This window comes from Aegilops tauschii, chromosome 2, assembly GCF_002575655.3.
Source record: "Aegilops tauschii subsp. strangulata cultivar AL8/78 chromosome 2, Aet v6.0, whole genome shotgun sequence".
In the NCBI taxonomy this organism is placed as follows: domain Eukaryota; kingdom Viridiplantae; phylum Streptophyta; class Magnoliopsida; order Poales; family Poaceae; genus Aegilops; species Aegilops tauschii.
The window spans coordinates 62,931,724-63,003,812 of record NC_053036.3 but is presented as its reverse complement, the minus strand read 5'-3'; the positions used below and the strand labels follow the sequence as shown (position 1 = coordinate 63,003,812).

At 50.1% G+C, this 72,089-nt stretch overlaps 1 protein-coding gene, 1 non-coding gene and 1 pseudogene across 2 annotated transcripts; 1 reads left to right on the top strand and 2 right to left on the bottom strand.

Annotated features, from left to right (window-relative positions):
* The first annotated feature begins 37,557 nt into the window (after positions 1-37,557).
* Positions 37,558-39,176, top strand: LOC141040737 (putative F-box/LRR-repeat protein At3g44090). Its single transcript, XM_073506854.1, has 2 exons — positions 37,558-38,061; positions 38,154-39,176. Exons 1-2 carry the CDS (start codon positions 37,558-37,560, stop codon positions 39,174-39,176), a joined length of 1,527 nt encoding a protein of 508 aa, XP_073362955.1.
* Positions 39,177-42,880: 3,704 nt separating this feature from the next.
* On the bottom strand, positions 42,881-43,040 carry LOC120975188 (U1 spliceosomal RNA). Its single transcript, XR_005771015.2, has one exon. It is a non-coding gene; the product is annotated as a U1 spliceosomal RNA (small nuclear RNA).
* A 3,779-nt stretch (positions 43,041-46,819) lies between these two features.
* Positions 46,820-46,968, bottom strand: LOC120975192 (U1 spliceosomal RNA; annotated as a pseudogene).
* Positions 46,969-72,089: the final 25,121 nt, after the last annotated feature.

Genomic DNA, 72,089 nt, shown 5'->3' with positions numbered 1-72,089 from the left:
GAGACACCTGTAGAGCATCTTTATAATCACCTAGTTACATTGTGACGTTTGATAGCACACTAAGTGTTCCTCCGGTATTCGGGAGTTGCATAATCTCATAGTCATAGGAACATGTATAAGTCATGAAGAAAGCAATAGCAATAAACTAAACGATCATAGTGCTAAGCTAACGGATGGGTCTTGTCCATCACATCATTCTTTAATTATGTGATCCCGTTCATTAAATGACAACACATGTCTATGGCTAGGAAACTTAACCATCTTTGATTAACGAGCTACTGAAGTAGAGGCATACTAGGGACACTTTGTTTTGTCTATGTATTCACACATGTATCAAGTTTCCGGTTAATACAATTCTAGCATGAATAATAAACATTTATCATGATATAAGGAAATAAAATAATAATTTATTTTTGCATCTAGGGCATATTTCCTTCAGTCTCCCACCTGCACTAGAGTCGATAATCTAGTTCACATCGCCATGTGATTTAACACCAATAGTTCACATCACCATGTTATTAACACTCATAGATCACATCGCCATGTGACCAGCACTCAAAGGTTTTACTAGAGTCAATAATCTAGTTCACATCCCTATGTGATTAACACCCAAGAGCACTAAGGTATGATCATGTTTTGCTTGTGAGATAAATTTTAGTTTACGGGTCTGCAACATTCAGATCCGTATGTATTTTGCAAATTTCTATGTCTACAATGCTCTGCATAGAGGTACTCTAGCTAATTGCTCCCACTTTCAATATGTATCCAAACTGAGACTTAGTGTCATCTGGATTAGTGTCAAAGCTTGCATCGATGTAACTCTTTACGATGAACTCTTTATCACCTCCATAACCGAGAAATATTTCCTTAGTCCTCTAAGGATAATTTTGACCAATGTCCAGTGATCTACTCCTAGATCACTATTGTACTCCCTTGCCAAAATCAGGGCAGGGTATACAATAGGTCTGGTACATAGCTTGGCATACTTTATAGAACCTATGGCTGAGGCATAGAGAATGACTTTCATTCTCTCTCTATCTTCTACCGTGGTCGGGCTTTGAGTCTTACTCAACTTCACACCTAGCAACATAGGCAAAAACTCCTTCTTTGACTGTTCCATTTTGAACTACTTCAAAATCTTGTCAAGGTATGTACTCATTGAAAAAACTTATCAAGCGTCTTGATCTATCTCTATAGATCTTGATGCTCAATATGTAAGCAGCTTCACCGAGGTCTTTCTTTGAAAAACTCCTTTCAAATACTCCTTTATGCTTTCCAGAAAATTCTACATTATTTCCGATCAACAATATGTCATCCACATATACTTATCAGAAAGGCTGTAGTGCTCCCACTCACCTTTTATAAATGCAGGCTTCACCGCAAGTCTGTATAAAACTATATGCTTTGATCAACTCATCAAAGCGTATATTCCAACTCTGTGATGCTTGCACCAGTCCATAGATGGATCGATGTAGCTTTGCACACTTTGTTAGCACCTTTAGGATCGACAAAACCTTCTGGTTGCGTCATATACAACTCTTCTTTAAGAAATCCATTAAGGAATGCAGGTTTGACATCCATTTGCCAAATTTCATAAAATGCGGCAATTGCTAACATGATTCGGACAGACTTTTAAGCACCGATACAAGTGAGAAAATCTCATTGTAGTCAACACCTTGAACATGTCGAAAGCCTTTTTGCGACAATTCGAGCTTTGTAGATAGTAACACTACTATCAGCGTCCGTCTTCCTCATGAATATCCATTTAATCTCAATGGCTCGCCGATCATCAGGCAAAGTCAATCAAATTTCATACTTTGTTCTCATACATGGATCCCATCTCAGATTTCATGGCCTCAAGCCATTTCGCGGAATCTGGGCTCATCATTGCTTCCTCATAGTTCATAGGTTCGTCATGGTCAAGTAACATGACCTCCAGAATAGGATTACCGTACCACTCTGGTGCGGAACGTACTCTGGTTGACCTACGAGGTTCGGTAGTAACTTGATCCGAAGTTTCATGATCATTATCATTAGCTTCCTCACTTAGTTGGTGTAGGCATCACGGGAACTGATTTCTGTGATGAACTACTTTCCAATTCAGGAGAAGGAACAATTACCTTATCAAGTTATACTTTCCTCCCACTCACTTCAAGAGAAACTCCTTCTCTAGAAAGGATCCATTCTTAGCAACAAATATCTTGCCTTTGGATCTGTGATAGAAGGTGTACCCAATAGTCTCCTTTGGGTATCCTATGAAGATGCATTTCTCCGATTTGGGTTCGATCTTATCATGTGAAACTTTTTCACATGAGCATCGCAGCCCCAAACTTTAAGAAACGACAGCTTAGGTTTCTTGCCAACCCACAGTTCATACGGTGTCATCTCAACGGATTTAGATGGTGCCCTATTTAACGTGAATGCAGCTGTCTCTAATGCATAACCCCAAAACGATAGTGGTAAATTGGTAAGAGACATCATAGATCTCACCATATCTAATAAAGTACGGTTACGACATTCGGACACACCATTACGCTGTGGTGTTCCAGGTGGCGTGAGTTGCGAAACTATTCCACATTGTTTTAATTGAAGACCAAACTCGTAACTCAAATATTCGCCTCTGCGATCAGATCGTGGAAACTTTTATTTTCTTGTTAGGATGATTTTCTACTTCACTCTGAATTTCTTTGAACTTTTCAAATGTTTCAGACTTATGTTTCATCAAGTAGATATACCCATATCTGCTCAAATCATCTGTGAAGGTCAGAAAATAATGACACCCGCCATGAGCCTCAACACTCATCGGACCGCATATATCAGTATGTATTATTTCCAATAATTCAGTTGCTCGCTCCATTGTTCGAGAGAACGGAGTCTTAGTCATCTTGCCCATGAAGCATGGTTCACAAGCATCAAGTGATTCATAATCAAGTTATTCCAAAAGTCCATCAGCACGGAGTTTCTTCATGCGCTTTACACCAATATGACCTAAACGGCAGTGCCACAAATAAGTTGCACTATCATTATTAACTTTGCATCTTTTGGCTTCAATATGTGTATCACTACGATCGAGATTCAATAAACCATTTATATTGAGTGTATGACCATAGAAGGTTTTATTCATGTAAATAGAACAACAATTATTCTTTGACTTAAATGAATAACTGTATTACAATAAACATGATCCAATCATATTCATGCTCAACGCAAACACCAAATAACATTTATTTTAGGTTCAACACTAATCCAGAAGGTAAAGGGAGTGTGCGATGGTGATCTTATTAACCTTGGAATCACTTCCAACACACATCATCACCTCGCCCTTAACTTGTCTCTGTTTATTTTGCAACTCCTGTTTCGAGTTACTACTCTTAGCAACTGAACTAGTATCAAATACTGAGGGGTTGCTATAAACACTAGTAAAGTACACATCAATAACATGTATATCAAATATACCTTTGTTCACTTTGCCATCCTTATCCGCCAAATACTTGGGGCAGTTCCGCTTCCAGTGACCATTCCCTTTGCAGTAGAAGCACTTAGTCTCAGGCTTAGGTCTAGCTTTGGGCTTCTTCCTGGGAGTGACAACTTGCTTGCCATTCTTCTTGAAGTTCCCTTTCTTTTCCTTTGCCCTTTTTCTTGAAACTAGTGGTCTTGTTAACCATCAACAATTGATGCTCTTTCTTGATTTCTACCTTCGCCGATTTCAGTATCGTGAAGAGCTCGGGAATCATTTTCAGTATCCCTTGCATATTATAGTTCTTCACGAAGTTCTAGTAACTTGGCGATCGTGACTAGAGAACTCTGTCAATCACTATCTTATCTGGAAGATTAACTCACACTTTATTCAAGCGATTGTAGTACTCAGACATTCTAAGCACATGCTCACTGGTTGAGCTATTCTCCTCCATCTTGTAGGCAAAGTACTTGTCAGAGGTCTCATACCTCCCGACACGGGCATGAGTCTGAAATACCAATTTCATCTCTTAGAACATCTCGTATGATCCGTGGCGTTCAAAACATTTTTGAAGTCCCGGTTCTAAGCCGTAAAGCATGGTGCACTAAACTATCAAGTAGTCATCATACCGAGCTTTGCCAAAACGTTCATAACGTCTGCATCTGCTCCTGCAATAGGTCTGTCACCTAGCGGTGCATCAAGGACATAATACTTCTGTGCAGCAATGAGGATAATCCTCAGATCACGGACCTAGTCCGCATCATTGCTACTATCATTTTTCAACTTATTTTTCTCTAGGAACATAATAAAACAGGGGAGCTATACGCGAGCTATTGATCTACAACATAGATATGCAAATACTATCAGGACTAAGTTCATGATAAATTAAAGTTCAATTAATCATATTACTTAAGAACTCCCACTTAGATAGACATCCCTCTAATCATCTAAGTGATCACGTGATCCATATCAACTAAACCATGTTCGATCATCACGTGAGATGGAGTAGTTTTCAATGGTGAACATCACTATGTTGATCATATCTACTATATGATTCACGCTCGACCTTTCGGTACCAGTGTTCCGAGGCCATATCTGCATATGCTAGGCTCGTCAAGTTTAACCCGAGTATTCTGCGTGTGCAAAACTGGCTTGCACCCGTTGTATGTGAACGTAGAGCTTGTCACACCTGATCATCACGTGGTGCCTCGGCACGACGAACTGTAGCAACGGTGCATACTCAGGGAGAACACTTATACCTTGAAATTTAGTAAGGGATCATCTTATAATGCTACCGCCATACTAAGCAAAAGAAGATGCATAAAAGATAAACATCACATGCAATCAATATAAGTGATATGATATGGCCATCATCATCTTGTGCCTTTGATCTCCATCTCCAAAGCACCGTCATGATCACCATCGTCACCGGCTTGACACCTTGATCTCCATCGAAGCATCGTTGTCGTCTCGCCAACTATTGCTACTACAACTATCGCTACCGCTTAGTGATAAAGTAAAGCAATTACGTGGCGATTGCATTTCATACAATAAAGCGACAACCATATGGCTCTTGCCAGTTGCCGATAACTGTTACAAAACATGATCATCTCATACAACAATTTATATATAATCACGTCTTGACCATATCACATCACAATATGCCCTGCAAAAACAAGTTAGACGTCCTCTACTTTGTTGTTGCAAGTTTTACGTGGCGGCTACGGGCTTAGCAAGAACCGTTCTTACCTACGCATCAAAACCACAATGATTTTTTGTCAAGTGTGCTGTTTTAACCTTCAACAAGGACCGGGCGTAGCCACACTCGATTCAACTAAAGCTGGAGAAACAAACACCCACTAGCCACCTATGTGCGAAGCACGTCGGTAGAACCAGTCTCATGAACGCGGTCATGTAATGTCAGTCTGGGCCGCTTCATCCAACAATACCGCCGAATCAAAGTATGACATGCTGGTAAGCAGTATGACTATTATCGCCCACAACTCTTTGTGTTCTACTCGTGCATATAACATCTACGCATAGACCTGGCTCGGATGCCACTGTTGGGTAACGCAGTATTTCAAAAAAATTCCTACGATCACACAAGATCTATCTAGGAGATGCATAGCAATGAGCGGGGAGAGTGTGTCCACATACCCTCGTAGACCGAAAGCGGAAGCGTTAAGTAACGCGGTTGATGTAGTCGAACGTCTTCGCGATCCAACTGATCAAGTATCGAACGCACGGCACCTCCACGATCTGCACCCGTTCAGCTCGGTGACGTCCCTCGAACTCTAGATCCAGCTGAGGCCGGGGGAGATTTCCGTCAGCACGACGGCGTGGTGACGGTGATGATGAAGTTACCGGCGCAGGGCTTCGCCTAAGCACTACGATGATATGACCGAGGTGGAAATCTGTGGAAGGGGGCACCGCACACGGCTAAAATCAACTTGTGTGTCTATGGGGTGCCCCCCTCCCCCGTATATAAAGGAGTGGAGGAGGGGCCCGGCCGGCCTCATGGGGTGCGCCCCAAGGGGGGAACCTAGGAGTAGGATTCCCCCCTTTCCTAGTCCAACTAGGAGGGGGGAGGAAGGGGAAGAGGGAGAGAAGGAAAGGGGGGTCGGCCCCCCTCTCCAATTCGGATTGGGCTTGGGGGGCGCGCCCCTCCACTTGGCCGCCTCCTCCTCTCTTCCACTATGTCCCATGAAGGCCCATTAACCGCTGTCCGGTAACCCCCCGGTACTCCGGAAAATGCCCGAACCTATCTGAAACCTTTCCGGTGTCCAAACATAACCTTCCAATATATCAATCTTCTTGTCTCAACCATTTCGAGACTCCTCGTCATGTCCGTGATCACATCCGGGACTCCGAACTACCTTCGGTACATCAAAACACATAAACTCATTATACCGATCGTCATCGAACGTTAAGCGTGCGGACCCTACGGGTTCGAGAACTATGTAGACGTGACAGAGACTCATCTCCAGTCAATAACCAATAGCGGAACCTGGATGCTCATATTGGTTCCTACATATTCTACGAAGATCTTTATCGGTCAAACCGCATAACAACATACGTTGTTCCCTTTGTGATCGGTATGTTACTTGCCCGAGATTCGATCGTCGGTATCACCATACCAAGTTCAATCTCGTTACCGGCAAGTCTCTTTACTCGTTCCGTAGTGCATCATCCCGTGACTAACTCATTAGTCACATTGCTTGCAAGGTTTATAGTGATGTGCATTACCGAGAGGGCCCAGAGATACCTCTCTGAAACACGGAGTGACAAATCCTAATCTTGATCTATGCCAACCCAACAAACACCATCGGAGACACCTGTAGAGCATCTTTATAATCACCCAGTTACGTTGTGACGTTTGATAGCACACTAAGTGTTCCTCCGGTATTCGGGAGTTGCATAATCTCATAGTCATAGGAACATGTATAAGTCATGAAGAAAGCAATAGCAATAAACTAAACGATCATAGTGCTAAGCTAACGGATGGGTCTTGTCCATCACATCATTCTCTAATGATGTGATCCCATTCATCAAATGACAACACATGTATATGGCTAGGGAACTTAACCATCTTTGATTAACGAGCTAGTCAAGTAGAGGCATACTAGAGACACTTTGTTTTGTCTATGTATTCACACATGTATCAAGTTTCCGGTTAATACAATTCTAGCATGAGTAATAAACATTTATCATGATATAAGGAAATAAAATAATAATTTATTATTGCCTCTAGGGCATATTTCCTTCACACATCAGGAGCGTCTGCGTCCATGGCCGCTCATCCGTTTGCCCTGGACGAGCTTCCCCTCAGCAGCTTACGGATGTTCCCGCCCTTCTGGTCGCACGAGGCCACCTCCTCGTGCTACTTCATCGCAGCTTTGCTCTTTTCCTCACCCTGGTTTGCCATGGGTTCTGGTGGAACTGGGTTATTGCGTAGACTGATTTGTTAATGAAACCTAGGACTCCCCGTCCCTTTTATCTTAGCCAAGAAGCCCTCACCTCTCGTGGAGCTGATCTGATTCTTTTCCTCAGATTGATTCTCTTCCTCTTCTGTGTGAATTCCTATAATTTCCTTCGCATCCCCTTGTTTTCCTCGATCAGGTGGATCTCCATTTTCCTGACGCAGGGCTACTTCACTATCCCCAGCCCAATCACATACCTTTGCTATCTTATGTAGACCTTCCCGCATCTCACACAATCTGATCTCAATCTACTCGAGACTTGATTTTCTCTATAAACCTTGATCTTCCCCTGATCTCCTTTCCTCCTTGCCTTTCCTCGATTTTTTCTCCACCAAGCTGCATATAGCTTTCCTAGTTCGGAGCCACGAATCTCTAATTACCAGTGGGTCATGGCGGCATATCGCCTCTGTATCCCTCGCGGGATCCCTTTCCTCTCCTGTTGATCTCTCAATCTCGATTTTCTGAACATAGTCGCCGTCTCTCGAGGATGGTCGCCATGGAATCGCCCCTGTCGCAGGAGCGTCAATCACGGGATTCATTGTGGGAAATGACATGTATGAATCCCATTTGCGACAATAATTCTGGCACCATCCTCCAGCGGCTCAGGCCTTTTGGTCGTCAATGGCGAGGGTGTTAGATCTCGTATGTGCAAACCTGTGTAGCTATAGATCAGGGTCCTGGTAGTTTAGGTTTTGGACCGTTCGATGTCTTGGCTTCGGTGATGGCGATAATGGCACTGAATAACGAAAATCCAAATCCGACGCCGTGAGGGAGGCTTCCTCGATGCCCGAGTTGGATATTTCTCTATGTCACGTCTTGATCGGGCTTCTGACTGAGGCCAACCAGGATCACATTCTCAATATGGTTTCAGAGCCGGTGGGCACGATGGTGGTTTTTGATGTGGGATCATAGAGAGCGAGGGCCCGGCCCGCATCCGGATTCTCTGCCCGGGCCCTGTGTCGATCGATGGCCTTATCCTGCCCTTCTACTTCGACTCTACTAGGGTGAGGTCGTGCCTGAGGGGTCCCCCACGACCCTCCCCACCTGCTGAAAGTGCAATTGTCACTCAATTATGATTTTGGTGTTGATCACAGTATGATTTGCGAGAACTAATGTTGGTTGTGAAGTTTATCTCGAGACATTGGCTTCTCTGTTGTGTCTTCGGTAGCCCCACTGATACAAAAAGGAAAAAAGACAGTGTTCTTCGGCGTCTCGATTTTTTTTGTTTCTTTTTTAGTCCTAGCAGGAACATCTGTATTATTAAGAGGGGTTGTTGTGATTCCAGAGTTGGGAAAATCAAAACTATTCCATACACTTTCCATCCAATCCGTGTTAGGTTTCGTCAGAAGAAGAAGACACCGAGAAAATACCCTAGCTGGAGGTCCGGTCGCCCGTGGCCCCCACTGTCCATGTGTTGGTGTCCTAGACTAGGTGGTACTTGATACCTCTTGAGCATGCGTTGGTTTTCCCTTGAAGAGGAAAGGGTGATGCAGCAAAGTAGCGTAAGTATTTCCCTTAGTTTTTGAGAACCAAGGTATCAATCTAGTAGGAGACAATGCTCAAGTCACCTAGTACCTGCACAAACAATCAAGAACCTTGCAACCAACGTGATAAAGGGATTGTCAATCCCTTCACGGTCACTCACAAAAGTGAGATCTGATAGAGATAGTAAAGTAAATATTTTTGGTATTTTTGTTGTATAGATTGGAAAGTAAAGATTGCAAAATATGAAACGAGATGCGATGTAAGTAAAAGTAATTCAAGATAATAAGAAAGAGATCCGGGGGCCATTGGTTTCACTAGTGGCTTCTCTCGAGATAGCATGTATTACGGTGGGTGACCAAATTATTGCCGAGCAATTGATAGAAAAGCGCATAGTTATGAAGCTATCTAAGGCAATGATCATGAATATAGGCATCACGTCCGTGTCAAGTAGACCGAAACGATTCTGCATCTACTACTATTACTCCACACATCGACCGCTATCCAGCATGCATCTAGAGTATTAAGTTCATAAGAACGGAGTAACGCATTAAGCAAGATGACATGATGTCGAGGGATAAACTCAAGCAATATTATATAAACCCCATCTTTTTATCCTCGATGGCAACAATACAATACGTGCCTTGCTGCCCCTACTGTCACTGGGAAAGGATACCGCAAGATTGAACCCAAAGCCAAGCACTTCTCTCATTGCAAGAAAGATCAATCTAGTAGGCCAAACTAAACCGATAATTCGAAGAGACTTGCAAAGATATCAAATCATGCATATAAGAATTCAGAGAAGAACCAAATCATATTCATAGATCATAAACCCACAATTCATCGGATCTCGACAAACACACTGCAAAAGAGTATTACATCGAATAGATCTCCAAGAACATCGAGGAGAACTTTGTATTGAGAATCACAGAGAGAGAAGAAGTCATCTAGCTAATAACTATGGACCCGAAGGTCTGTGGTAAACTACTCACGCTTCATCAGAGAGGCAATGGTGTTGATGTAGAAGCCCTCCGTGATCGATTCCCCCTCTGGCAGATCGCCGGAAAAGGCCCCAAGATGGGATCTCACCGGTACAGAAGGTTGCGGCGGTGGAAAAGTGGTTTCCTGGATGCCCCTGATGTTTCTAGGGTATAAGAGTATATATAGCCGAAAGAAGTATGTCGGTGGAGCTACGAGGGGCCCACGAGGGTGGGGCGCGCCTACCCCCCCTAGGCGCGCCCTCCTACCTCGTGGCTTCCTCGTGGCATTCCAGACTTCAACTCCAAGTCTCCTAGTTTCCTTTCGGTCCAAGAAATATCCTCGCGAAGGTTTCGTTTCGTTTGGACTCCGTTTGGTATTCCTTTTCTGTAAAACTCTAAAATAGGCAAAAAAACAGAAACTGGCACTGGGCCTCCGGTTAATAGGTTAGTCCCAAAAATAATATAAAAGAGCATATTAAAGCCCATTAAACATCCAAAACAGATAATATAATAGCATGAAACAATCAAAAATTATAGATACGTTGGAGACGTATCAAGCATCCCCAAGCTTAATTCCTGCTCCTCCTCGAGTAGGTAAATGATAAAAACAGAATTTTTGATGTGGAATGCTACCTAACATAATTATCAATGTAACTTTCTTTATTGTGGTATGAATGTTCAGATCAGAAAGATTCAAGACAAAAGTTTAATATTGGCATAAAAATAATAATACTTCAAGCACACTAACAAAATAATCATGTCTTCTCAAAATAACATGGCCAAAGAAAGTTCATCCCTACAAAATCATATAGTTTGGCTATGCTTCCATCTTCTTCACACAACATATTCAAATCATGCACAACCCCGATTTCAGCCAAGCAATTGTTTCATACTTTAGTATTCTCATACTTTTTCAACTTTCACGCAATACATGAGCGTGAGCCATGGACATAGCACTATAGGTGGAATAGAATGGTGGTTGTGGAGAAGACAAAAAAGAGGAAGATGGTCTCACATCAACTAGGCATATTAATGGGCTATGGAGATGCCCATCAATAGATATCAATGTGAGTGAGTAGGGATTGCCATGCAACGGATGCACTAGAGCTATAAATGTATGAAAGCTCAGCAAAAGAAACTAAGTGGGTGTGCGTCCAACTTGCTTGCTCACGAAGACCTAGGGCATTTTGAGGAAGTCCATCGTTGGAATATACAAGACAAGTTCTATAATGAAAATTCCCACTAGTTTATGAAAGTGACAAAATAAGAGACTCTCTATCATGAAGATCATGGTGATACTTTGAAGCACAAGTGTGGAAAAAGGATAGTAGCATTGTCCCTTCTCTCTTTTTCTCTCTTTTTTTTGGGCCTTCTTTTTCATTGGTCTTTCTCTCTTTTTTTCCTCACATGGGACAATGCTCTAATAATGACGATCATCACACTTCTATTTATTTACAACTCAAGGATTACAACTCGATACTTAGAAGAAAATATGACTCTATATGAATTCCTCCAGTGGTGTACCAGGATATGCAATGAACCATGAGTGACATGTAAGAAAGAATTATGAACGGTGGCTTTGCCACAAATGCGATGTCAACTACATGATCATGCAATGCAATATGACAATGATGATGCGTGTCATAATAAACAGAAACGGTGGAAAGTTGCATGACAATATATCTCGGAGTGGCTATGGAAATGCCATAATAGGTAGCTATGGTGGCTGTTTTGAGGAAGGTATATGGTGGGTGTATGGTATCGGTGAAAGTTGCGCGGCACAAGAGAGGCTAGCAATGATGGAAGGGTGAGAGTGCGTAAAATCCATGGACTCAACATTAGTCATAAAGAACTCACATACTTATTGCAAAAATCTACAAGTCATCAAAACGAAGTACTACACGCATGCTCCTAGGGGAAGGGTTGGTAGGAGTTAACCATCGCGCGATCCTGACCTCCACACAAAGGATGACAATCAAAGAAATACCTCATGCTTCAAATTTTTTACACAACAGTTACCATACATGCATGCTACGGGACTTGCAAACCTCAACACAAGTATTTCTCAAATTCACAATTACCCTACTAGCATGACTCTAATATCACCATCCTCATATCTCAAAACAATCATCAAGCATCAAACTTCTCATAGTATTCAACACACTTTATATGAAAGTTTTTACTATACCCATCTTGGATGCCCATCATATTAGGACTAGTTTTATAACCAAAGCAAATTACCATGCTGTTCTAAAAGACTCAAAATAATATAAGTGAAGCATGAGAGATCAATAATTTCTATAAAATAGAACCACTGCCGTGCTCTAAAAAGACATAAGTAAAGCACTAAAGCAAAATTATCTAGCTCAAAAGATATAAGTGAAGCACATAGAGTATTCTAATAAATTCTGATTCATGCGTGTCTCTCGCAAAAGGTGTGTACAGCAAGGATGATTGTGGTAAAATAAAAATCAAAGACTCAAATCATACAAGACGCTCCAAGCAAAACACATATCATGTGGTGAATAAAAATATAGCCTCAAGTAAAGTTACCGATAGATGAAGACGAAAGAGGGGATGCCTTCCGGGGCATCCCCAAGCTTAGGATTTTGGTTGTCCTTGAATTTTACCTTGGGGTGCCTTGGGCATCCCCAAGCTTAGGCTCTTGCCACTCCTTATTCCAAAATCCATCAATTCTTTACCCAAAAACATGAAAACTTCACAACACAAAACTTCAACAGAAAATCTCATGAGCTCCGTTAGTATAAGAAAATAAACCACCACTTTAAGGTACTTTAATGAACTCATTCTTTATTTATATTGGTGTTAAACCTACTTTATTCTAACTTCTCTATGGTTCATACGCCCCGATACTACTCGTAGATTCATCAAAATAAGCAAACAACACACGAAAAACAGAATCTGTCAAAAACAGAACAGTCTATAGAAATCTGTAGCTTTCGAATACTTCTGTAACTCCAAAAATCCAGAGAAATTTGGAAGTCCTAATAAATGTTTTTATTAATCTTCGGCAAAAAGAATCAACTGAAAATCACGTTCCTGTGATTTATGAAAATTATTTTCATGCGCGCAAAAGTTTCTGTTTTTTAGCAAGATCAAATTAATTATCATCGTAGGCTATCCTAAAGGTATTACTTGGCACAAACACTAATTAAAACACAAAACCACATCTAACCAGAGGCTAGATGAATTATTTATTACTAAACAGGAACAAAAAGCAAAAAAAAATTGGGTTGCCTCCCAACAAGCGCTATCGTTTAACGCCCCTAGCTAGGCATTGATAATTTCGATGATGCTCACATGAAAGACAAGCATTGAAGCACAAAGAGAGCATCATATAGCATGTGAAAAACATATCCAAGTCTAACATACTTCCTATGCATAGGCATCTTATAGGCAAACAAATTATCATAGCAAGCAAAAAATAGCATATGCAAGGAAGAAGAAAGAGACGATAGCAGTCTCAACATGACGAGAGATAATTTAGTAAGATAAAAATTTCTACAACCATATTTTCCTCTCTCATAATAATTACATGTAGGATCATAAGCAAATTAAACAATATAGCTATCACATAATATATTCTCAACACGATCCACATGCATGTGAAGTTGACACTCTTCCAAAATAGTGGGATTAACATTAACTAAAGTCATGACCTCTCCAAACCCACTTTTATCAAAAAATTCATAAGATTGAACATTCTCCGAATATGCGGGATATAAATTTGACACTCTTCCAAACCCACTTTCAATATTATTGCAAACAATATTATCAATCTCATATTCATCATGGGGCTTAAATAAATTTTCACGATCATAAGAAGAATCACCCCAATCATGATCATTGCAACAAGTAGTAGACATAGCAAAACTAGCATCCCCAAGCTTAGGGTTTTGCATATTATTAGCAAAATTGACATTAAGAGAATTTATAGTAAAATCATTGCAATCATGCTTTTTATTCAAGGAGCTATCGTGAATCTCTTCATAAATTTCTTCATCACGATTTTCAGATTCACGAATTTCAAGCAAAACCTCATAGAGATAATCTTGTGCACTCAAATCACTAGAAATTGGTTCATCATAATTGGATATCTTAAAAAGATTAGCAAGGGGATGAGGATCCATAAAATTTTAGCAAGTGAAGATGCGAGCAAAAAGAAGGCACATGGTAACACAAGATCGAACGGAAGGAGGGCAAAGAAAAGGCAAAGCTTTTCGAAAATCGTTTTAGAAGTGGGGGAGAGGAAAACGAGAGGTGAATGGCAAATAATATAATGCGAGGGAGGAGAGTTTATGATGGGTACTTGGTATGTCTTGACTTGGCGTAGATCTCCCCGGCAACGGCGCCAGAAATCCTTCTTGCTACCTCTTGAGAATGCGTTGGTTTTCCCTTGAAGAGGAAAGGGTGATGCAGCAAAGTAGCGTAAGTATTTCCCTGAGTTTTTTAGAACCAAGGTATCAATCCAGTAGGAGACAACGCTCAAGTCACCTAGTACCTGCACAAACAATCAAGAACCTTGCAACCAACGCGATAAAGGGGTTGTCAATCCCTTCACGGTCACTCGCAAAAGTGAGATCTGATAGAGATAGTAAAGTAAATATTTTTGGTATTTTTGTTGTATAGATTGGAAAGTAAAGATTGCAAAATAGTAAACAAGATGTGATGTAAATAAAAGTGATTCAAGATAATAAGAAAGAGACCGGGGGCCATAGGTTTCACTAGTGGCTTCTCTCGAGATAGCATGTATTACGATGGGTGAACAAATTACTGCCGAGCAATTGATAGAAAAGCGCATAGTTATGAAGATATTTAAGGCAATGATCATGAATATAGGCATCAAGTTCGTCTCAAGTAGACCGAAACGATTCTGCATCTACTACTATTACTCCACACATCGACCTCTATCCAGCATGCAACTAGAGTATTAAGTTCATAAGAACGGAGTAACGCATTAAGCAAGATGGCATGATGTAGAGGGATAAACTCAAGCAATATGATATAACCCCATCTTTTTATCCTTGATGGCAACAATACAATACGTGCCTTGCTTCCCCTACTGTCACTGGGAAAGGACACCGCAAGATTGAACCCAAAGCCAAGCACTTCTCCCATTGCAAGAAAGATCAATCTAGTAGGCCAAACTAAACCGTTAATTCGAAGAGACTTGCAAAGATATCAAATCATGCATATAAGAATTCCGAGAAGAACCAAATAATGTTCATAGATAATCAAGTTCATAGACCCACAATTCATCGGATCTCGGAAAACACACCGCAAAAGAGTATTACATTGAATAGATCTCCAAGAACATCGAGGAGAACTTTGTTTTTAGAATCAAAGAGAGAGAACAAGCCATCTAGCTAATAACTATAGACCCGAAGATCTGTGGTAAACTTCTGACGCTTCATCGGAGAGGCAATGGTGTTGATGTAGAAGGCCTCCGTGATCGATTCCCCCTTCGGCAGATCGCCGGAAAAGGCCCCAAGATGGGATCTCACGGGTACAGAAGGTTGTGGCAGTGGAAAAGTGGTTTTGTGGATGCCCCTGATGTTTCTAGGGTATAAGAGTATATATAGGCGAAAGAAGTACGTCGGTGGAGCTACGAGGGGCCCACGAGGGTGGGGGCGCGCCTACCTGTGATGCCCCCGATTTGACCATACATTAATCATGCACGCAAACGTGTACGATCAAGATCAGGGACTCACGGGAAGATATCACAACACAACTCTTAAACATAAATAAGTCATACAAGCATCATAATACAAGCCAGGGGCCTCGAGGGCTCGAATACAAGTGCTCGATCATAGACGAGTCAGCGGAAGCAACAATATCTGAGTACAGACATAAGTTAAACAAGTTTGCCTTAAGAAGGCTAGCACAAAAGTAGCAACGATCGAAAAGGCAAGGCCTCCTGCCTGGGACCTCCTAACTACTCCTCGAAGCCGAACTCCAAGTAGAATCATCCTCGGGATCTCTAGCTCCTGGACTCCAGCATCTGGTTGCGACAACCAGGTATAGAAAGGGGAAAAGTGGGAGAAAAGCAACCGTGAGTACTCATCCAAAGTACTCGCAAGCAAGGAGCTACACTACATATGCATGGGTTTATGTGTAAAGGGCCATATCAGTGGACTGAACTGCAGAATGCCAGAATAAGAGGGGGATAGCTAATCATGTCGAAGACTACGCTTCTGGCCACCTCCATCTTGCAGCATGTAGAAGAGAGTAGATGGTAAGTTCACCAAGTAGCATCGCATAGCATAATCCTACCCGGCGATCCCCTCCTCGTCGCCCTGTTAGTGAGCGATCACTGGGTTATATCTGGCACTTGGAAGGGTGTGTTTTATTAAGTATCTAGTTCTAGTTGTCATAAGGTCAAGGTACAACTCCGGGTCATCCTTTTACTGAGGGACACGGCTATTCGAATAGATAAACTTCCCTGCAGGGGTGCACCACATAACCCAACACGCTTGATCCCATTTGGCCGGACACACTTTCCTGGGTCATGCCCGGCCTCGGAAGATCAACATGTCGCAGCCCCACCTAGGCTCAACAGAGAGGTCAGCACGCCGGTCTAAACCCTATGCGCGCAGGGGTCTGGGCCCATCGCCCATTGCACACCTGCACGTTGCGTACGCGGCCGGAAGCAGACCTAGCCCCCTTAATACAAGCGCGAGCTTACGGTCCAATGCGGCGCGCGCCACTCAGTCGCTGACGTCAAGAAGAGCTTCGGCTGATACCACGACGTCGAGTGCCCATAACTGTTCCCGCGTAGTTGGTTAGTGCGTATAGACCAAATGGCCAGACTCAGATCAAATACCAAGATCTCGTTAAGCGTGTTAAGTATCCGCGAACGCCGACAAGGGCCAGGCCCACCTCTCCCCTAGATGGTCTCAACCTGCCCTGTCGCTCCACCATAAAGTAACAGTTGGGGGCCGTCAGGAACCCAGGCCCACCTCTACCGGGATGGAGACACCTGTCCTTTCAGCCCCCTCACCAGAATCACTTGCGGGTACTCAACGAGCCGACCCGACTTTAGCCACCACATGTGTCATGTATATAAAGTATATAGTATATACCCGTGATCACCTCCCGAAGTGATCACGGCCCAGTAGTATAGCATGGCAGACGGACAAGAGTGTAGGGCCACTGATGGAACACTAGCATCCTATACTAAGCAGTAGGATAGCAGGTAAGGGTAACAACTGTAGCAACAATGAGAGGCTATGCATCAGTATAGGATTAACCGAAAGCAGTAACATGCTACACTACTCTAATGCAAGCAGTATAGAGAAGGAATAGGCGATATATGGTGATCAAGGGGGGGGGCTTGCCTGGAAGCTCTGTTGTACAGGGAGAAGGGACATCGGTGACGTAGTCGTACTCGGTGGCATCAGCGCCGGTCTCGGGGTCTACCGGAGAAGAAGAGGGGGGAAGAAACAGTAAATACAAAGAAAAAAAAGCATCACAAAACATAACGAGGCAAAACGAGGTGCTAGGTAAGCCCTAACGTGGTAGTAAGTGATACCGGCGAAGGGGGAAACATCTGGGAAAGTATTCCCGGTGTTTCGCATTTTCGGACAGATGAACCGGAGGGGGAAAGTTGCGTGTTTGCTATGCTAGGGATGTGTGGCGGACGAACGGGCTGCGTATCCGGATTTGTCTCGTTGTTCTAAGCAACTTTCATGTAGAAAACATTTTCATCTGAGTTACGGTTTATTTTATATGATTTTCTAAAGTTTTAAATCATTTTTAGAATTTATTTATTTAATTTAATTCAACATTATCCAGAATAGTGTTTGCTGACGTCATCACAACATCGGCATGACGTCAGCAGTCAACAGAGGTGTTGACTGGTCAAACTGACATGTGGGCCCAGTGGGACCCACCTGTCATACATTGTTAGGTTAATTAGAGTTTAGGTTAAACTAACTACTGTTTAAATAAACTAACAGGTTAATTAGATTAATTAAATAGGATTAATTAACTTAATTAATTGATTAATTAAATTTATTTTTATTATTTATTTTTTTCTTCTAAAACGTTCTGGGGCGTGGGCCCCGACTGTCAATGGGCCAAAGGCCATAACAGTTACGGGCACGGGGGATTCGGGCGCTGGGCGATGCGAGCACCCGACCCGACCCAGGAGAGGGTCGAGCGGTGCAGATGGGCGCCGGCACCGGGCACCGGATGCGGCAGCGACGAGGCCCGGCAGACAGTGCTGGGAAACGGCGGGCACGGCCTGCGACGAGAAGCTCTGCGACAGCGTTGGTCGGGGCGAGGCGGAGTGTGGAGCGGTGGCGCGTTGCGAGGCGATGCTCGGGCGGAGGAGCGCGGGGCGGCGGGGAGCCGCAGCAGCAGAGCGGTGGGGGGGAAGAAGAGGCGCGGCGGGGCGCGTGGCATGGATGCGCCAGGGGCGCGCGGCGCACGCAGTCGGAAGCGGCGACCGCGGTGCAGGGGCGTGTCCGGGCGCGGACAGTGGCCAAGGTGTGCGGCGACAGGGCGGCAGTGGGCGCGGCCAGGGGCTCGGCCTACGGCGACGAAAGCAGGGGAGAAGGGTGGAAGCTCACGGCGATGCGTAGGGACTAGGCAGCGAGTGACGAGGAGGAGGACGGGGACGGGCGGCGGCGCAGATCCGACGATGGGGATGAGGCAGAGGAGCTCCGGTGAATGGAGCTCGGGGAGGAGGATGACGAGGCGTCCGACGAGGTGGAGGTAGACGAGGGGGCGGCCCCGGCGACCGTGAACGGCAACGGCGTCGTGGCGTCGGCGGGTTCGTGCCCCGATCCAGAACAGGCGAGTGGGGAGGAGAGGAGCGAGGGGAGTGGGCGTCGTGTGGGCGGGAGTGGGCGAGTGGGGCTAGGGTTTCTGTCGGGGTGAGGGGATAAGGGAGCGCCGGCTGGGCCGGTTCGGTGGGCCGTGGCCCAGGAGCGGCAGGGGGCCTCTCTCACTTTTCTTCCTTTTTTTTAAAGACTTTTCTGTTTTCTTATTTTTATTATTTTATTTCTTTACTGTTTCCACCTCAACTTCCTTTTATTTTAGTTTTATAAAATGCCAAATGAGCACCTAAATTAGTATTACTAATTAGTCCACTGCCACAATTATTTTGGCACATTATTAAATTAGTTATATTATTATAACTTTATAAAAGGCATTAAATTAATTGTTTTTGCTGCTGTTTTAATTACTTTAGATCCCTAAAACATTTTATCAAAGTTTGGTCTCTCCACCAATATATCCTATGAATTATTTGCTACAATAAGAACATTTTTAGTTTTTATGTTTGAAAACATTTACTGTTTGCCTATATTTTAAATTTGAATTTGAATCGTTTTGAACTAACGCGAGTTTATCAACAGTAACCGTGGTGACGTGGCATCTTTAGCAGAGGTTTACTGTAGCCTAATTATCCGGGCGTTACAATTCTCCTTCACTACAAGAAATCTCGTCCCGAGATTTAAGGGGTAGAGCAAGGGGGAAAGATTTGGTTACGACATCCTAATGGATCTTCTCATTCATTTTTGCTCTCCCTGAAGTAGTTGACCCGCTTCGTTGATGTCCTTATTTCTCTGCTTCAGATCATCACGATGAAGTCGGCATCCTTTCTTCGGGAACTCCATCGTACTTACGAAAGAATAAGGGTGGTTATTCCGGAAGAACAGACCTCTGCAAGGTTGACTAACTGGTCAATAACATCGGGGAAGGTGGCGGAAAGTAACTCTCGAATTGAAACTTAAGAAGATATTGAGAGCCAGTAAGAAGGTACCATGAGAAGTTTAAGCGGGTAGACAATCGTTCGATGCCTGAACAAAGTGTGAAAGGGGTCCAGAGCAACGAGAAATAGTATTGCGCCTGATACCAGAATAGATGACTAGGAAGGTGGCCCATGAATTAAATACGAAGCCAAGCGTAGGGAATAACCATTAGAAACAGGGTTGTATAGGAGAGTCAGGTTTCGATCCTGTGGAACTGTGGGTTATGGGCCCACCATGTGGGTTAAAAGTAGGAAGGGCGGAGACGTCTTGCGTGATCATGCAAGCAAGGCATGTCAGAGGGTAGCCTGTCAGTTATGTTGGCAACAATGTTGGTACCAAGGGTGAGGGACAAAGAGAACCATTTTCCTGCTCGTTGAAACGAGGCGGACCAATAGGCAAAGTTCTCGTCCATCGGTGGTTACCGGAATTTCACCAACAATAGTAACAGGGTCTTACTGACAGAGTTGCACACCGAGGTGTTTGCACAAGCAGGGAATTAATACTGCTTAGATCGTCATGATCACCAGAAACGTTAAGCCAACCAATGGAAAGGAAAATATGATTATCAGAGTAAACAGAACAATGGAATGGAAAATGTGTTTAAACACATATTTCAGGGGGTATATCCTTCCCAAGGATAATGGTTAGAAGAGAACCATTTAGGTTAGGGAAGAGGAAGTTCATGACATTACCCAAAGAACGGTGTTTGAATAATTGATAACGAAAATTTAGCATTGTGCTTCAAATGTTTTTATTGAAGATCGGAGTACCACAGACATGCTTCGAGATAGCATTGACATGGTCATTAGGTAAGATCAGGCTATGGATACACAAAGGATCCATCAGGAACAACTTATAGAGTAAGTCTTACAATTTCCTCATGGAAGAATAGCTAACCTTGCTAAAAAGGGAAAACTTATAACAATAGGTCCTCTGGCTAGGGGTGCTAAGCAAAGACACCACCTTACCGGGTTGTATAAAGACCAATGTTATAACTCTTGGGAATATGTTCCAACCATCATATCTGACTGAGATTCAGATCTGATCGGTGTTAGGATAACTCAGATTCAGTATGCCTGAGAAGAAAGGTGCAACACAAATTGTCGAAACGGCATCGAAGATTCTCGGGAGATGAACTATGGAAGCGAGTTCCGAACAAGGGTTCATCATTAAGTCAAGGAGAGGTAGGAGGTGACTGATTGACTCAGCGACAATCCATTGAGATTTCCAAAAGATGGATTTCCACAACTATGTGAACAAGGAGATAACATTAGCTAGATCGAAAGACTTAATGATGTATGCTCGAGGAAAACATACACAATTAAACATTGGTTGAAAGGTGCACCCGAATATGGGCTTAGGTAGCATGATCAATGTTAGAATGGTGATTCAATAACCAATACACAAGGAATGAAACTATCGTTCATTTACTTACAAGCAATAGGGTTGCTGGAAGTTTTGAATTTTACACATCACAGTTCATTTGTGGGTACTTCGGTTAAAATCAACATGGGGACCAAGAACTGAATGTAGACAGCAAGATGTATTACTATATCAAGAATTCTTAAGGGGTGGTGAAATTCTCAAGACATTCTTGATATAAAGGATGGTAATATTCCAAAGTAAACAAGAACAAATGTTGGATAGCAAGGATCTCAAGGTATAACACAAAACATGAACAAGTTTGTGTTGGGGGAGGCAAGAATGTTGTCGATGATAACACAATTCATCAAGGGGCAAGGATGGTATTTCCCATCCTGAATTTTGACACACAACTTGGAAGAAGTCAAACTGTTGACAATGATCACGACAAATTTGTCGAGAGGTTTTCAAGAAGATGTAATTGATCGACGATGACATCAAGTCAAAGGAATGATGAAAGCGAAAGGTTATTGGAACCACGGGTGGGACACAAACTCGAAATCAAGTTTGCTGTTCAAGGAGAAGTGATATGACGAGGAAGATCGACGCAAGATTAGCTCACTGTCGAAATTTGTGCGCTGGGAAGGACCGGGTAGCACAGTTAAAATTGGCACGATAATGACATAGCCGAGCAGGCTAGGGATGACGTGATCGAGTACGAACTCGTAAGCAAAGGAGATTACTAATAGTTGTTTCATGCGGACTCGATTCAGTTATCGATGTCCTTGAGTGTTTAATAACTCGGAGCCCGTGAAAAATTGGAATCAATGAGAATGTAATACTTGATGGAGAACTCATAAGAAGTTATGCAGTTCCGTGATAATCTCGAGATACCAGGGGGTAATACTCGACGACAGATCAGAATAGAGGTTGGACTGGGTATTGTTCTGCAGAAGACAAGTGCTTAAACTTGCACGAGAAATGGTATTTAAAAGAGAACATGGTTGGAACCACGATTGCAAAATGCCAGATCCCAGATATAAGATGAACTTATACCAAGGGAATAATTAATTTAAGAAAAGCTTTAATGATAAGATCTACATCGTGTCCATGGGAATGAACGCAAAGTTCAAGGTCGACTCCCACTTCTTCAATGCATAACCTTTCATTCACTTCTCGCGTTTGATGAAGTTGCAGTGTTGAAAAATTTTATCTGGCAAAATACCAAAAGAGTATGACTCATGAAAACTTTCGAGTTCACACATATTATGAAAGGCATAGGTTCAACCCATCGGGGCATCATGGAAACATATACCACAAGCTTCAGGGGTAAATAACTCAAGCTCGATAGTAGAGCATGGGTGTCAAAACGAGAGGATACAATTTACTAAAGGCATTATGTATCAGGGAAAGAACTCACAAGGTGATTAAATATGAGGGCACTGTCGGATAATAATCTAACAAAGGATTTGGTGGTCCACAAGGGATCAGATGTGAGCATCGGTACTCAACTAAAGGAAGAAAGAATGCAAGGGGATCTGATTATAGAAACAACTGGCTAACTCAAAGATCAAATGCAAAGGAATTATGATTTCCAAATCAAGGGATCAGAAGCAAACGCTCTGATTAAGGATGGATAAGTTGAATAGCCTTAGGGGTACAATCGATGGCAATTTGATTGGTCGATACCAGCTCATGTTTAAAATGACGTTTGAGCCACAAGGAAGAATTCTAGGATCTGATTGAGGACTGCGAGAATTCGCAACATATTGAATTAACGGACTCAAAATGATAATGACAAGAGATGCCAATAAGATTACGAGACTTAAGATTAATCATAATGCAAGTAAGCAAGAATTTCAAGAGCAAAAAGGCTCCTGAAGATTTTCGGAAGATCGAATGATATTTTGAACACTTTTGTGAAATACTTGAATCAACTAGGGATGAGCGGATACTCGGTAAGTGCGAGAATTATCCGTAGGGGTATTCAGGTGACAAAGAACAGCAAGGCAGTAAGCTAAAAGGATTCTCGTAACAACAGAGAGAATTACGGGGTATCTTGTAGTAACAAGATCAACCGGGAAACATTGTATGAATAGCGAGTATACGTGGTTATCCATAGGAGTTTACCGATGAAAGGGAATTGCAAAAGCGATGAACACAAGTTCTCGGGTTATCAGCGGAGAGTATCTTCAGGGTCTTCACGTGCAGCAGACGATCATCAGCAATAAGGGGCTCTCCGGGTGAAAGTGATAACGAGATCCTAATGTTAGATTTAGCAAAAATTCACTTACCCGAATAGAAGAGAGGTCAGAGTCCCAGAGTATAGGTTGAGGAATAAAAGATCCTACTACCACTCAATGGTGACGTGGGCCCGTAAGCCACACAGCCATGTTAGTAAAACAGTTTTCACTGACTAGACTCAACTTCGGCCAAGGAGTTGGAAAGGGGGATTCCTACAGGCAGTCGGCTCTGATACCAACTTGTGCAGAAGACAAGTGCTCGATCATAGACGAGTCAGCGGAAGCAACAATATCTGAGTACAGACGTAAGTTAAACAAGTTTGCCTTAAGAAGGCTAGCACAAAAGTAGCAACGATCGAAAAGGCAAGGCCTCCTGCCTGGGACCTCCTAACTACTCCTCGAAGCCGAACTCCATGTAGAATCATCCTCGGGATCTCTAGCTCCTAGACTCCAGCATCTGGTTGCGACAACCAGGTATAGAAAGGGGAAAAGAGGGAGAAAAGCAACCGTGAGTACTCATCCAAAGTAATCGCAAGCAAGGAGCTACACTACATATGCATGGGTATATGTGTAAAGGGCCATATCAGTGGACTGAACTGCAGAATGCCAGAATAAGAGGGGGATAGCTAATCCTGTCGAAGACTACGCTTCTGGCCACCTCCATCTTGCAGCATGTAGAAGAGAGTAGATGGTAAGTTCACCAAGTAGCATCGCATAGCATAATCCTACCCGGCGATCCCCTCCTCGTCGCCCTGTTAGAGAGAGATCACCGGGTTATATCTGGCACCTGGAAGGGTGTGTTTTATTAAGTATCCAGTTCTACTTGTCATAAGGTCAAGGTACAACTCCGGGTCGTCCTTTTACCGAGGGACACGGCTATTCGAATAGATAAACTTCCCTGCAGGGGTGCACCACATAACCCAACACGCTTGATCCCATTTGACCGGACACACTTTCCTGGGTCATGCCCGGCCTCGGAAGATCAACACGTCGCAGCCCCACCTAGGTTCAACAGAGAGGTCAGCACGTCGGTCTAAACCCTATGCGCGCAGGGGTCTGGGCCCCTCGCCCATTGCACACCTGCACGTTGCGTACGCGGCCGGAAGCAGACCTAGCCCCCTTAATACAAGCGCGAGCTTACGGTCCAATGCGGCGCGCGCCACTCAGTCGCTGACGTCAAGAAGAGCTTCGGCTGATACCACGACGTCGAGTGCCGATAACTGTTCCCGCGTAGTTGGTTAGTGCGTATAGACCAAATGGCCAGACTCAGATCAAATACCAAGATCTCGTTAAGCGTGTTAAGTATCCGCGAACGCCGACCAGGGCCAGGCCCACCTCTCCCCTAGGTGGTCTCAACCTGCCCTGTCGCTCCACCATAAAGTAACAGTTGGGGGCCGTCAGGAACCCAGGCCCACCTTTACCGGGTGGAGCCACCTGTCCTTTCAGCCCCCTCACCAGAATCACTTGCGGGTACTCAACGAGCCGACCCGACTTTAGCCACCACATGTGTCATGTATATAAAGTATATAGTATATACCCGTGATCACCTCCCGAAGTGATCACGGCCCATTAGTATAGCATGGCAGACGGACAAGAGTGTAGGGCCACTGATGGAACACTAGCATCCTATACTAAGCAGTAGGATAGCAGGTAAGGGTAACAACTGTAGCAACAATGAGAGGCTATGCATCAGTATAGGATTAACCGAAAGCAGTAACATGCTACACTACTCTAATGCAAGCAGTATAGAGAAGGAATAGGCAATATCTGGTGATCAAGGGGGGGGCTTGCCTGGAAGCTCTGTTGTACAGGGAGAAGGGACATCGGTGACGTAGTCGTACTCGGTGGCATCAGCGCCGGTCTCGGGGTCTACCGGAGAAGAAGAGGGGGGAAGAAACAGTAAATACGAAGAAAACAAAGCATCACAAAACATAACGAGGCAAAATGAGGTGCTAGGTAAGCCCTAACGTGGTAGTAAGTGATACCGGCGAAGGGGGAAACATCCGGGAAAGTATTCCCGGTGTTTCGCGTTTTTGGACAGATGAACCGGAGGGGGAAAGTTGCATGTTTGCTATGCTAGGGATGTGTGGCGGACGAACGGGCTGCGTATCCGGATTTGTCTCGTCGTTCTAAGCAACTGTCATGTAGAAAACAATTTCATCTGAGTTACGGTTTATTTTATATGATTTTCTAAAGTTTTAAATCATTTTTAGAATTTATTTAATTAATTTCATTCAACATTATCCAGAATAGTGTTTGCTGACGTCATCACAACATCGGCATGACATCAGCAGTCAACAGAGGTGTTGACTGGTCAAACTGACGTGTGGGCCCAGTGGGACCCACCTGTCATACACTGTTAGGTTAATTAGAGTTTAGGTTAAACTAACTACTGTTTAAATAAACTAACAGGTTAATTAGATTAATTAAATAGGATTAATTAACTTAATTAATTAATTAAATTTATTTTTATTATTTATTTTTTTCTTCTAAAACGTTCTGGGGCGTGGGCCCCGACTGTCAATGGGCCAAAGGCCATAACGGTTACGGGCACAGGGGATTCGGGCGCTGGGCGATGCGAGCACCCGACCCGACCCTGGAGAGGGTCGAGCGGTGCAGATGGGCGCCGGCACCGGGCACCGGATGCGGCAGCGACGAGGCCCGGCGGACAGTGCTGGGAAACGGCGGGCACGGCCTGCGACGAGAAGCTCTGGGACAGCGTTGGTCGGGGCGAGGCGGAGTGCGGAGCGGTGGCGCGCTGCGAGGCGATGCTCGGGCGGAGGAGCGCGGGGCGGTGGTGAGCGGCAGCAGTAGAGAGGTGGGGGGAGAAGAGGCGCGGCGGGGCGCGTGGCATGGATGCGCCAGGGGCGCGCGGCGCACGCAGTCGGAAGCGGCGACCGCGGTGCAGGGGCGTGTCCGGGCGCGGACAGTGGCCAAGGTGTGCGGCGACAGGGCGGCAGTGGGCGCGGCCAGGGGCTCGGCCTACGGCGACGAAAGCAGGGGAGAAGGGAGGAAGCTCACGGCGATGCGTAGGGACTAGGCAGCGAGTGACGAGGAGGAGGACGGGGACGGGCGGCGGCGCAGATTCGATGATGGGGATGAGGCAGAGGAGGTCCGGTGAATGGCGCTCGGGAAGGAGGATGACGAGGCGTCCGACGAGGTCGAGGTAGACGAGGGGGCGGCCCCGGCGACCGTGAACGGCAACGGCGTCGTGGCGTCGGCGGGTTCGTGCCCCAATCCAGAACTGGCGAGTGGGGAGGAGAGGAGCGAGGGGAGTGGGCGTCATACCGGGGGAGTGGGCGAGTGGGGCTAGGGTTTCTGTCGGGGTGAGGGGATAAGGGAGCGCCGGCTGGGCCGGTTCGGTGGGCCGTGGCCCAGGAGTGGCAGGGGGCCTCTCTCACTTTTCTTCTTTTTTTAAAGACTTTTCTGTTTTCTTATTTTTATTATTTTATTTCTTTACTGTTTCCACCTCAACTTCCTTTTATTTTAGTTTTATAAAATGCCAAATGAGCACCTAAATTAGTATTACTAATTAGTCCACTGCCACAATTATTTTGGCACATTATTAAATTAGTTATATTATTATAACTTTATAAAAGGCATTAAATTAATTGTTTTTACTGCTGTTTTGATTACTTTAGAGCCCTAAAACATTTTATCAAAGTTTGGTCTCTCCACCAATATATCCTATGAATTATTTGCCACAATAAGAACATTTTAGTTTTTATGTTTGAAAACATTTACTGTTTGCCTATATTTTAAATTTGAATTTGAATCGTTTTGAACTAACGCGAGTTTATCAACAGTAACTGTGGTGACTTGGCATCTTTAACAGAGGTTTACTGTAGCCTAATTATTCGGGCGTTACACTACCCCCGTAGGCGCGCCCTCCTGCCTCGTGGCTTCCTCGTGGCGTTCCAGACTTCAACTCTAAGTCTCCTGGTTTCCTTTCGGTCCAAGAAATATCCTCGCGAAGGTTTCGTTCCGTTTGGACTCCGTTTGGTATTCCTTTTCTGTAAAACTCTAAAATAGGCACACAAAAATAAAAACTGGCACTGGGCCTCCGGTTAATAGGTTAGTCCTAAAAATAATATAAAAGAGCATATTAAAGTCCATTAAGCATTCAAAACAGATAATATAATAGCATGAAACAATCAAAAATTATAGATACGTTGGAGACGTATTAGTACTCACCATGTTGTCTCCCGAGAAGGGACGGGCAGAGGACTCCATGGCGGTTCATTACTAGGTCACTTCTGGCAGCCCATGACGTATACAAAGAAGATTCCACAAGACTTGACGCACAAGACGAAGACTCTTCTAAATCCTAGGCCTCTGGTGCATTATATAAACCGAGGCTTGTCTAGTCGATGCATTGAATTATCATCACATATCTACAGGTGGATGCATTGAATTATCATAGACGGAATGGGAAGGCATCCTTCCCAGGCCCTACAATAACCATCTTTCAATTCCTCCAACAAGAAAAGCATCAACAGGGCAACAAAAAATATAGAAGATTGGATGAAAAACCGCAAAAAGAATTATGCCGAGTAAAAAAAATATGATTTATGATGGTCACTTTATTTATAAAGCGGAGCGAAAGCCTATTTCCAGTGAAAATGGTTTTAGAATATCATGTTAGCATGTTTTGTTGTTTTTGTGCGGGTATAAAATAAAGAAATAAAAGGAAATAATGAAAAGAAAAATGTAGTTACATGTCGAGGGTGAACACAACTGGCTGCCGCCAGGTAGCATACAAGGTCGTCAGGGTAGTTGCGAGTTAAGAGTGAACATACAATTGGAGAAAAATGTCATTTCTCTCAAGGGTTATATTTGTGATATTATTCTCAGTGGTAGAGAAAAAACATAAAGTTAAAGAAATGAAAAATGCCATCGACTGAGCCTTAGGCAAACCAAGTGGCATTATATTTAAAATATAAATTTCCCAAACATCACTATTTAGAAAAAGAAATAACACATAAATCAAAAACACACAAATAAAATAGAGAGAGAGAGAGAAAAAGTATAAAAAGGAATAAAAATTCAATAACAAACCCATATACCTGGCCGCCCAAGCACCTCAACCCCCCCACACTACCAGAAAAACTTCGTTTGCCGACGGCACCCGTCGGCATAAATGCCGCTATGCCGACGGCCCAGGGCAGGCCGTAGGCGTAGAAAAGTCGTCGGCATAAATACATATATGCCGACGGGGCCGTCGGCATATACGAGGCCGTCGGGACCGCTCGAGGTACGCCTACGGGGCCCGTCGGCATAGGAGCGGCCATCGGCATAGCCCTTGCCGTCAGCGCTGACCGTTTGACGACGTTGAGCCTACGCCGACGGGTGGTAACGGCGGCCGTCGGCATACCCGTGCCAGCCCTATGCCGACAGCTATGCCGTCGGCATAGACCTGGCCCATACCCCTCTGCCACGTCATCGATCCGTGTGCTATGCCACGTCATCGATCCGTGGGACTGCACCTCCGTGTGTGCACAAATATGCCGACGGCCTAGCCGTCGGCATACATTTTTTTAGTTTTATTTTAAATTTTGCTCTATACTACCTATGGCAAATATATTCCTACGGTGTAGCCGTCGGCATAGGCCCCTCTGCCATGTCATCGATCCGTGCGCCATGCCACGTCATCGATCCGTGGGACTGCACCTCCGTGTGTGCACAGGTATGCCGACGGCCTCGCCGTCGGCATACAATTTTTTTATTTTTACTTTATTTTCTCATTTTTACTTTATTTTAGTTTTTGTTTTTGCATAAGATAATTATGCCTTATCTAAAAAAACATACCCTGATTGTATATCGATTGCCCCCCGTTACGAACGTCGCTATCGCCGTGTCACGGAGGGGGGAAACGGTCGACACGGAGGGAATTCTAGTTGGTGGGGGGATTCGGGGTGTAGCTATGTCACCGAAAGATCGGACGGGTCCCGATGCATATGTGAAAGTGTTCAGGCATGCGTAGACGCCTGTCTTGGGGCTCCGCGGTGTGCCCCCCTGCACGCAAGGCAGTGCCGCCGTCACTTGGATGGGGGCACACCCCGGAGACGCGTGCCGCCTCTTGGGACATGCCACCACACCACCCCGCATGTATGAGGGCCCGGTGCGACGCTCGGGTGGCATTGCTACCCCCCAGGGCCCCCGTCCCGCCTAACCCTGTAGCGTTTGACCACGGGGTCTAGCCCTTTGACTTTGCACGGACGGGCTTTGAGCAGTGGACCTATCCACCCGGTTGTGGTAGGTCAGCCCATAGGAACACTTTAGAGCAACATCCGGGCCAGACCCACGGCAAGATCCCCTCCGTGTAGACCCGACGCGCCCGTTTCCCCCCTCCAGGTGCCGGCGGCGGCGCTGTCCGTGAGGGGGCACACCCCGGAGACGCGTGCCGCCTCTTCGGACATGCCACCACACCACCCCGCATGTATGAGGGCCCGGTGCGACGCTCGGGTGGCATTGCTACCCCCCAGGGCCCCCGTCCCGCCTAACCCTGTAGCGTTTGACCACGGGATCTGGCCCTTTGACTTTGCACGGACGGGCTTTGAGCAGTGGACCTATCCACCCAGTTGTGGTAGGTCAGTCCATAGGAACATTTTGAGCAACATCCGGGCCAAACCCACGGCAAGATCCCCTCCGTGTAGACCCGACGCGTCCGTTTCCCCCTCCAGGTGCCCGCGGCGGCGCCGTCCGTGAGGGGGGGCACACCCCGGAGACGCGTGCCGCCTCTTGGGACATGCCACCACACCACCCCGCATGTATGAGGGCCCGGTGCGACGCTCGGGTGGCATTGCTACCCCCAGGGCCCCCGTCCCGCCTAACCCTGTAGCGTTTGACCACGGGGTCTAGCCCTTTGACTTTGCACGGACGGGCTTTGAGCAGTGGACCTATCCACCCGGTTGTGGTAGGTCAGCCCATAGGAACACTTTAGAGCAACATCCGGGCCAGACCCACGGCAAGATCCCCTCCGTGTAGACCCGACGCGCCCGTTTCCCCCCTCCAGGTGCCGGCGGCGGCGCTGTCCGTGAGGGGGCACACCCCGGAGACGCGTGCCGCCTCTTCGGACATGCCACCACACCACCCCGCATGTATGAGGGCCCGGTGCGACGCTCGGGTGGCATTGCTACCCCCCAGGGCCCCCGTCCCGCCTAACCCTGTAGCGTTTGACCACGGGATCTAGCCCTTTGACTTTGCACGGACGGGCTTTGAGCAGTGGACCTATCCACCCGGTTGTGGTAGGTCAGCCCATAGGAACACTTTGGAGCAACATCCGGGCCAGACCCACGGCAAGATCCCCTCCGTGTAGACCCGACGCGCCCGTTTCCCCCCTCCAAGTGCCGGCGGCGGCGCCGTCCATGAGGGGGGAGCACCCCGGAGACGCGTGCCGCCTCTTGGGTATCATCATGTAATAATTGAATTGATTAAAAACTCCGGTATTCATCATTGAAAATGTACAGTTGCTGTGAACCTTTTAGTGCTCGGGCACCGGGCCGGCTGCCCGGGCACGCCCGGTGCCCGAGCACTGAAAAGTTCACAGCAATTGTCCATTTTCTTCATATAAGTTTAATGAATACCGGAGCTTATAACGTATGGATTAGTGAACTATTTAAACAGGTCAAATTGCTTTTCCCTCGGCGAGGTGGGACTATTTTTTCAAAAAAAAAGTAGTTGCCAACTATGCCGACTGCTTAGCCGTCGGCATAGGCCTCCCATCTATGCCGACGGCCGGGCCGTCGGCATACATCCACGTTATCCACTCCCCCCGGGCTGCTGACATGTGGCCCGAGCCTATGCCGACGGCCATGCCGTCGGCATAGGGCCAACCTTATCCCCTCGCGCGGCCACCCTCCTCCTCTCCACTCATTTCTCTCCCTCTCACCGCACCCGACCCCGACCCCAACCGCCGCCGCCCACCTCCGCCGCCGCCCGCCCTGAGCACGCCACCGCCCGCGCCGCCCCGAGCACGCCGCCGCCCGCGCCTCCCCGCTCCCACCCGCGCCGCCCCACCTCGAGCCCGCCGCCGCCCGTGCCTCCCGGCCCCGACCCCGAGCCACCCCGCCCCGACCCCGGGCCGGCCGCCCCGCCCCGACTCCGTGACGCCCCGCGCCGGCCGCCCCGCCCCCCCTCCGGCCTCCCTGCCCCGACCCCGCGCCGCCCCACCCCGACCCCCCTTCGGCCGCCCCGCCCCGACCCCCCTCTGGCCTCCCCAGGCGACCGCGGCGCCGGCCCTCCGCCGCCTGCTCCGGACCTCCATCGCCCGTGCCTGCCCTCCCACCCCCACCCGAGCCGGCCCTCCCCCATGGTGAGCTCCCTCCCTCCCTCCCTCTCTGTAGCAATTTTTTTTTCTGAATTAAGTTGTTGTTCATAGTTATGTAATTAGATGGATGGTTAGATGGATGGATGCATTATGTATGATGATAGTTAGATGGTAGATGATTTGATGATAGTTAGAAATGTGAGAAATGCAAAAATATTAGATGATAGATGATGATGTTGATGATGATAGATTATGATGTTAATGATGATAGATGATGATGTTGATGATAGATGATAATGCTTTTTTTATGCCTTGATAATTTTTTGATGATGATGATAGATAGATTTCCATTTTTTTTGCGGAAGAGATGATAAATGATGATGATTGTTGGATCATGGTCAATGACGATGATGATGATGGTTTTTTTATGCTTCGATGATTGTTACATGATGATAGATGACGAATATATTGTGATGTACTTAATTATTGTCACGGTGCAGGTTCTGTGGTGTTCCATCTCGGTGAAGTGATCGGCGTAGGAGCTGTTGGTCCCCGGTCATCCGTCAGCTATTCGAATACTTCCTCTACAGCCGAGGGTGAGCTACGAATCATGTGACTAGATTTCATTCTCAAGTCATGTCGCGTAACCTAGGCGTCTCCCGTCCGAAAGGGTTGCATCGATAAATATGCATTCAATTGCATATTTATCACCGCAGCTCTTTCGGATTGTCCAGCGTTTTCCACGGACAGCCCGAGGATGTGTAGATTGGGTATGTTCTCCATGTTCTACCCCGTTCTGAGACAGGATTTCGGCGGCGCCTCACCATTGTTCTCTGGAGCACATTCTCTCGGCTATTTGCCGAGACGTGTATCTGGAGAACAGCGGGGAGGTGCTGCCGAAATTTTGTCTCGGAACGGGGTAGAATGGAGAACGTACTCAATCTACACATCCTCGGGTGGGATTAGGACCCATCTTTACCTATTAGAGATGTAGGTGGATTAAACGCGGTAGAAACTGAAAATTTGATGTGATTAATTTAAATGAATCCTTAATTATGTTGTGTGGCTTGCAAAAAAGCAGAGGATGGCAGATAATCAGTGGATGTACAGTTGTTTTATCCGTCGAAATCGAGTAACATCAGAGTAGATCGCGAAAACCGATGTCTATTTGAAGGAGATATTCCGTCGTCCAGTGAGAATTATCCCACCATGCCCCTGTGCGAGATGTGCCAGACGTCACCGTAGAAATCAGACGGACATGAGTGAGCACCTTCGCACGCACGGATATATGCCAAACTTTGACATGCCGCCGATAAACATAGCCGAGCAGGACCGTGGTAGAGAGGAGGTGATGCGACAACGCATCGATGGATATGAGGACGACGGGGTCAGGGACATGCTAGATGATGTCATTGTTGCAGAAACGGGAAATGCGACACCTTCAGAGAATGAACTGGAGGAGCCGGAGGCAACCGCAAAGGCCTTCTTGGAGGTCTTGGCCTCGTCGAAGAAACCTCTTTATGCGGGGGCGAAAATATCTCAGCTGGATGCCATCTCGCAACTGATTGCAGTCAAGGCTGAGTACGGCTGTAGCCAGAAATGCTTCGAAGCATTCTTGGGAGTATGGGCTAACAGCCTCCCTGAGGGTCATGAACTGCCGAAAAGCATGTACGATACAAAGAAAATCATGAAGGCACTCTCTATGGATTATGAGAAAATAGATGTTTGCCCGAAGAATTGCCTTTTGTTTAGGCACGAGTATGCGGATGACAAGTACTGTAGGCAGTGCGGTTCGTCTCGGTACATTGAGGTGGTCGGTGAGGATGGTGAGAAAAAGCAGCTAACCATCCCCGTTAAGGTTCTTCGGTATCTTGATTTTATAAAAAGATTGCAGCGCCTTTTCATCACGAAGGAGTCTGCCAAAATGATGAAGTGGCACAAGGAAGGTATAAGGTACAATCCAAAAAAAATCGTACATCCATCGAAAGGGGAAGCATGGAAGTCGTTCGATGAAGAATACCCCGAGGAAGCAGCCGAGGCTGGGAATGTCAGAATAGCCATATCAGGTGATGGGTTGAATCCATATGGTATGTCGTCCAATCCATACAGCTGCTGGCCCGTGTTTGTAATTCCGCTCAATCTTCCTCCCGGTGCCCTAATGCAACGCAAGACCATGTTCTTGTCGCTCATCATTCCGGGGCCTGATTATCCGGGGAAGCAATTGGGTGTGTTTATGCAGCCGCTGGTGGATGCTTTGCACCATTCTTGGTACTTTCCGACGTTGACATACGACCGGGATCTGCAGAGAAATTTCTTGATGAAAGTTTGGTTGCACTATTGCATGCATGACTTTCCCGGCTATGCTCTATTCTGCGGATGGTGTACAAGTGGGAAGATGCCATGCCCAGTGTGCATGTAGGCTCTGCGAATGATTTGGCTGAGTAAGGGTGGCAAGTATGTAGCCTTTGACCTGCATCGACAGTTCCTCCCTCCAGACCATCCAGACAGGGAAGACAAGAAGAACTTCATGAAAGGCCGGGTTGTTCATGAAGTAACCGAGATTCCAACATTTTCGGGGGCAGATGTTCTTGCTCAGCTAAAAGCTCTCCAGCCTAAAGTCAAAGGCAAAGGCAAAGCCAAAGCCAAAGGCTTCGAGGGATATGGTGAGATGCACAACTGGACTCACATTACCCCCTTCTCACAGCTTCCCTATTTCAAGGACCTCAAACTTCCTTACAATATCGATGTGATGCACACCGAAAAGAATGTGGCAGAGTCCCTTTTCCACACGATCCTCAATATTCCTGATAAGACGAAGGATAACGTTAAAGCTAGAGCCGATCAACAGAGAATTTGTGATAGACCACGTCTGAACATGAAGCCTCCCACAGGCGGTCGAAAAAACTGGTTCAAGCCAGATGCTGACTTTGTCCTTAAACCGCCAGAAAAAAAGGAAGTACTTATCTGGCTGAAACACATTTTGAAGTTCACCGATGGTTATGCATCGAATATAAGTAAGGGAGTCAATCTTTCAACGGGCAAAGTGACCGGCCTGAAGAGTCATGACTACCATGTATGGATTGAGCGGATAATGCCGGTGATGGTTCGAGGCTATGTCCCCGAGCATGTCTGGCGAGTGCTTGCCGAGCTAAGCCATTTCTTCCGCACGCTCTGTGCTAAAGAAGTAAGTAAAGACGTGATTGAAAAATTGCATAAGAAGGCATCGGAGTTGATAGTCAAGCTAGAGAAGATCTTTCCGCCAAGCTTCTTTACACCGATGACACATCTCATTCTGCACCTCGCGAACGAGGTATTGTTGGGGGGGCCTGTGCAGAATCGCTGGCAGTACGGCCCTGAGAGACAGAACAAGCATCTCCGACAGAAATGTGGAAACAAAGCTAAGATTGAAGCTTCCATAGCTGAGGCAGTTATCCTAGAGGAGGTGTCAGACCTCAGGACATCATACTATCCAGACCACGTTCCCCATCTGCATAACAAGGTGCCTCGATACAATATAGAAGAGCCGAATTATCAACCCAAGCTCTATCTATTCAACGCGCAAGGTGGGAGGCCTAGGGCCTCGAAACCTTATAACATGACACGACAAGAGTGGGAGGACCTCATGTTATATATCTTGCACAACATCAGGGAAGTTGAGGAAGTGTGGATGAGGTGGTGGTGGGCATGGGGCCATGGGGCCGAAGGAGCACGGTCGGGAGAGTGTTGGTGGATCTGGACGAAAGGGTGGTGGTGGGCATGGGGCCGAAGGAGCACGGTCGGGAGGCAGTTCTCGATGTTGTGATCACTCCGTCTATCTCCTACACACAGCTCCGTCGGATCGACCCGACCCTGAGCCAGCGCACGAGCACGCGCATGAGCAGTGCACCGTCACTGTCCCTCTTTCAGGAGCAGTAAACTGGAAGTATTTTCCCTTTTATCTTCATTGTTCCCTTTATTTTCCGCATTTAGTAGTTTTATGAGTCTCATCATGTCATACTGTAGGCCTACATGGAGTACACACGCCAGGAGACCATGGCGTGGCACGACCGCCTGCATGCATACCATCAGCAGAGGGATCGCGAGATGCAGCACGCTTTTCAGGAAATGGCGGCCGGCAGGTGTCCTCAATGGCCATCAGCAGAGGGTCCTCCAGCACAACCAGTGCTGCTGACCTTTGAGGAGTTTGTGGCACATTCCGCTGGCCCCTCGCCGGTTAGTTCAATCCCCAATCAATTCAGCCAAAGCATGTCATGCCTTTCAACACAGTCTTATATCCCGTTAATATATCTTTTCAACATCCAGGGAACAGGTGCATCTACCGTTGGCGGTGGTCTTCGCAACACTCCCGAGACACGGAGCCCGACCACTCCGATCCACGGAGACGGAGGCGCAGGCGGTCTTGGCGGTAGCGCTGCCGCTAGCAGTGACGACCTGGGCTTCGGCGGTCTTGGCGGTGACGACCTCCGCGGTGCTCGACGTCCTGGCGCTTAAGCCTTTCTCGATGCTATGATACTTGCTTGTTCTCGATGCTATGATACTTGTATGCTTGTGATGATACTTATCTTATTGTTGTTTGTGAGATTTTTATATACTTATATGTGTGATGCTTTGCGGTGATGATACTTATATGTGTGATGCTTTGCGATGCTTCTTAGCGATGCCAATTTGTTGTGTGATGCTGTGTATATGCTGTTTGTTCTATATGCTGTTTGTTATATATTCAAATGAATTGAGCTGAAAAGAAACAGAAAAAAGAAAGAAAAAACTGGACAGAATCTATGCCGACGGCCCCACCGTCGGCATAGGCCTGGCGTGAGCTCCCAGTGGACGACACGTGGAAACTATGCCGACGGCCCAGCCGTCGGCATAGGCCTGGCGTGAGCTCCTAGTGGCCGACACGTGGCACGTCTATGCCGACGGCCTAGACCTGCCCCAGGAGTGCCCAGTATCTGACACGTGGCGTGCCTATGCCGACGGCCTAGCCGTCGGCATAATTTCAAACTAAGCCGACGGCTGGGCCGTCGGCATAGACGCGCCCATGCTGAACGGCGTCTCGCCACGTGGCGAGAAGCCATTGGGCAGCACTTGACGGCGGCCGCCGTTAGGCGATGACGTTGCCGACGGCCAGGGCCGTCGGCATAGATGTACGGCCACCGTCGGCATAGGGTCTATGCCGACGGCTTTTCTATGCCGACGGTCATCCTGGCTACGCCGACGGATATGTTGCCGACGGCCCTATGCCGACGGGTGCCGTCGGCATAGGCCTGACCCGCCGTCGGCATAGGGTGCGATTCCGGTAGTGCCAGCCCGCACACTACTTCGCCTACAGTTTCTTTTAACACAGTTGCGTATGGGGTACAACATGTATAGTTGCACATGAGGCGACTGGGTGTGGGTCGCACTTTAGAAACAAAATACCGCTATCTAGAAAAGCTAAAACGCAATAGAAAAAAAATTAACGCAGAAAATTAGAAATGGTGTAGATGTGCAACTGCCCCCTCCCTCCCCCAGCGAAAAAACACCATCAAGTTGTCGTCGCGTTGAAGACATGCAGACTATTTTTCTGCGGACCGGTAGGATACCGTGTTGGTTGACGGAATGTGTGCGCAGTGTGCAGATAGGTCGGTCCGGACTGATGCAGGTGTTTTGAGGGTCCGTGTTGAAGATACCCTAACATACATTTAAATATAACAAATAAATTTCTTTTCTTAAGAAAAGTATAACAAAGTAAATATAAACATTTACCCGTAAATATAAACAGACACTATAAACTACTCTGCGTGTATATAAACAAACAATATAAACAACATCGCAAAAAAAAATATAAACAGGCAGTACTGTAGCATGCATGCACAAACCGACTGCACCTAAAAATTCTGGATTCTGCACGCAAATGAAGGTCGGGTCGCGGCGTATCCACACCAAAGCCCTAACGTACTCGACCGGCGCTATAGCTATAGATCCATAAATATCGTATACTCCAAGCCACAACGTTCGCATCCACAATGGCTGCCGCAGACCGTCTCTCTACCCGCCCAGACGACGTGCTGGTGCGCATCTTGTCCTTGGCGCCGAAGAACGAGGCCGCGGCCACCGCCCTCCTTTCGCGCCGGTGGCGATCGCTGTGGCGCCGGACGAGCGCCGTCAACCTTGACAGCAGGCCTTACGCAGAAGCAGAGCGAGGACTATGCTCCTTCTACCCTTCGAGGCTCCAGTCCTTCTTCCGTGACGCCCACGCCATCCTCGCCGCGCTCCAAGGCGAGGTCCTCAAGAGGCTCACGCTCTTCCTGGACAAAGAAGCCTACTACATCAGCAAGAGCCGGCGTAGGAAGGGGGACGATGCCGAACCCAACAGCAGGGTCACCAAACTCCTCGCCGACCCTGTTGTGGCGCGGCTGGAAGAGCTCACCATCGGCTGCGGGCAGGGCCATGAAAGAGAGCACCGTTACTTCCCGCCGCTGGCCTCCCTGCCTGCGCCGCCAAGCTCCGGGTGCTGGAGCTCACGCGCTGCAACCTCGAGCCGCCATCCCCGGGCCAGGCTTTCCCGTGCCTGACGGTTCTGACGCTGCGTAACTGCTTTTTCTTGGATGGGTATCTCCAGGACATGGTCGACGCCGCGCCGGCGCTCACCAGCCTGACGCTGGTGAACGTCAGTCAAAGGGCGGTGAAGCTGCCGGGTTCTAACCAGAGATTCTACGAGCCGGACTACTTCATGCTGCCACTCCGCCTCCGATGCCTGACATTCAACGCCTTGGTGCTCGTGACCTATGTCGACAAGAAGGCGATCAAGGCGTCCGCCGCTGGTGGCAGCGGAATCGAGCTCGACATGCCCAGCCTCCGTTTCTTCCGGTTCAAGGGATACCCCGTCAAGCTCTCGCTCACATCGCCAGCGCCGGGGCTCGCGCGAGTCGATTTCGATGTGGATCACCGCCATCAGGGTGGCTGCGAGATCTTGAATTACGAGCCGCTGTCCCGCATGACGGCAAGCTTCTCCAGCACGAGAGCCCTCAAGGTGCGCCTCAAGTGCATCGAGGACATCGTCGCCGACGAGGATGAGGACGCGGGAATCATCCTGCCAACATTCCCGAACCTGAAGCTCCTCGAACTAGACGGAGAGTACCAGTACATGGACAGCAACACGGCGGTGGCAACGGCGAGGATTCTCCGCTCCTGCCCGGTGATGTCCGAGCTCCGGCTCAGGTTGGCCATGCGGTACTACAACTACTGGTACGACCGCAAGCACGAGGACCCGGTCGGGGGTCCCTTCAGCGAGTCCATGGACCGGTTCGAGAGGCTCGCATCCATGTCGTCGGCCGTGGACCTCGGCGGGGTCTCGGAGCTCCCGGACGCCCTGACCAACGACTGCGCGTTCCGCTGCTTGCAGACGAGCCTCCGGAAGGTGACGCTGCAGTTCAAGGCCAAGGAGGTTAACTGCTTCCCGGCGCAGCTCGCCAAATTCCTAGTGGAGAACGCCATGGTGCTCGAGGAGATGCACGTCAACGACGGGAGCCAGTTCTGGCTGGACCACCTCTGTCACAAGGAGATGGAGAGACGAGTCTTTCCGGCTGAAGAACCTGCCGGACGCGGCCGCCGGGTTTCGAGTGTGCCAGCTGCAGCTGGATAACCCAGGGGGAGGTTCTAATCAGGGGCGTGGCGGGCAAGGCAGGGGAAGAGTCTAATGGAGAACAATGTGATGGCTCCTATTAGGATGGTGCGTTCTTGAATTGTACATAATGATTACCGACCATCGTAGCTGTTTTTTCATGACAAGCTAGCACATGGCATCAACGATCAGGCTGCACTAAAACTGACAGACAAGTTAGGTAAAAAGAACTAAAACTGTAATTCTCAAAAATACAATTGCTTGGACACTGTATTTCATGTTTGTCAACGCTGTAAAAAAGCGCTTAGAGCATCTCCAACAGCCGCGCCAAACTAGCGCCGCGCCGCAAAATTGCCCGTTTTAACGCGCGCGCAACCAGTATAGTTGCTCCAACGGGCGCGCAAAAACAGCGCGCGCGGCATATGTAGTTCAGCGCGCGGGCCGAAACTCAATCGCGCGCCGCTTATTTATTGTACCCGCTCCCGCGCGCTCGCTCGCAACTACCACCCCCCATCCAGCCACGCCGCCGCCGCCGCCCGCGTCACCCGGCGACCGTTCCGGCGCTTCCCCAGCCTATCCCCGCCCCGCGGCGGCATCTCCCCCCCCCCCCCCCCTCTAGTCCCGCCGCTCCTCGCGCGCGTCCGTCCTCCGACGAACAGCGCCCGAGCGCTCGCTGCCGCTCGGCGCCCGCAAGGTGTTCGACAAAACGCCTACAAGGTATGTATTGCTCAAACTTCATGAATTTGGTGCATGTTGATTGTAGTTTTTATAGCATAGTATTGAACATTGTAGATGAGTTCGTCGTATGATTCTTCCGAAGAAGAATTTGATATGGAAGAGGAGGAGGATCTTGCAATGATCCTAGCTATGCATATCAATAAAAAACCGAAGCACGGTGGTTCGGTTATGGGTCGGCAGAAAATTTGGAGAGATAGGATCGATGCCCATAACAGATTGATGAGGCACTACTTCGTGGAGAATCCCACATGCCCGGAATCGTATTTTCGTCGCCGGTTTAGGATGAGCACCGACTTGTTCAGGCGCATTGCTGAGAAACTAGTGAGCCATGACCGGTTTTTTCAGCAAAGGAGGAATGCCGCCGGAGAGCTCGGGCATAGCACCTTTCAGAAGGTGACAGCCGCTTTGCGTATGTTGGCATACGGTATTCCGTCTGATCTAGTTGATGATCACTTGGCTATGGGTGAGAGCCAAGCCATCATGTGTGTCAAGCGCTTCGCAGTCGGAATTGTGCAAGTGTTTGGCGAGGAGTATTTGAGATCTCCCAATGCTGAAGACGCCGCAAGGCTATTGGCGATGAACAAAGCTCGCGGCTTTCCTGGCATGCTTGGCTCAATAGATTGCATGTATTGAAGTTGGAAGAATTGTCCAAAGGCATGGCATGGGCAATTCCACGGCCAAAAAAAGGGTTCCACTATAATCCTTGAAGCGGTGGCCGATCAAGAGACTTGGATTTGGCATGCATTCTTTGGAACGCCTGGATCTTTGAATGACATCAATGTTGTCAACCGGTCACCACTGATGAATAACATTGCAAATGGTGAGTTGCGACCGGTGCAGTTTGTAGCAAATGGCCGTACATACAACTATGGCTATTATCTAGCGGATGGCATCTATCCAAAGTGGCAAACCTTCGTGAAGCCGTTGAAAAAGCCGGAAGGTAAGAAAAATCTTGATTTCCACAATGCTCAGGCGGCGGCTAGAAAAGATGTGGAGAGAGCTTTTGGGATTTTGCAAGCCCAATTTGCTATTGTGAGAGGACTGGCTAGATTTTGGGATCAAAAAATGCTTTGGTACATCATGCACGCTTGTGTGATCATGCACAACATGATCATCGAGAATGAGCGTGGCCAAGATTTAGACTACTCACAGTATGAGCTCTTGGGACATCCCGTGCGAGTGTGACGGAGGGCTGAAAGGGTGGCCCGTTTTGTTGCCTCCTATCATGCCATTCGGCGTCCCGCAGCGCACAATAATCTTCAGAAGGATCTCATTGAGGAGTGGTGGGCATGGCATGGACGACAAAGAGCATGATTTCTGCGTTCGACATTGTATTTTTCATGAACTATTTGTTGTGTTTATTGCACTATTTGTTATACTGAACGATAAACTATTTGTTTGGGTTGTAATAACGAAATTGAACTATTTATTGTTGATCTATTTTGTTAGTTTGATCATTTTTGCTTCTAATTGAAATGTATATGTTGTTTGTGCCAGTCGCGCGCGCTGCTGGAGCGGCGCGCGCGCTGCATTTTAGCGCGGTTGTTGGAGTCAGCGGTGGCGGCCGCGCAAAACCAGACGAACGGCGCGCGGCAAACTAGTTTTTAGCGCGCGGCGCGAAGCGCGGCTGTTGGAGATGCTCTTACGGTCCAGTATAACAGACATGCATCATCCATGATGTTAGAAACCAAAATCCTGAACTGAGTGGAAAGTTCAGACTGAAAAGATCAACAAGTACAGAGAAAGCACTACGATTTGGACAAGAAAGACTACTGCTACATTACGTAGATCTTGTAACATTAGCACTGTAAAAAATCTTAGGTTTCACTATAAAAACTACTACTGCAATCTACATACAAGTAACTCCAGAAAAGAAATACCGTAAGACAAGTACTACCTCAACGTCTTATATTTAGTTACAGAAAGAGTACATTTCAAGATGGTGGAAAGTATTCAAAAACACTCTTATATTATAGGACGGAGGGAGTATACGAACAATTATATTGCATAAATTATAATTTTTAGTGCTATTACAATATGTGGGTGAATCAAGGAAACGAAGCATACAGCATTGGTAAGCGGCTGCATGTAGGAAGTCAAGAAAGAACCATTTCTGAATGTAATTAAAACTCAGCCAGTAACAGTTGAAAAATTACAAAACATAGATTGGGCTTGTTAAAGTAACTAGCTAACTGTTGCTGCAGGGCACATTCTCATTTCTAAGCTGCCGCGATCAGAGTCCGGTACAAGGTAATCGTATCATTCATGCCAAACAAAAAGCAAAGAACTGGATTTCATGGAAAAGTACCTAAAGAAAATAAACAATACACTTGTAACAGGATCAGTTGTCTGCTACGCAGCCACGATTGCAGTGGGGCAAACAATACTAGAAGGCAGTCACTACGATGTGACGCAGAGCTACGATCTTTGTGACTGCAAGATAAAAGATGGCGTGAACAGTTGTGTTTACTTTGCAAGTTATAACAGAGTATTTCGCGGATGTTCCTATATCTCTACTGGCGAAGGAGGAGCACAGCTGAACTCTGTTTGTACTGATGATCCCTTTTTCATGTTCCAGTGAAAAAGGCCCAACTGCACAGGGAGATTATTTACATAATCTATCTTGGAAGGCAACACTTTGATGCAATAATTCACATGTTAGTTATGGGCTTATGGCGCTGTCTCCCATTGAATCTTACATGTACTGGTGATATTGTAGTTTATCATTTTGTCAGCTATAAACTTAACTGCAATACATCAAGAATAAATGGTAAGCAAGGACATCTAAACTGCATGCAGATAATCAAGCATGCAGTGTCAACATTTCAAGGGAGCACATTAGACTACCATTCAAATACTAAAGTTGAGAATAATTCAAATCAAAGGTAAAAAAATATTACCAAAAGGATAGTGTAGCCCACAACTCTTCAAATTTTATATTTTAAAAATCTAAAATAATTCAAATTCAAAATTTTGATTAAACTTGGCAGGGGCCGCGCGAACGCGTACCCCCTCTACCATAAATTATGACATCCACTCTCCCACTTGGGGAGATGGTAAGCCAGCGCATCCACTAAGTGCAATGTAAACCACTAGCTTAGGCCACGACTCTTCTTGATCAGCCGTCGACCCCGTCCAGGTAAGTATCTTCCAAGGTTGCACCCCGCCTTGCTTATATAGCTCGCTCTCCCGCTCCAACCTTCTCAACAAGCGATGTGGTACTAAACAAACAAGGGTAGTGATATGTGTTTAATGTGCTGCTCCCTGTGGGCTTCGTGGACGAAGTCCACAGAGCGTGGGCTCGCGTGTAATCACGAGGCTGCCATGTCTGGGCCAGAACGTGGGCCATGGGCAGGACCATAATGCGGTACATAGGCCTTCAGGCAAGCAAGCACAAGCTCACGCCTAGAAAAAAAACAAGTTTGCTCCCTAAAAAAACAAGTTTGTCTCAAAAAAAAAAGTAGCAAGCATACTCGCCTGGCCATCTGACCACTAAGCATACGAGGAAGCCCTAATTTACTGGTAGGAGTACTCACTAATATTTGCTTTGCCCTGACATCGAAACCATCTCGTTGTTGCAGAATCTGTAATGCAAGTGAAGAACCACCTCATTATGCCAGTGGCCATCTCGTTGTTGTAGTAGTAAGGATGCTACTCGCTTAAGCCCCTCCTTTAGTTTTATCATCTAGCCCATGGTTAATCTTGTACTTAGCTTAACCAGCCATGACACACGGTGAGGAGTTTGATATCTGTTGACTGAATCTGGGAATAATAATAAAAAATTGAACCACTAACTCAGGCTATTCGATCACAGCGTCTCAAGCCTACAGTGTACGGCGAGATGCATCATTTTGTGTAGTTTGATAAAGCATGTTGTAGGACGCAGATTTCTTTTTTTTTTCTTTTGCGAGAAGAAGAACGTAGATTGCAATCAGTCAGCTGAAATTGTTGGTCGGGTACTTCAGCACAACATTGTTTCTTATTGACTTCGCTACTAAGGAGGATGGTGAAACTAGCTACCCTCTACACCGTCAATGCTATGCTGTAAACAGAGGTTGAATGGCGCCCCTTGATAAGATCTAATCATATTTCCTGCTGAACTGCAAGGGTCATCATCTTCATGATCATTGTTGTGTCTACTAAACCGTACTGCCATAGAGAATAGTGGCAAAACAGCGGGAGCGACGGTTCGGCACCCGGGCTCAGATGCGCCCGAGGATGAATAGTAAATTCATAAAAATTAGAAAATAATTTCTAAAAATCCTGAATTTTTTTTTGTGCAAGATGTTCCTATGCTTGAGGCCCATGGAAAATTTGGTGAAGTTTGGACAATTGAGGAGATCGTGGCAAAAAAGATAAATTTCGGGTGTCTAAGAAACTTTTAACAATAACACTGTTCACATCCGATCTTATCTTATTTGCCACGAGCTCCTCGAATGTCTAAACACCCTAAAAAAATTGCACGAACATCACTCAATTGAGCATCTTGCACAATAAAAAAATCAGATTTTTTTTCGCTTCTATTTATTTATTTTACTGTCCATCGGGTGCATATGAGGCCCGGCTTATTATCGAATTATCGCAAAACTGTCGAGTTTACTTTGCCAATCAGAACCGAGTATTAGACGGCATGGCGTGCTCCGCCGCGCCCGGCTATAGCCATGTTTTTTATATATGTCTATGTGTCTTCTAGGCAAATCGTATTCTCCGACCAAGGCGGAAAATAATAGCCTAATCGTCCATGTGAAGCGTCCATAGGTCAGCCTGTCTGGCAATTTTTGAAGTTAGGCACATGCCTAGGGTTTCTTTCGCGTTTGTACCGCATTTGCTGGTTCTCTATCAAGTTTATCTTTTCTTTGCGATTTCTAGACTTTTCCCTTTTCTAAATACATAAATATTTTTAATGTGTGGACTTCTATAAAACAAATATTTTTTTAAACAAGAAAAAACTTTCTAAATGCACGACCATCTTTCGAACACATGAATATTTTTAATTACACGAACATTTTTACACTGCTGAACATTTTTTAACATGTTGCTATTTTTAATAAATAAATAAATATTTTTTAAACACAAAAAAATTCGCCTAAATGTACAAACTTGCCTCTCGGAACACATGGACAATTTTTTTAACTATGCATATTTAAGAAAATTAGATAAACAATCTTTTGAGTATATACTTTATATTTCATTTATTACTCACACAAAAAGCATTTTTCAGAATACAAATAAAACAAGATAAAAAAGGGAAGTAACCATGCGCGGATGTGGCCATATGGGCCTGACACATTCTGTGTGCCGTGTACTAATTCGATGCTATTCTCTGCTTAACGCGGAGAATAGGAGCACTCGTGTATCCAGGAGGTCTTCCTATTCACTGTCGATGAATTGCACTAAAACATGCACGTTGGCCACATCATCAGCGACACAGGCCCACTTCTCAGCCGCTTCAAATCAGTTATTAAACACGATATAGATGCAGACGCTCATACATACATACATACATACATACATACATACATACGTACATACATACATACATACACTCGTCTATATAAACACACACATATACTTTATCCCTATGAGCACCTTTAAAAGATTGAACAGCCGCTGCAAATTTGCAGATGGTCTAAGTGTTGACCTAGGTAGCCATGCTTAAGCTTGTAGGAGATGCGATATATGTGTACAATACTTTCTAACATGCCCCTTCAATCACAACATCATTGAATTAGCACAGGGCACACAGAGATTGCTCTTGGGGTCTTTCAATTTTTGTTATGATACACACTTGGTAAAAGAGAAGTGCATATTTTAACCCCAACTCTCGCCCCAGTTTAATGTACAACCCTCAACTATGATACCGTTTAAGATTCAACCCCAAACTCTTAAAACTGACCAGGATTGAACCCTCCCTCCCAATTACCCATTGACCATGCAGTCAGCAAGCCATGTTAGCAAAAAATCCAAAATTTCCAGGAAAAAATCATACAACTATAAATTAAATATCTAGTTTGAAAAAACAAATTAATAAATAAATAAATAATATTATATAAATTTTAATGAAAATAAAAAATCTTTAAAATCAGAAAATAAATTGCTGCATAAATTATAATTTTTAGTGCTATTACAATATGTGGGTGAATCAAGGAAACAAAGCATACAACATTGGTGCTGCTGCATGTAGCAAGTCAAGAAAGAACCATTTCTGAATGTACGTAAAACTCAGCCAATAACAGTTGAAATTTTTACAAAACATAGATTGGGCTTGTTAAAGTAACTAGTTAACTGTTGCTGCAGGGTACATGCTCATTTCTGAGCTGCTGCGATCATAGTCCGTCACAAAGTAATCACTTCATTCATTCATCCCAAACAAAAAACAAAGAACTGGATTTCATGGAAAAGTACCTGAAGAAAATGAACGATGCACTTGTAACAGGATCAGTTGTCAGCAAGATAAAAGATGGCGTGAACAGTTGTGTTTACTTTGCAAGTTATAAACAGAGTATTCCACGGACGTGTCTATATCTCTACAGGCGAAGGAGGGGCGCAGGTTGTACTAATGTTTTCCTTTTTCAGGTTCCAATAAAAAGGGATAATCTATCTTGGAAGGCAGCACTTTGATGAAATAATTCACATGTTAGTTCTGGCGTTGTCTCCTATTGAATCTTACATGTACTGATGATATTGTAGTTTATCATTTTGTCAGCTATAAACTTAACTGAAATACATCAAGAATAAATGGTAAGCAAGTAAATCTGAACAGCATGTTGATAATCAAGCGTGCAGTGCTCAACATTTCAAGGGAGCTAAGACTAACATTCAAATTTTCAAATTAAGAATAACCAAAGGTAAAATATATATTAACAAATGACAATGTAGACCTTGACTCTTCATTTTAAATTTTAAAATAATATAAATTCAAAATTTAAACGCGTACTCCCTCTATCATAAATTATGACATCCACTCTCCCACTTGGGGAGATGGTAATCCAACGCATACACCAAGTACAATGTGGACCACTAACCTAGGCCACAGCTCTTCATGATCAGGCGTCGACCCCGTCCTCGTAAGTATGTTCAAAGGATGCACCCCGCCTTGCTTATATAGCTGGCTCTCCCGCTCCAACCTTCTCAGCAAGCGATGTGGTACTAAACAACGTGGTAATCTGTGTTTAATGTGCTGCTCTCTGTGGGCTTGGTGGACGAAGTCTGCAGAGCGTGGGCTCCCGTGTTAACACCGTTCGGGCCAAAACATGGGCCGTAAGCAGCCCTAGAATGCGATACAGATGCCTTCAGGCAAGCTATGACGGGCCCGGCTATACTTCACATATGCTGCGAGTTGTACGATCACCTCGCCTACAGCTACGGGAGGCCCAGCAACTTCTACCACGTGAGACCTGTGTTGTATACCAATACCAATACGGGAAAAGAAGCGGCAAACGGTTCTCAGAAAAATAAAGCGACAAACGAAAATGTTCAGCGTAACACGTGCCTGCATTCTCTCTCAGTTTTCTTTTTTGACCTTTTGTTTGCGTTTGTAATTCCCTATTCTTTTCGGTAAATAAAGGAAAATGTTTATGCGTAATTTTTGTTAGCTTAATTTTTGAAAAATGTCGATAGCTTTAAAAAAATGTGTGTGACATTTAAAAATTGTGCACGTGTTTCAAACAAATGTACGACGTACTTCAAAAATGTTTATACAATGCAAAAAAATGTCCCGTAAGTCAAAGATAATGTTATGTACCATTCAAAACAATGTTATAATTTGTATTTATGAAATGTTCAAAAAATGCATTTGAAAAAAAAATCACGTATTTAAACAGAGAATAGGAGCACAAGTGTATCCAAGAGGTCCTCCTGTTCACGGGTGATGGATTGCCCCTAAAATATCCACATTGGCACTCCTAAAAAATTCACGTTGGCCGCTGCGTCAGCGACACAAGCCCACTTATCAGCCACTGCAAACCTTTTCTTTTAAACACAGTACAGACTCAAGATGGTAATGGGGCCCCAAAACCCGCGTCCTCGCGGGTTTTTACCCTATTAGGGACGGAGATGGGCGTCTTTTTAACCCCGCGGGGCCGTTGTTGGGTAAAATATAAAACCCGACAGGTTTCACGGGTTCAAACCTGTTTCAACAATACCCGAACCAGAAACCCGCCATCCCCGTCAAAATACTACAATAAGCGTATTTGAGGAGTATAATCTCGAGAGTGATGATGATCACGGACATCCATCTTACTCATTCTCTTCTTTGCAAGCTCCAGTCCTTATGCCACTCTTCAATGAACGTGTTGCTCGAAAATGACCAACATCTTTTAGGATAAAATTTGAGCTAGACCGTTGCCTGGAAGATGAGCTAGTTCCATTGTCTACAGATAAATTCAGTGTGTTAGATTGGTGGAAAGTTGCTGGAATATGCTACCCAACTTTGAGGCTGCTAGCACGTGATATTTTTGCAACTCCGGTCACCACGGTTGCCTTGGAATCAGCATTTAGCACAAGTGGTAGAATTCTAGTTCTAAGTGGTAGAGCTCCAGTCCTTATGTTTGCTTAAATATGCTGATTTCCCCGTGGATTTAGAAAACCCGATGGGTTTAGGGGACGGGGCAAAATCTAGCCTCGCGCACGGTGACGGGGACGGGGACAGGCTTGCGATTTTCTCGTGGGGATGGGTTTGGGAAGGTGAAACCCAGGTTGTGCATGATGAACTGCTGCAAACATTGCGGCTGGAATGATCGGTGTTCACCTTTTCAAATGAACAAACCAGGAAATTAAACAAATAAAGAGAAAATCATACAATAAATCATGGCATGCCACCCTGGTTGAAGAATGTCATTGCTTCGCAAGTCCACGATTGGGGGAACGACATCGATTTCAACACGAGTTAAATACGACAAACCTCCAACCCTTCAGCAGAAAACAAAAGTACAAGTTGCATGGTCCGGCTAGTCTTGCCATTTTACAATATATGATGATTCAAAATCACAGCCCTCAGGGGGTACTTCTCTCCTGTAGGTGTCATCAAGGTGATTCAAAATCTCAGCCCTCAAAGAAGAGCCGACATCAAGGTGCCAAACCTTCGGGTGACTGGTGACTTTTTGGGGCAACCGCATCGTCATCCTCAATCTCGATGGCACCAACACCAAAACAATGGGTCAAACATTGGCCACATGTTGCCTGCATCTGAAGCACAATACACGCATAAAGTCAACAACAGTTTGAACCTGTGATCACTTGTTCAAGCTGCAAACTAAAGAGTAAATAGAAAGAACAGGATGGCTTGTCAGCCTTCATGGGAGCGGTTTTAGGTTTGAGAAAAAAGCCATACATATGTTGATTATACTCGTTTGGTTTATCTACCTTAGATGCTCTTCATGACGTCGAGGCCAATGCAGGGTACATGGTATCGTCAAGGTCTGGAAAAAGAATGAAGCAAATCATGTACTCGATTCCTACACTAGCAAGATGGCATGAGATTGAAGAGAGAGAGAGAGAGAGAGAGAGAGAGAGAGAGAGAGTACCGAAGACAACACTAGTCCTCGCCGTAGTTGGTACCCTCATGACCCATTTCACCGGGTTGGTTCTTGCCACAGCTCCGAGCCGCACAACAGAGGAGATGAGTAGGGAGCTCGGGGATTAACAACAACACTAGGAGCTACGCCGGCGACCCCGTGCGGCTAGGGAATGGAAAAGAAAGGAATAAAATATGCTCATTCGCAAGTTAGAATCAGATGATAGACTTAGTGAAAACCTATTATTCCTATCGATTACATGTCAGTGGAAGGGACATATAAGGTACATGTTTATCTTATAGATGCCAATCACACTTAAATCGGTCCTGATATCACTGTTGGCAGATTAGAATTAGATGGTTGAACATCCAACAATGAAGAGTTTATCAAAGCGCTTAGTTGTGCAAAAACAAATGAACAAAACTATAACAGGGCATTGTTCAACTGACTAAGCAAAACCACAATAAGAGATTATTGCATAGTTTAACAAAATAGAAGACTGTTTATTTGCTACAACCACTATCACAAAAGAATGTATGGCCAGATGACCACCCAAAGCCTACCAAAGAAATTAACATGGCTTGAAGGCCAGGATCACAGCATAGCCTCGGCACGACGGCCGAGAACCACAGAGCATGGGGTATAGCATGGAGGAGACCAGGCAATTACCTTAACCGTAGTCGAAGGAGAGGTGATTGCAGCCCGGTGAACTCGCTGGCATCGCATGGACAGTTAAATATACTATAAAGGCTCAAATATTGGAAAATCAGATTGATTGATATTGAGTTTATATCAATTAGGGTATCAACTAATTTCTTATCTGACATAATAACCCATGATTTTTGTGTAATTTTTCTCATGATTTTTGGGTTGCACAATCTGTCTTTTGGAGGCAATTTCAAATATTCTTAGTGACACGATCATCTTGTCCGTAAATTACTTAGTCAAAAACATCACAAGACACCGGTCCTAATTGTTTCCAGATATTTATCTCTGTTCAACCAGCCTTCCACTGAAATTCTGAACAAGAGAAGGTGCTAAGCTCGTGATGTACTTCTTCTTTTGGAAGGAACCATAAGTTGTAATAGTAGTAGTATAATTATTTTTTCCGTGAATAATAATACTACAATGCCTGCTAGGACCACAAACTGACTCGACCTGGATTATGAACGGCAATGCAGGTCGGCGCGCGGCGTATCCGTTCCAAAACCCAAACGGACTGAATCGGCCACGTGCACATCCATAAATATGGAGCTCGTCTCCAAGACTCCAACCCGCGACGTACGTTCGCATCCACAATGGCTGCCTATAAACAAGAATTGGTTTGAGGGAAGACGCCTCTCACGGGGCGATCGGCTCATATATTTATAACAAGATTACAAGTCTTGGAGACCAAGAAAGGAACCTATACGCGTATATGTACATCCGTATGCAAACGGGAATACGCGGTGTTAGCTATACAAAGTCATACTTTAACATCCCCGCAGTTTGTGCGTCGGTCGAACGCATAAACTGTACCGAAAGTCCTCGAAGAGGTGTGACGGCAAACCCTTCATCATGATATCGGCAAACTGCTGTGAAGACGGCACATGAAGAATCCGAATCTGACCGAGAGACACCTTCTCATGAACGAAGTGGATGTCGATCTCGATGTGCTTCGTGCGGCGATGCTGGACCGGGTTACAAGCCATGTAAACAGCACTGACGTTATCACAGAAGACAACGGTCGCTGACGGAAGGGGACGATGAAGCTCAAGAAGAAGTTGGCGAAGCCAACAGCACTCGGCCACGGCATGCGCCACCGCTCGGTACTCCGCCTCGGCACTGGAGCGAGACACTATGGCCTGGCGTTTGGAGGACCAAGACACCAGGTTGTCGCCGAGATAGACACAGTACCCAGATGTTGAGCGGCGTGTGTCAGGGCAGCCGGCCCAATCCGCATCGGAGTAGGCAGTGAGCGAGGTGGCCGGCGTGGAGTGGAGCTGAAGACCGAGGTCTAGGGTGCCACGAACGTAGCGGAGGATCCGCTTGACGAGGTTGAGATGGGGCTCCCGAGGGGCGTGCATGTAGAGGCACGCCTGCTGGACGGCATGAGCAATGTCGGGACGGGTAAGCGTCAGGTACTGAAGCGCCCCGGCAAAGCTCTGGTACTCAGTAGCATCGGAGACGAGTGGTCCCTCATCGGCAGAGAGCTTGCAATGTGTGTCGATGGGCGTCACACACGGGTTGCAGTCCATCATACCGGCGCGCTGAAGAAGGTCGATGGCGTACTGGCGCTGCGAGAGAAGCATCCCCGAAGTAGAGCGGGAAACCGAGATCCCGAGGAAGTAGGACAAGTCCCCGAGATCGGTCATGGAGAACTCACGGTGGAGCTGGTCGGTGATGTGTTGGAGAAGCCCGGCGCTGGAGGCGGTGAGGATGATGTCGTCAACGTAGAGGAGCAGGTAAGCCATCTCTGTACCGCATCGAAGCACGAAGAGAGACACGTCACTCTGGGACGCCACGAACCCAAGGCGATGAGCATGATGAGCGAACCGCTGGTACCATGCGCGGGGCGCCTGCTTAAGTCCATAGAGGGACTTGTGAAGCAGGCAGACGTGCTGGGGGCGCGTAGGGTCGATGAAGCCAGGTGGCTGCTCACAATGAACCACCTCATCAAGATCACCATGAAGGAAGGCGTTCTTGACATCCAGCTGATGAACCGGCCAGGCGTGAGAGACGGCAATGTTGAGTACAACGCGGATCGTAGTCGGTTTGACAACAGGACTAAAAGTCTCGTCGTAGTCAATACCAGGCTGCTGAGAGAATCCACGTACGACCCACCTAGCCTTGTACCGAGCAAGACCGCCATCAGCGCTAAACTTGTGCTTGAAGATCCACTTGCCGGAAACAACATTAGCGCCAACCGGGCGAGGAACCAGAGACCAAGTACGGTTCTGAATGATGGCGCCGTACTCCTCGGACATGGCGGCACGCCAAAGAGGGTCCTGAAGAGCGGAGCGATAGGTTTTGGGAATGGGAGAGATGTGGGAGTGTTCGGCCGAGAGATTAAGTTTGTCAATCGGCTGGACGATGCCACGCTTGGCGCGTGTGAGCATGGGGTGGGTGTTGGTGGCGGGAGCGGTGCTGCTACGAGAGCGACGAGGAGGTGGAGGGGGTGGCGGCGGTGGTGGTGAAGGAGAAGGGGACCGGCCGGGAGACGCGGGTGGAGTCGGCACAGGTGAGGAGGGTGCGTCGTGGATGGGCGTGGGCGACGCGGAGGCAGTGCCATGCATAGCGGGCTGGGCCGATGAGGCCGGCGCCATGCTGGGCTGACCTGCCAAGGGTGTTATGACCGCGGGAGCCGGGTGCGTGGCGGCCAGGTCGAGGAGGAAGTCGAGGTCATCCGGAGAAGAATCAGTGCGATTCGTGGCGAAGGGAAAGGTGTGTTCGTCAAAGATGACGTGGCGAGAGATGATGACACGGCGGGTGGATAAGTCGAGGCATCGATAGCCGCGATGTGAGGTGGGGTAGCCGAGGAACACACACGCGGTGGAGCGCGGAGCGAGTTTGTGAGGTGCCGTGGCGGATTGATTTGGGTAGCACAAACACCCGAAGACACGAAGGTCGGAGAAGGAGGGTTTTTGTTGGTAGAGAAGGGTATATCGGATACGGAAGTGCAAAGCTTGGCTGGGGCGGCGATTTAGTAAGAAGGTGGCGACAACGAGAGCCTCGGCCCAGTAGGGAGGAGGCATGTAAGCTTGGAAGAGGAGGGTGCGAGTGATATCGTTAAGTGTGCGAAGAGCACGCTCAGCCTTGCCGTTTTGAGGAGAAGTGTACGGGCAAGACATACGTAGGTGAATGCCATGGCGGGCAAGGAACGCAACAAAGGTGGAGTTAACAAACTCAGTGCCATTGTCGGTTTGGAAGGACACGACCGGGAGATTGAATTGTGTGCGTGCGTGTGCTACAAAGTTAACGAGGATATCACATGTGTCGGATTTCCGACGGAGTGGGAAGGTCCACATAAAATGCGAAAAATCATCGACAATAACCAAGTAATATTTGAAGCCAGAGTTACTAGCAACAGGTGATGTCCACAAATCACAATGAAGCAATTGGAAGGAACGACACAAACTGTGGATGATCTAGAGAACGGTAGACGCACGTGCTTGCCAAGTTGGCATGCATGACACACTTGAGTGCTTTTATTACATGGAATAGCAAATTCTGAAGATAAATGTGACATAGAGTCACGACCCGGATGTCCTAAGCGACGATGCCAGAGCTCCGATGCGGTGGTGGTGGCGACGAGTCCAAACGGCGAGGTGGTGGGGTTGGTGTTGGCAAAGAACTCGTAGAGTGGACCGGGGCTACTGCAGCGAATAATCTCGCGCCGAGTGTGAAGATCCTTAATAGAAAAACCACACGGGTCATATTCAACAGAAATTGAATTATCAATGGTAAACTGACGAGTAGAAAGAAGATTTTTTATGATATCTGGGACAACTAGAACATTGTTAAGATGGAAAGTGTGGCTAGGTGTGCGGAGAGTAACGTGGCCGGTGGCGGTGATGGGAAGTGGATCGCCATTGCCAACGGTGACACGAAGGGAAGGAGGAGGATGGGAGGGAGTGGAGAGTATACCAGGGTCGGAGACCATGTGCGAGGTGGCGCCGGAGTCAATGACCCATGCGCCCGGTGTGGAAGGGCCGGCGGTTGGAGGGCCGGCAGTGGCGTTTAGGGCGGCGACGAGGGCGGAGCAGTCCCATGCCGGGCCGGGAGTGTAGGGCACCGCGGGTGGGGGCGGGTTAGTGCCCTAGGCCTGGCCATGCAGCGGTGCCAGTTGGGTCGTGTAGGCGACCTGACCTGGGGGCACCCAGGTAGACTGACGGGGCGGCGGCGCTGGAGAGGCAGACCGCGGAGCCGGCCCGAGGAGACCAGTGCCCCCGGCAGGAGGAACCGGCGCGGCGTGAGGGCGCCAGGCGGGCTGCATCTGCTGGGTCTGGCCGGTGTACGGATTGAAGCAAATCCACGGGCCAGGTGCCGCGGGGGGGTGAGTGGTGTTGGAGTTGGCTGCACCCCCGCCGGCGTTCTTCTTCTTCTTCGACCAGCGGCCGCCGTGGCCGCCCAAGTTGCCGTGGCCGCCCGGGTTGCCGCCGGTGGAGGACCCGGCGGTATTGCCATATAGAGCGACTTGAGACGAGAGGGAGCCACCGGGAGCAGCGTTGGCAAGCTGGTTCTCGCGTAGAAGGAGGATGGAGCGCGTCTGCAGGAAGGTGGGAGCCGGAACTTGCATCGTAACGAGGGTCGTGATGTCGGAGAAGCGCGGGTTCAGACCCCAAAGGCAGGTGAGGACCAAGGTCTGGTCAGTCACGGGCTGCCCCACGTCCGCCAGCGCGTCGGAGAGGGCCTTCAGGCGATGGCAGTAGGCGGTGATGGTGAGGTCGCCCTGGACGAGGGCCCGGAACTGTGCCTCGAGGTAGACGGCCCGGGTGAGCTGATTGTCGAGGAAGAGGTTCCGGATCAGCGCGTAGGTGTCATACGCGGTCTGATCTTCGGCCATGATGGTGTCCAGGATGTCGTCGCTGATGGAGCCGTAGAGCCACGAGCGGACGACGTAGTCCTGGCGCTGCCACTCGGCGGTGCGAGCGTCCGGCGGCGTGACGGCGGAGATGTGGTCCATGAGCTCGTACTTGCCGAGGAGGACGGTGATGAGCATGCGCCACTTGGCGTAGTTGGACTGCTGCAGGTCGAGGACGACGGGAACGTGCGTTGTCGGGTGGTAGGTGCGACATATGCCAACGGGTGGCTTATCATTGTGGGTGCCAATAAGACGTCGCCGGTGCCTGGAAACGGGATGAGGCGAAGACATGCACGCCGGCGGATCTTACCCAGGTTCGGGGCTCTCCGAGGAGATAACACCCCTAGTCCTGCTCTGCGGGGTCTCCGCATGATCACTAGATCAGGAAAAGTAGCTACAATCGCTCCTAGAGCTGTTGGGTTCAAGGGAGAAGAAGGACAAGGCTAGCTCTTGCTTCTCTCTCTATGGTGTGTGTGTTATGCTCAGAAGCCAACCCTTTGCATGGGTGTCCCGGGGGGTTTATATAGGCCTACCCCCCGGGGGTACAATTGTAATCCGGCCGGGCACTGGTCCCAGCCGTCAGTGTCTATGCTCGCCGGCTTCTCTGCCGGCTGTTGGGGCCCGCCGACTGGTGGGTCCAGCCGGCTGCCGGCCTCTTGGTCGACAGGCCGGCCCCACCGCCTAGGATCTTGTCGGCGGCTGCTTACTGTAGCCTCGCCCCTGATGACGAGGGCTTCGTTGAGGTAAGCGTGGCTACAGTGGGCCGCCTCAAGGGCTCTCACTGTAGCCTTACCTCGTCTTGTCTCCTTAATGTGGCACATGCTTCGAGGGAGGGGGCAGCCGGCTTCTGGGGGCCGGCTGCGCCCTTGGCCGGCTGGGGGAGGCCGGGCCGCCTTCACGCCTCTCTCTGGCTGAAGGGGCCCGCCGCCCGTGGGCTGTACTGGCGTCGGCCGTGGGTGACGTCGAGGCTAGCATGGCTAGAGTGCCGAGCCGGACGGGAGATGGCCGTCCCGTACGGCGTCCTGTGGCCATGCTTGCCTCGGGTTTCGGGGGTAGTGGGCCGCACTGTGGCCACACCCCATCTTGTCACCGTTATGTGGCGTAGCTTTGGTGGTTGCGGTCTTGGCCGGCTTCTTGGAGTCGGCGCTCTTTGAGGCCGGTTTCCTAGAGTCGGCCACCCCGCGGTTATCCTGGGGGGAGGTTGCTGAGGCTGGGCCACCTTCCGCGAGTCGGCTTCAGAGGTAGCCGGCCAGGGGAGGTGGTCCAATGCTTGGAGTGCTTGAAGGCCCAAAGGCCTGATAATTTTTTAGAAGAGCCAGGGGTAGTCGGTATGGCTACCCGTGGCCATTTACTCCGACAGTAGTCCCCGAAGCTGATTGGGCTTCGAGGTTGGGTAGGAGTCGAGAAGCTCGATCAGCTTCCTATCTTGACAGGTCGGCAGCTGGGAGCCGGCTTTGGATAGACGCGCCGCCTTGGTCGAAAATTCCGGAGTCGGAGGGCGGGAGCTCGCTGGTGCGTGTACCGGGCCGCGGGCTGGCCACTTGCCGTCTGCGAACCACGTGGCCTCTCTCGGCCAAAAAGCCTGCCAGCCCACGCGCGCGACGGGACGTCGCCGCAGGGCGGGGGCCCGCCACGTCCACGCCCGGGCCCAGGCGCGGATTCTCTGCAGCCCGAAACCGCCCGCACGTCTCCTTGCGGCAGTTTCGGCACGCCTTTAGGGCGTAATAATCGCGAGGCGTGGGGCGAGTGGGTGCAGTTAATCCCACGTCTCACCCCACGTCCGGCCTCCCCGGCTTCACCTCGCGAAGCTATAAGTAGGGGGAGAGGGAGAGCGGCAGGCTCTCGCACGCTCCTCCTCCTTCCACCATCTTCTTTCTCTTGCCGTTTCTTGCAGCAGCGCCTCGCCGCCGCGCTCTTCCACTGCTCGTTCCTCCGCCGCCGCGCCCGTTTTCACCATGCCTCCCGCCACGGAGCAATATGGCAGGGATTGGGACGGCTCCAACGTCCACGAAGATCACATCGAATTCCTCCGCAAGACGCGGCGGCTGCCCAGCGCGGACAAGGTGGAGGTCCGTCTCGCGCCGGCGAAGGAGCTTACGCCGGAGCCGCGGGAGGGCGAGCGGGTGGTCTTCCGCTCGCATTTCTTGCGCGGAATCGGCCTGCCTGTGAGCGCCTTCTTCCGCTCTTGGCTCGAGTTCTACCAGCTCCAGCCGCACCACCTCACCCCGAACGCGGTGGTGCTGCTGTCTGCCTTCGTCACCCTGTGCGAAGGCTACCTCGGCGTCCTCCCCACCCTCGAGCTCTGGGGGGAGTTCTTCCAGTCCAAGCTGGGCACGCGCTCGCGGGGCGTGCCAACTCAGACTGGCGCCTTTATCGCGGGGCGGAGGGTGGCTGCCGACAACCCCTTCCCCATCATCACGCTGATCCAGTCGGTGAAGCTGTGGCAAAAGTCGTATTTCTACGTCAGGAGCATCGCCCCGTAGGGCGACTACATCAACTTGCCGGCTTACGTAGCCGGCCCACCGGAGGGCAGGCGGCCCCAGTGGTCCTACCGGGCCGTGACTCTGACGCCGGCTGGATCCGCAGCCGTCGCCCGAGTGCGAGCGATGACCCAGTCAGAGGGCTTGACGGGGCCCGACCTGCTGGCCGCCTTCGTCACGCGCCGGGTTCTTCCGCTCCAGAGCCGCCCTCATCTGATCTGTCAGATGAGCGGCCAGCTCAATCCGAGCCGGATGTGCACCAAGGACATGCCGCACGCGGAGGTTGCCTATATGGTGAACTACCTCGCGAACTGCAAACTCTCCGAAGAGTGGCAGTTCGGCAAGGAGCCATATAGCCGAGCCAATCCACCGCCCACGGTATGTTCTCCTTGTCTCTTCTTTTTCTCTTAGCTTTGTCGCCGAGTTCCATTGGCCGACTCTGACTAGTCGGCTTGTCTTCGACAGAGTCCTCTTCTTCGGCCCGCCAGCGGTCGGATGCGGAGCGCCGGTTCGTCCCCGACCGGACGCAGCACGACCTGGAGGACCCCGACTTGGGGGCAGCCGCTATGGATGACAATACCGAGCCGGGGGGTGGCCAAGCCGGCGGCGAAGCAGGCGGCTCCGGGCATGGAGTCACCTTCGACGACTGGCCGGACGACGATGAGGCCGAAGTCGTCCCGCGCCGCCGGCCGGCATCTGGACGTGGCGCGGGTTCCTCCGCTGCATCGCCTGCTCGGGGCGGCGGGCAAAAGCGTCGCGCCGCCCAGGGTTTGTTCGGCAGTCGGACGAAGAAACCCAGGGGCGGGGCGGCGGCAACCAGGCGGGAGGAGGCGGCCGCGAAGGCGGCTTGCTTCCGCAAGACGGTGAAGCAACCACAGACTGTGTCGGCGTAAGTTCGAACTCTTTTGTATACTCTTTTTTCATTCTTTTCTCTGGTGGTTCCTGAACCCTTGTCTTTTTCTCCAAACAACCAGAGCTCCATTGTCGCTTGAGCGGGCGGCTGCCGCCTCCGTCGTCGAGTCGCTGAGGGGGTCTGGGAGCACCACTCGCCGCGTGGACCCCCGTGCCGACCTTCAGGAAGCGACAGAACGGAACGCGCGGGAGGCGCGAGAGGAGCGGGAGGCGCGGGAGGCGGAGGCACGGAAGGCGGCCGCCGCCCAGGCGGCGCAGGAGGAGGAGGCGGCGAAGGCGCGCACCGACGCCGCAGCCAAGGCCCAAGCGGAGGCTGCAGCTGCGGCGGCGGCGGAGGAGGCCTTGATGGTCACCCCGCTGCGCGTCGCAGCGCCTGGGGCCCTGGAGCCCTCGCTAGAAGGAGCCGGCGGCGACCAGCCAGGGCTGGAGAGGGACGACGACGTCGTTCTCCTGGAGAGGGCGCCGGTGCCGACCCCGCCGACTGGGGCGGCTCAAGGCGGCCGGCCTGATCTGCCGCCTGCGCAGTCGGCGGGGGGCGAGCCGGCCGCGAGGACTGAGTTGGCGGTCCGGATGCCGCCGAGCCGTCGCGCGGGGAAAGCTGCGTCGGAGCCACAGAAGGCCGCGTCGGAGCCGCAGCCGGCCGCAGGCTCCAGCTCGTTGGCCTAGGATGTGGAGGTGGCCAGCGCTACCTCGGGGTGGACGCCGGGCGGAGGGACGGCCGTGATGAACGTGGCCACGCAGGACGTTCGGACCCGGCTCCAGGCCCAGGCTACGGCGCTGAGGCATTATACCGACGAGTTCCTTGCGACGCGGGCGGCCATTCGGGTTAGTCTTCTTATCTTGCTTCTTCTTGATCTTGATTTCTTCCGTGGGGGCGCGTCAGCGCACCCACTGGGTGTAGTCCCCGAGTTCCGAGTCGGCTGCTGAGCAGGCGGCTTGGAACTTCTTAGTGGATTTGGCTTTGCTATTCTTGTTCTTACTTCGATCTTCTGTCTGTCTTGCAGGACTACCACAATCTTCGTGCGGCCGCCTTCAACTCCCAGGCTCGGGAGCTGACCCAGAAGACCGCCGACCTTACTGAGAGCCGGGGTACGTGCCTTGTTCTTTATCTCACGTGGGAGCGCGTCAGCGCACCCACTGGGTGTAGTCCCCGAGATTCGGACCGACTGCTGAGCAGTCGGGTCGGATCTTCCTCGACGACTTCCTCTTACTGTCTTTTCTTTTTCTGCCGTCTCTGCAGCGGCCAACGCCAGTTTGAGGGCACAGCTGGGAGAGTCTCAGACTGCCCTCCGTGCCAAGGATGCCGAGCTCGCCGCCTTGGTGCAGGAACGCGACCGCCTGGCCAAGAAGTTGGCCGACCAGGAGGAGGGCCACAAGGCGGCTCTGAAGGCGGTGCAGGACCGCGAAGCCGCCCTCCAGGCCGAGTACGAGACGGAGGCGGCTGGCTGGGCTGAAGCGAGGCAAACTCTGATCTCTGGCTATGGTCAGATCGAAGATCTGGTTGACGGTAAGCCGCCTACTTCTTCATCCTTTCTTGCTGTTTGCCGCTTTTGGCTCGTTTTCTGACTTGGTGTTCTTCTCTTCTTTTCTTCTTCTTTCTTGCACAGAGTATTTCCCTGGCTATTCTACCGCCGCCAACCAGATCATTGAGGCCCGCCGCCAAGCGCGAAGGTAGGCTGGCTTCGAGATTTCGCCAACCTCCGGCCGTTCGCTGGAGGAGCAGCTCTTGGCGATCCAGGCCCGCATCCAGCCGGCTCACCGACTGCTCCGCCGGCTTCAGCGTGCTGGGGCGCAAGTATTGGCCGCCCTCTGGCCCGGCCAAGTGGTTCCTCGCACCCCCAGTCGAACTACCGACTGGCTGGAGGTGGCAGTCGGCCGCTTCGAAGCCTGGAAGGCCTCGGCGGCTCGGTCCGGCGCCAGGCGGGCGCTGGAGTTCGTCAAGGCCTGGTATCCCGGCCTGAGCCTGGATCAGCTGGCTACCTGGCGGCAGCAAGCCGACACGGAGCTGGAGCCGGCGCGGCCGGCTATCATCCGGCGGGCTTCGGCGATCGCCGACTACACCGACACCAGCGTCTTCGCCCCTGAGGTAGATGACAACGGTGTCGCCCAGCCGGAGGAGTGGTTCGGGCTGAACCCGGCAGACGGTGAAGACTCGGCGGAGGAGATCGACTCCAGCGACGAGGGCGAAGAGGAGGAGGAGGAAGGTGAAGACGCCGAGCCGGCTGGTGGAGCAGCCGACCAGCATCAGCCTGACCGCGTCTCCAGCACCACGTCACGCGCGAGTGCGTCGCCTGCCACTGGTGGTGACCAAGCCGAGACCCGCTAGGCGGCCACTCCTTCAGCCGGCGAGGCCGTCTCCACCGACCAGCTCGGCTTCCGCACCGCGCCTTAGTCTAATCTGCCATCTTTTGTTTTCCTGTCTTATCACTTTTGGAACAATACTCTGTTAAGTCTGCACAATTCCACCCACTGGGGGTGTATTCGAACCATGTTGATTGCCAGCCTGTTGGGGGCCTTTATATGTATATATAACTTATGCATGCATTTGGCTTTTCCTCGTACTTTGCTTTTTATCCTTCTGCTGTTTCCTTTGCCGCCCTCACTTGGTTGCCGCCTCCCCAGTCAGACAGTTGCTCTGCAATCTATAGCTGGAGGAGTGCTTGGCCAATTGGGGGGGAAGTACTCTAGCTTTGCTGGACTAAAGCTAAGTGTTTAGGAAGCCGTCCAGCCGGCTGTTCTGACAGCCGGCCAGCGTGGTTGGAGGCCGTCTTTTTGCTATATAAGTTCATTGGTCCTTAGCCGTTTTTCGTGTGGGCATCCTTTCTGCCTTGCCTCTTGCTAGTCGGACAGTCGGTTCTTCGAGCTGCGACTTTCAACAAGAGAGGACTCAGGAGCCGGCACACTACTTGTCTGACTTCAGGTAGAACTTTTAATATAGCTCAAGGCGGCCAGTCCCCGAGCCGACTAGTCGAACCCGGTGCCGAACAAGAGATCAAATGTAATAATACATTCATGGATATGACACTCGTCATTCATAGATAAATAAAGGCGGTCCCCGGATACTGTTCGGGGGGCCTGTTGGTTTGTACTTAATACAACAGGGTAGCATGATACATACTGCTTTCAACTGTGAAATCTTCTCAGGAGGTTTGCGTTCCATGGTCGCTCCGACACCTTGCTGGAGTCGTCTCTTTTGTGTGCTCTTGGTTTTTGCGCGTCGATCAGGTAGTAGGAGTCATTGCCTAGTGCCTTGCTGATGACGAAGGTGCCTTCCCAAGGGGCCAAGAGCTTGTGCTGGCCGGCTGTTCGCTGGATCAGCCGGAGCACAAGGTCGCCCTCTTGGAAGGATCTTGGCTTGACCTTACGGTTGTGGTAGCGGCGCAGCCCTTGCTGGTAGATGGCGGACCGGCTGAGTGCTAACAGCCGGCCTTCTTCCAGTAGGTCGACGCCGTCTTCTCTTGCTTCCTTGGCCTCCGCCTCCGTGTACATGGTGACCCGAGGCGAGTCGAACTCGATGTCTGTTGGGATGACAGCCTCGGCACCATATACAAGGAAGAATGGAGTAAAGCCGGTTGACTTGTTGGGTGTAGTGCGCAGACTCCAGAGGACAGCCGGCAGCTCATCAAGCCAGCAGCCGGCCGATCGCTCCAGTGGTACAACCAGTCGGGGCTTGATGCCGGAGAGGATGAGTCCATTTGCTCGCTCGACCTGGCCATTTGACTGCGGGTGGGCAACAGACGCTAAGTCCAGTCGGATGCCCTGCGTCGCGCAGAAACATGCCAGTGCTCCTTTGGCGAAGTTCGTGCCGTTGTCGGTGATGATGCTGTGCGGCACGCCGTACCGAGTAGTGATGTCGGTGATGAATGTCACGGCAGTCGGCCCGTTCAGCTTCTTGATCGGCTTCGCTTCGATCCACTTTGTGAACTGGTCCACAGCGACAAGTAGATGTGTCAAGCCGCCGCGGGCTGTCTTGAAAGGGCCTACCATGTCCAGTCCCCAGACGGCAAAAGGCCAGGTGAGGGGAATGGTCTTGAGTGCAGAAGCCGGCAGGTGTTGTTTGGAACTAAAAACTTGGCATCCTCTGCAGCTCTTGACTATCTCTTTAGCATCTTCCAAGGCAGTCGGCCAAAAGAAACCATGGCGGAAAGCCTTGGCCACAAGTGATCTTGAGGCTGCGTGGTGGCCGCACTCGCCTTGGTGGATATCCTTGAGGATTGCCACTCCTTTTTCTGGCTCGACACAACGCTGGAAGACTCCAGTGACGCTGCGCTTCACAAGCTCTCTGTTGATTATTGCATATGCTGCGGCTCGTCGTTGCACTAGTCTTGCAGAGATCTCATCAGCCAGCAGCTCTCTGCTGACTAGGAACTTGAGGATGGGCTGGGCCCATGATGGAGCTGTGACTTCTTCTTCTGTTAGCGTAGCCACCATGACTCGGGCGGGTGGGTTGGGTGGCGTGGAATTGGAGTCGGCCACCGCTTCCTGTGTCGTTGCTGTCCCCGGGCCGACTGCTGCAGTCCCCGGGCCGGGTTCTGAAGTCCCCGGGCCGGGTGCGACTACGGCAGTCCCCGGGCCAGTTGTCGAAGTCCCCGTGCCGCCTGCGGGGTTCCTCCAGTCGGATCCGGCTGCATCTGGCGCAGGCGGTACGAAGATAGAGTCCGACTCTGGAGACAGCTTGATGGACGGCTTGAGGAGGCGCTGGAGGGAGACGCCAGTCGGTATGGCTTGTCGGGTTTAGCCGATCCATGCTAGGGCGTCTGCTTGGTCGTTGTCGGCCCTTGGCACGTGAAGGAACTTGCACCCTTCGAAATATCCGCTGATCTGTTGGACAAGGAATCTGTAGCTTGCCATGTTCGCGCCTTTGGCGTCCCAGTCACCAGATGACTGCTGGACCACTAAGTCTAAGTCGCCGTAACACAGGATCCGGCGTATGCCGAGTTCTTTGGCTAGCCGGAGCCCATGTACGAGCGCCTCATACTCGGCCACGTTGTTGGAGGCGGCGAAGTGGATCTGCAGCGTGTACTTGAGCTTGTCGCCTTTGGGAGAGGTGAGGACGATGCCGGCTCCCAAGCCGGTGCGCATCTTGGACCCGTCAAAGTGCATCCGCCAATGGGTAGAGTCGGGAGCCGGCGGTAGGTACTGGGTCTCGGCCCAATCGACGAGGAAGTCAGCCAGTGCTTGGGACTTGATGGCGGTGCGGGGTTGGTAGAAGATCGTGTAGGGCGCCAGCGCAATGGCCCATTTAGCCACCCGGCCGGATGCATCCCGACTGCCTATGATCTCGGCGAGCGGGGCGGTGCACACGACCGTGATGGGGTGCTCTTGGAAGTAGGGCTTCAGTTTCTTGGCGGCGAAGTATACCCCATAGCACATCTTCTGGTAGTGCGGGTAGTTCTGCTTTGAGCTGGATAGCACTTCGCTTAGGTAGTACACCGGCCTCTGGACTAGCTGGGCTCGGCCTTCTTCCGGGCGCTGGACCACAACAACAGTACTGACTACTCGGCTAGTCACAGCGATGTAGAGGAGCATGGGCTCCTTTTCAGTCGGCGCTGCCAGGACAGGCGGAGTGGTCAGCATTTTCTTCAACTCATGGAAGGCTTGGTCGTTCCACTCGAAGTGAGTGGACTTCTTCATGAGTCGGTACAGGGGGAGAGCCTTCTCTCCTAGTCGGCTGATAAAACGATTCAGGGAGGCCAAGTAGCCGGTGAATTTCTGCACATCTCGCAGTTTGGTGGGAATCTCCATCCTCTCGATGGCCTTGATCTTGACGGGGTTGCACTCGATGCCGCGTTCGGAGACCAGGAAGCCTAGCAGCTGGCCGGCTGGCACTCCGAACACGCACTTCTCGGGGTTGAGCTTGATTTGGAATCGGCGCAAGTTGGCGAATGTTTTTTTCAGGTCTTCCAGCAAGGTGCCGCGCTTCTCTGTCTTCACCACAATGTCGTCTACATAGACGTGGGCATTTCTGCAGAGTTGTTTCAAGAGGCATTTCTGCATGCAACGCTGAAAAGTGGCACCGGCATTCCTCAAGCCGAATGTCATAGTCAGGTAGCAGAAAGCTCCAAAGGGTGTGATGAAGGCAGTCTTCAGGCGGTCAACTGGGTCCAACTTGATCTGATGGTACCCTAAGTAGGCATCCAAAAAACTCAACAGCTCGCATCCGGCTGTGGAGTCTATCACTTGGTCAATCCGTGGCAGAGCAAACGGATCCTTTGGGCAGGCCTTGTTCAGGCTGGTGTAGTCTATACACATACGCCACTTGTTATTCTTCTTCAGAACCAGAACTGGGTTGGCAAGCCACTCTGGAAAGAACACTTCCATGATAAAGCCAGCGGCAAGGAGCCGGGCTATCTCTTCTCCCACGATTCTTCGCTTCTCTTCTGACAGTCGGCGGAGGGGTTGCTTGACCGGCTTCGCGTCGGCGCGGACATGTAATTTGTGCTCGGCGAAATCCTTCGGGACACCCGGCATGTCCTTTGGGGACCATGCAAAAATGTCTCGATTCTCACGGAGGAAGTCGACGAGCTCGCCTTCCTATTTACTGTCCAAGTTCGCCCCAATGACAGCGAACCTCTCCGGGTTCTCCGGGTTCAGAGGTATCTTCTTCGTCTCTTTGGCAGGCTAGAAGGAGCCCTGCGCATCACAATCTTTGGGGTTGGGGGACAGGGCCGGCTGCTTGCCGGCCATGGCCACAACCCGCTCCAGCATCTTCTTCTCCTCTGCCACCACGAGGGACTCGGCCAGCCGGCTGCTGGCCATGGCACACTCGATGGACTTCTTGTAGTCGCCGGCTACCGTGATGATCCCCTTCGAACTCGGCATCTTCATCTTCAGGTAGGCGTGGTGGGGCACAGCCATGAACTTGGCCAGAGCAGGTCGGCCAAGCAGAGCATGATAGGGGCTCTCCAAATCCACTACCTCGAACCAGATTGCTTCTTGGCGAAAATGATCTTTGTCTCCGAAGAGAACATCCATTTTAATCTTGCCGATTGGGGAGCAAGACAAGCCGGGGACGATACCATGGAAGACGGTGCGGCTCGGCATAAGCTGCTTCGCTTTGATGTTCAGCTTCTCCATGGTATCGCGGTACAGTATGTTGATACTGCTTCCGCCATCTATCAGGATGCGGGAGAATCGGGCAGCTCACCTTTCCGTCGCGAGGGTGACATCCAAGACCATTGCATAGGAGCCAGGAGAGGGCATCACCTCTGGGTGGCCGGCCTGGCTCCAGCTGATTGGCTTCTCTGACCAGTGCATGAACTCGGGGGCGCTAGAGGCGACTGCATTAACTTCTTGATGCTGTCGGCACCGACTGCGCTTGTCGTCGGCTTGACCGGTGAAGACGACATAGGCGGCATACTCTTCAGGGAATTCGTCTTGGATGGTGCCGACTGCCGGCCGAGCCGCCGGCTGCTGGGGGCTGGAGGCGGCGGACCGGGAGGCGGAGGCGGCAACATCCCCTCGCCCTTGGTGATTCGCGTGAGCCAGTGGCATTTTCGGGTCGTGTGGTTAGACGGCTTCGCGCCGCTGTGGAACTTGCAAGGGGCGTCAAGAGCCTGCTCGTAAGAGAAAGCCGGCTGCCAAGCCGGCCTGCCGCCCTTCTTCTTGGGAGCGGGCCGTTCTTCGGGCTGCTCGTCTTCAACGGTGGCCACCTGCCGACTGGTGGAAGTCGGCATGGGGGCCTTGCGCATGTGGTCGTTCTGGTAGGGGCGCCGATTAGGGTCACCAGCCGGCGTCTTGGGAGCCGGAGCAATCACCTTCCCCGAGGCGTCTACTCGAAGCTCGGTCTTCATCGAGGAGTCGGCCATGGCGTACTTGTCCGCGATGACCAGCAACTCGTCGAGGGTAGCCGGCTCGTCGCAGAGGAGTCGGTGCTTGAGGAGGGTGCCCTCTCGGCACCCGGCGGTGAAATACTCGATGGCCTGAACCACGCGCACCCCCTCGCAGGAGTTGCGGAGCTCGGCCCACCGCGTGAGGTAGTCGCGGGTCGACTCGTTGGGCCCTTGGACGCAGAGGGAGAGCTGGCGAGGCTTGGGAGGCCGCTTGTAGGTGCTGGTGAAGTTGCGGACGAAGACTTCCGTGAAGTCCAGCCAACTGTTGATGCTGTAGGGCTTGAGGCTGTTGAGCCATGTGCGCGCCGTGCCTTGCAGCATGAGGGGTACGTACTTCACGGCGACGCGCCGATTGCCGTTGGCTATGCTGACGGCCGTGGAGTAGTCGATGAGCCAATCTTCCGGCTTCACTGAGCCGTTGTACTTGGGCGTGTCTCTGGGGAGCGAGAACCCTTTGGGGAAGGGCTCGTCGCGGATGCGGGGGCCAAAACATGGCGGGCCGACATCGTCTTCTTCTTCTAACGCCAAGGATCGAGCAAGGCGGTCGATCCGGTGGCGGGCGTCGTTCTCCCCGACTCCTTCTCGGCGGCCGAGTCGGTCACCAAGAGTCGGGTGCGTGACAGGCGGCGGGGTGAGATGTCTTTCTCTTCGAGGCGGGGGAGGAGGCAGATTTCCTTGGTGCTCCACCGCTCGCGGGCGGCCTTCTGCGTCGCGCTCGATGGTGATGCGAGTCCGGCTGCGGCTAGCAGCTGGCTCCTTGTCTTTCTTCTGGCGGGCGCCGCTCGCAGTCGGCGAGCGGGACATCGCGGCGTGCTCCTGGCGCGGGGGATGACTATCAGCACGGGCGCCGGCTTCGTGCCGTTCTGCAGCCGCGTTGATCAGCTGCTGGATCCGTCTTGTCATGTAGGGGAGCTCGTCGGCTCCCAGCCCATTGAGCTCTTCTGCGGCCGCCTGAGCGGCTCGCAGATTCTCGAGCGGGGTGGCGTAGACGGGGCGATCTGCCCCCAGCATGCTGGCGACGGCCGCGCCGCGCTTCTGGACGAAGCCGGCTCGGCTCGGGCCGCTAGGCGGCGGCGTACCGAAGGCGGCGCGGTCGACTTCGCGCTGGTGGGCCTCGGTGAGGCGTCTCATGGAGGCTATCTTCTGGCCTTCCGCGCTGAGGGCGAGGTGGCGTGCCTCCAGGATCTCGGCGTCGGCGTCGGCCGGGATGGGGACGGAGAGGTCGTGCATCGCCGCTTGCAGGGCGTCGTGGGCGTTCTCGCCCGAGTTGGCGACGTGGCTGATGACCAACACTTCGGTGACAGCGCTACTGCCGCTGTCAGCTCGAGGGAGAGGATCGTCGAAGACCACTACGTCGGAGGGGTAAGCGTCGAGCGATGCCGTGTCGGAGTCGACGAGCATCGGGTCGGTGGAGCCGACCGACTCCACATCTGCAGCAAGCTCGCTGGAGACGTGAAGCTGGTCGAGGAGGCTGACGAGGCGGCTCTCGGGGTAGTCCGTGCCTGCATCGGACGCAGGCTTGTCGGAGATGCGAGTCTCGCCGAGCAGATCGGCGAGGCAGCTCGCTGCGCAGGCGTCGTCGACGCCTTGCAGCGCGTCGAGGCAAACGCCATCGGGCGCAGCAGGCTGGCTGCGCTCGCGGGGGAGGAAGAGGGTTCCCGTCCAGAACAGGTCTCCGGACGACGGTGCGCCTGGCCCCACGGTGGGCGCCAAATGTCGGGTGGTAGGTGCAACATATGCCAACGGGTGGCTTATCATTGTGGGTGCCAATAAGACGTCGCCGGTGCCTGGAAACGGGATGAGGCGAAGACATGCACGCCGACGGATCTTACCCAGGTTCGGGGCTCTCCGAGGAGATAACACCCCTAGTCCTGCTCTGCGGGGTCTCCGCATGATCACTAGATCAGGAAAAATAGCTACAATCGCTCCTAGAGCTGTTGGGTTCAAGGGAGAATAAGGACAAGGCTAGCTCTTGCTTCTCTCTCTATGGTGTGTGTGTTATGCTCAGAAGCCAACCCTTTGCATGGGTGCCCGGGGGGGGGGGGTTATATAGGCCTACCCCCGGGTGTACAATTGTAATCCGGCCGGGCACTGGTCCTAGCCGTCAGTGTCTATGCTCGCCGGCTTCTCTGCCGGCTGTTGGGGCCCGCCGACTGGTGGGTCCAGCCGGCTGCCGGCCTCTTGGTCGACAGGCCGGCCCCACCGCCTAGGATCTTGTCGGCGGCTGCTTACTGTAGCCTCGCCCCTGATGACGAGGGCTTCGTTGAGGTAAGCGTGGCTACAGTGGGCCGCCTTGAGGGCTCTCACTGTAGCCTTACCTCGTCTTGTCTCCTTAATGTGGCACATGCTTCGAGGGAGGGGGCAGCCGGCTTCTGGGGGCCGGCTGCGCCCTTGGCCGGCTAGGGGAGGCCGGGCCGCCTTCGCTCCTCTCTCTGGCTGAAGGGGCCCGCCGCCCGTGGGCTGTACTGGCGTCGGCCGTGGGTGACGTCGAGGCTAGCATGGCTACAGTGCCGAGTCGGACGGGAGATGGCCGTCCCGTACGGCGTCCTGTGGCCATGCTTGCCTCGGGTTTCGGGGGTAGTGGGCCGCACTGTGGCCACACCCCAGCTTGTCACCGTTATGTGGCATAGCTTTGGTGGTTGCGGTCTTGGCCGGCTTCTTGGAGTCGGCGCTCTTTGAGGCCGGTTTCCTGGAGTCGGCCACCCCGCGGTTATCCTGGGGTGGAGGTTGCTGAGGCTGGGCCGCCTTCCGCGAGTCGGCTTCAGAGGTAGCCGGCCAGGGGAGGTGGTCCAATGCTTGGAGTGCTTGAAGGCCCAAAGGCCTGATAATTTTTTAGAAGAGTCAGGGGCAGTCGGTATGGCTACCCGTGGCCATTTACTCCGACATGCGTCTTGACGCTAGCCACGTGGACGGCCTGAGAGGCTGGCGACGTGAGGGCGGGCGATGCGGCGGCGGCGGTGGAGTTGGTGAGGGCTCCGGAAGTCTGCGCCCCGAGCATGGACGACGAGGATGCGGAGGTGGACATGGCGGCGATCTGGGAGGGGAGGCGGAACCGCGGCGGCGCCTAGGGTTTGGGGCGGCGGCGGATGGGGTTGGAGCGGCGGAAGCTAGGGTTTTAGAAAAGGAGGGCTGATACCATATAAACGAGAATTGGTTTGAGGGAAGACGCCTCTGAAGGGGCGATCGGCTCATATATTTATAACAAGATTACAAGTCAGAAAGAAACCTATACATCGTATATGTACATCCGTATGCAAACGGGAATACACGGTGTTAGCTATACAAAGTCATACTTTAACACTGCCGCCGACCGTCTCTCAGCCCTCCCAAACGACGTGCTCGCGCGCATCCTGTCTTTCGCGCCAACGCACGAGGCCGCGGCCACTGCCCTCCTCTCACGCCGGTGGCGATCCGTGTGGCACCGGACCAGCTTCCTCAACCTCGACACCAGGCCCTACTGTACTCGGAGGCTTGAGCCTTTCTTCGAAGACGCCCACGACATCCTCGCATCGCTCCGTCGGCCGCGCCGCGGCTCCCGCCGGCGCCGCCATGGTGCGGGCCTCAAGACACTCAAGCTCTTCCTGGAGGAAGGAGCCTACTACATCAGCAAGAGCTGGCGCAGGGAGGGGGACGATGCCGAACCGGACCACAGGGTCGCCGAACTCCTGGCCGACCCTGCTGTGGCGCGGCTGGAAGAGCTCAGCATCGGCTGCGCGAAGGGCCACACAAGCGACGACCGTTACTTCCCGCCACTGGCATCCCTGCCGTGCGCCGTCACGCTCCGGGTGCTGGAGCTCACGAACTGCAACCTCGAGCCGCCGTCGACGGCGCCGTCCTCGGGCCTGGCTTTCCCGTGCCTGACAGATCTGACGCTGCGTAACTGCTTTTTCTTGGAGGGGTATCTCCAAGACGTGGTCGACGCCACGCCGGCACTCACCAGCCTGGCTCTGGCGAACGTCAGACAGAAGGCGGCTGGTTCTGGCGAGAGATTGTACGACTGGGACTACTTCATGCTGCCACTTCGCCTCCGATGCCCGACGGTCACCGCCTTGGTGCTCGTGACCTTTGTCGACGAGAAGCAGTTCAAGGCATCCGCCGCTGGCTGCAGCGGCATCGAGCTCGACATGCCGAGCCTCCGCTTCTTCCGGTTCCAGGGATACCCCGTCAAGCTCTCGCTCACATCGCCGGCACCGGGGCTCGCGTGAGTCGATCTCGATGTGGCTCGCCGCCATCACAGTAGCCATAGCTGGGCCTTGAGTTACGAGCCGCCATCGCGCATAATCGCAAACTTCTCCAGCACGAGGGCCCTCAAGGTGCGCCTCCAGAGCATCGAAGACATCGTCGCCGACGACGAAGATAAGGACGGCGGGGTCATCCTGCCAACGTTCCCAAACCTCAAGCTCCTCGAACTAGACGGAGAGTACTGGCTGCACAAGAACAGCAAGACAGTGGTAGCAACGGCGAGGCTTCTCCGCTCCTGCCCGGTTCCGGCTCAGGTTGGGCAAGCGATGCGACCACTGGGACGAAAACGAGTACAAGGAGCCCTTCGACGAGTCCATGGAGAGGTTCGAGAGGCTCGCGTGCAGGTCGTCGGCTTGGCTGGGTGTCGGAGCTCCCGGACCCTCTGACCAACAACTGCGCGTTCCGCTGCCTGCAGACGAGCCTCCGGAAGGTGACGCTGCGCTTCAAGTTCCTCCGGAAGGTCAACTGCTTCCCGACGCAGCTCGCCAAGTTCCTCGCGGAGAACGCGTTGGTGCTCGAGGAGATGCACGTCGACGACGGCAGCCAGTTCTGGCCGGACCACCTCTGCCACAAGGTTGGGATGTGGAGAGCCGAGTCGTTCCGGAGGAAGAACCTGCCGGCCACGGCCGCCGGCTTTCGGGTGTGCCAGCTGCCGATGGATAAACCCGCGAAAGATCCTGATGAAGAATCGTGTTACGGTTACGGTTACGAGTACGATTAGTGTACATGTGTTAAGCCCGATCGATAACCTCTCAAGAATGTTGTATTGGACCATGGTTCACCCGAACCTACGCTCCACGCCATTGATCTTCGGACAACATTTTTTGAGATATGTGCATGGCGGGAACAGTTTACGCAAGATGACGAACAGATTGCATGGTGCCAATAGCTTGCTGAAGATTAGATGCCCTACATTGCTAAAATAAGCCTACTTGATGCTTACATCATAGGTTGTAAAAATGTATTATTGCATGTATACAAACACTGTTCATCATTGTTTATTGCATCGTTTTGTGCATCAATTCTCTCCCCAAGACATGCATTGAGTAGGCTCAAGGAATCGCGCACAACTGATTCACAACAAGGGCATCCCATTTTGATCTGGACATTTTAAAAACACATCGGCTTGTCACAAGCTTTGAAGATAATTGTTTATAGTCGCTGGTATATCTACAACTCCCATCTCTTTTAGATACTGTGCTACATGATATGTCACGTTTAACCTTTTCTCTTTTTTTTTGTCTTTTTCTTATATAGGTTGATGTCCTACTGTTCACGCAGGCAAAACAAAACAAAAAATTGTTTGAAAATTATTGTTTGTGACATGACATCAGTACAGATTCTCACTAACATCAATGAATATGTTGTATAACTTGTACAAAAGTTTTACAGTCTGCGAAACGAGTTTGTGAAGGTTCTTTTGGCCTGATATTTTTCAATAGTCCAAGTGAATTCTTCTTTTTCTTATATATATACAAATTATGCTCATAGAGACGCGTGTAAAAGTGCTACAGTACCTAGAGACATGTGCCAGCCCATGAAAAAGAACTACTTCCCATCTCGCACTACACGCAGCCGCCGGCCCGGAGGTCTCTCATCTTTCCTTTCTTTCGTTCATCTTACTTTTTTCAGTGACATGTTGCTTCAGATTT

What these genes read in the sequence shown, in the direction of transcription:
- LOC141040737 (XM_073506854.1), top strand. Translation starts at nt 37,558, where the DNA reads ATGGCTGCCGCAGACCGTCTCTCTACCCGCCCAGACGACGTGCTGGTG. An exon ending in GGTGCTGGAGCTCACGCGCT is followed by an intron (nt 38,062 to 38,153) that starts GCAACCTCGAGC and finishes GGGTATCTCCAG; the next exon opens with GACATGGTCGACGCCGCGCC.